Source organism: Eucalyptus grandis, chromosome 6 (assembly GCF_016545825.1).
Source record: "Eucalyptus grandis isolate ANBG69807.140 chromosome 6, ASM1654582v1, whole genome shotgun sequence".
Classification (NCBI taxonomy): domain Eukaryota; kingdom Viridiplantae; phylum Streptophyta; class Magnoliopsida; order Myrtales; family Myrtaceae; genus Eucalyptus; species Eucalyptus grandis.
The window spans coordinates 31,500,666-31,572,754 of NC_052617.1; the positions used below are offsets into that span (position 1 = coordinate 31,500,666).

At 37.6% G+C, this 72,089-nt stretch overlaps 2 protein-coding genes and 1 non-coding gene across 8 annotated transcripts; all 3 read right to left on the minus strand.

The window, feature by feature from the left end:
* Window positions 1-15,363: 15,363 nt before the first annotated feature.
* Window positions 15,364-15,436, minus strand: TRNAF-GAA. Its single transcript has one exon. It is a non-coding gene; the product is annotated as a tRNA-Phe (tRNA).
* A 3,434-nt stretch (window positions 15,437-18,870) lies between these two features.
* On the minus strand, window positions 18,871-26,692 carry LOC104451865 (uroporphyrinogen-III synthase, chloroplastic). 6 transcript variants are annotated; one of them, XR_005552269.1, is made up of 12 exons: window positions 26,361-26,692; window positions 24,936-25,023; window positions 24,264-24,333; window positions 23,658-23,773; window positions 23,290-23,385; window positions 22,725-22,780; window positions 22,080-22,165; window positions 20,944-21,078; window positions 19,740-19,806; window positions 19,482-19,651; window positions 19,329-19,380; window positions 18,871-19,203 (listed from the first exon to the last, which is right to left on the minus strand). XR_005552269.1 is itself a non-coding variant. In XM_039315924.1 (10 exons), exons 1-9 carry the CDS (start codon window positions 26,613-26,615, stop codon window positions 19,758-19,760), a joined length of 951 nt encoding a protein of 316 aa, XP_039171858.1. In that variant the 5' UTR covers window positions 26,616-26,692; the 3' UTR covers window positions 19,382-19,651; window positions 19,740-19,757. The 6 variants fall into 6 exon arrangements, 2 of the variants coding, with proteins under 2 accessions (XP_039171858.1, XP_039171859.1); XR_005552267.1 differs by lacking the exon at window positions 19,329-19,380 and having other exon boundaries at window positions 18,871-19,328; XR_005552268.1 differs by having other exon boundaries at window positions 18,871-19,380.
* Window positions 26,693-48,282: 21,590 nt separating this feature from the next.
* LOC104449345 (polyadenylate-binding protein RBP47) lies at window positions 48,283-52,637 on the minus strand. Its single transcript, XM_010063473.3, has 6 exons — window positions 51,955-52,637; window positions 50,299-50,779; window positions 49,824-49,891; window positions 49,588-49,718; window positions 49,383-49,479; window positions 48,283-48,868 (listed from the first exon to the last, which is right to left on the minus strand). Exons 1-6 carry the CDS (start codon window positions 52,369-52,371, stop codon window positions 48,701-48,703), a joined length of 1,362 nt encoding a protein of 453 aa, XP_010061775.2. The 5' UTR covers window positions 52,372-52,637; the 3' UTR covers window positions 48,283-48,700.
* Between the last annotated feature and the right edge of the window lie 19,452 nt (window positions 52,638-72,089).

Sequence of the window (72,089 nt, forward strand, 5' to 3'; positions counted from 1 at the left end):
GTTCACTTCTTTATCTTATTGCCTCTAGACCTGACATTTTGTTGAGTGTTTGCATCTGTGCTAAGTTTCAATCAGACCCTAGAGAATCTCATCTCAGTGCTGCGAAACGTATTATTAAATACATTGCTTCATCTTCAAGCATCGGTCTTTGGTATCCTAAGAAGGGAGACTTTAATCTTCTTGGATATTCGACGCAGATCTAGCCGGTTGCGAGTTGATAGAAAGAGCACCTTGGGAACTTGCCAATTGCTTGGGAACAGGGGACGTGTCTTGGTTTTCAAGGAAACAAAACACTATGGCTCTCTCTACAACGAAGCGAGTATGTAGCTCTTGGAAGTTGTTGTTCGCAAATTCATGGATAAAACAACAGCTACAAGACTTTGGAATTGAAGACTCATGCACCGAGATTAGATGTGACAACACCAGCTCAATCAATCTTACTAAAAATCCAATCCTTCACTCAAGGGCAAAGCATATAGAGATTCGACATCACTTCATTAGAGATCATGTTCAAAATGGAGAAATCTCGATTCAATTTGTTGAGTCAAAGAGCCAACTAACAGATATATTCACAAAGCCTTTGGAGAAGAATCAATTTGATATCATCCGTTCCAGACTCAACATTTTGAAGCTCGAGGAAATCAAAGTCTAGAGACTCTCAGACTCTCAGACTCAGACATTCACGGCTATAAACTGTAAGTTGTTTTAATATTCAATCTCGAAAAGGTACGATCATTCGTTCAGTTATATTTGATTTATCTTTAATTTCCGAGAAAAACAGAATCTTGCCTTTTCAAAAGATAACCTCTATTTAAAAGGCAGTTATCGTTTTTAAAAAGGGACGATCGTTCACTTTCCTTTATGTCGATTGGTTTTTTTCCTTTCTTTAACCGGGTTATATATACAGTCAGTTGTTTTCTTCGCTGAACTCCAAAACCCTAAAAAAAGGCATTCTCCTCCTAATCCTGTCTCGACTTCGTGTTCATCTTCGAGAAAGTTGTCATCGTTTCTTGGGAAAGCGACTCAAGGAATCTTTCAACGACAAGAAACGATGTCCTCTACGAGAAAGTCTTCAAGAATCGCGAGCAAGGGACCATAGAGAATGAGGGAGGGTCCTACCCATTTCGATCTCACCGAGGAGGAAGAGTTACTGAGACAGTGACAGAGCCCTATTCACTCTCAACCACGTCAATCTCCATCATCTACCCCACAGGGTGTGGGACAACAATCGCAGGAAGAAATAATCGAGGAAGCAGACCCTGTAAGAGTCCAAAAACCCTCTTTTATTTACAAACTCTATCGTGCTTTGAAAAGCACAGGTACACCGCTAAACTATGTAGATGATTTCCTTAAAGACAAAGGGTATGGAAATGAGTATGCTTTTTTGCGACGGATGGAGGATTTGGGAATTGCTCCCAAAGGAAAGGCTAAGGAAGCTCTTGCGAACATTCCAAGTGACCCTCGTGTAGGGGGATTGAATCCGACTAACGGGAATGACGATGATAAACTGTTTAGTGAATTCCAACCCAGGATGGGTGTTGCTGCGAAGGTGAAGGGAAAAAGAACGGAGTTGTTCAAATCGAAGGAACAGGAGGATCTGTTCTTCAAATTGTTGAAACGTGGGGTGATAAACCTCAAGAGCGTTGATTTTGACTTTCTAGATGCCATCAATGTGAACTTGAAGGAGAAGTTCAATCTGCTTCAACTAGAGCAATTTTGCTCTGACACCACAAACGGCTATGCACAATTAACAGCATATTTCTATTCGAATCTCAGCTTTTTAGATGTGAATAGAATATCCTTCAATGTTCGAGACCAAGACTGTGTGGTAGATGTGGACATGTTGGCAAACATAATTGGAGTTGAAAGAAGACGATATCAACCGACCAAGGTTTCAATCGCTCGTACCACACTGGAACTCGTCAAAGACAGGAGTATAGAAGGGAGAATTACCTACACAAGAATGCATGCCATCAACATCTTACTGCACAAAATCGTGATCAACTGTCTCAGGCCAAAATCAACATCCAAGACAGATGTGTCTAACTCTGAGGCGAAATTGATGTACACGATCAATTCAGGGAAGAAATTCTCTCTCCCTCACACCATTCTCTTCCACATGTACAGAGCGATGGTGAAGGACAAGGGCCGCTTGCCTTACTCGGTCTTGTGACCAAGATCTTCGACACTTGAACATTGAACCTCCACGTACTCTTTGTGTTCGACCATGCGACAAAATGGTAGTGGGTTTGAAAATGCTGACAAAAATGCGTCTGAAAGAGCTTGATAAGGCAATGGAGAAGTTCAAAGTGAAAACTCCAATTAAATCTCATCCAGTCTCTTCTGCGTCGAAAAGGAAAGGGAAGGAGCCCATGAGTGCTCCATCCAAAAAGAAAAGAACTCTAAACTTAGAGGATGAAGATGAAGAGGATGAACTCACTATCTCCGCCTTGGCATTGAAAAGACTCGCCGTTCGTATCCGAATCAACGGAACGACAGGAGAAAGGAAAAGAAGCAAAGGAACAAGAACAGAGAGAAGCAGAGGAGAAAGAAGAAAAAGAAAAAGAAGAAGAGGAGAAGGAAGTTGAAGAAGAAGAAGAAGCAGTCAAAGAAAAGTCTACAGATGAAGCTAGAGAGAAAGGCAATCAAGACGCTGCTGAGCATGACCATCACTCTTCCCCAATTGAGGCCTTAGAAACAGGGGGAGATGGCGAGCAAGGAAGGACTACACCATATCCTGTTCATAGTGAAGGTGTGAGTCACTCGCAAGCAAATCCAGAAGATATTCAGGCTTCTCAAATGCCTGAGGAAGGACATGACACCTCAACGCCAAATCTGCGCGATTACACCGAAGTTCCATCGTCTGCCTTTACTCCATCTGATAGAGCAAATGCCAGCACGCAGACGGACAATACCGCAGATTTTCGTCATATGCTTGATCTTCTTCTGGAAATGCAGGGTCAAATATATGCTTTGGAATGTGAACTTCAAGTCCTGAAGAATATTGGACAAGCGTCTTACGTTACCCTGTCGGATCAAATGCAAGACCTCGCTCTTCAAATTCAAGCAAATGCCAAAGGAGTAGAGGTGGCATGTCTACGGGAAGACTTGAAGAGGCTGGAAGGCGTCGTACAGTCGATGGAAGATTTCCAGCTTGTGCACGTTCCCAAGCAGACTTGACTCTTTCTCAGCTTTTTAATGATGACAAAAAGGGGGAGAATTGCCAGCTTTGAACTGAACTGAACTTTGACTTTGAATTTGTTTTTAATTTTAGTTTGTTTGGATATTTATTTTGAGTATGACTTGGGTGTGGTGGACTTGGTGAATTTGACTGACTTGAGTGTGGATTTGAAATTGACTGTTGCATTTATATCAAGTGTTATTGTATGGCTTTACTCATGAAAGACTAACCTATTTTCCGTGGATGCAAAGTCTAGTTGAGTTATTAATCTTTATGAGATATTCATATTGCATGAGTAATGTTTTTGTAGGTTAAAGTTGTTCAAATCTACAGGAAAATTTTGTCACCATAAAAAATGGGGAGATTGTTGGAGAAATCTCTCTAGAGTGTTTTGAAGCTAACAAAACATTTCTATCAATCTAGTCTGGAAGCTATGCAAACCCTTGTACTTAGAGTCTGAAGACTTTCAGATCACCAGACTCAGCACACAAGACTCAAGACTCAAGACTATTCTCATTGACAGTTTCTAATCCAATGACGAAGGCGATCCAGAGCTAAAGTGTTTGGTTAAGGATTTGGTCTTATCGACTGGAGAAGATCGCTTGGCTGGATTTGATATAACGGATTATTTATTCGAAATCAAGATCGTTTGAAGATCCGATGATTGACGAAATATTCTTGGAATGTTCTATTCTTGGAAACCAAGATCCTAATTGTATGGGCGAACATGATTGATGGGCTATCGACATGTTCCTTTAATAGCTCGAATAATCTTCTTAATTGATTCTGTCCAACGGGAAGATTGGAAGAATTCCTTTGGTAAATGCCAACAGGTATGATGGCATAAAGGAGTATAAAAGGAAGACGTTCCAGTTGTTCTAGTGCGTGCTCGATAGAGAAATTCCAGAATCTGAAGCTCCTTGATTTTTAGTCTATTCATATTGAGCGAAACTGTATACGCAAAGAGAGTCTATACTTAGTGATACCTTGAGGGAGTGTGGTAGATCTTTTACACCGAGAAATCAAGGAAGAACAGTACTGTAATATCTCTTTGTTCATAGTGGAATCTAGCCAGTGGGCTGTCAGTGCAGAAGAGTGGACGTAGGCTTGAAATAAGTCGAACCACTATAAACCTTATGTTCAAATTTTCTCTTCCCTACTCTCAGTCTTATTTTAATCGTTGTTTGTTTATTGGCGAGAAAAATTATCTCATTTCTATCAACTGTCTAGTATTGTGCGATTATCATAAGAAATTACACTTTATACCTATTCACCCCCCCTCTAGGTACTTATACTAGCCATATCAATATGATTATGCCACTTTCCGTTGATGAATTAATCGGCACTCTTCAATCCTATGAAGTGGAACAAATCAACGATGAAGATCCCGAAGGTAAGAAGTCCATTGCTTTAGTATCTAACGTTGTTTTTGATGAAACAGACTCAGAAAATGACATGGACAACGAAGAATTTGCATTTATGATCGAGAAATTCAAAAAACTGAGTAGAAAATGAAAGAAGTTTAGAAGACAATACAAGCAAAATGACCAGAAAAGAATAATGAAAGAAGATGATGAGCAAGAAAATATATGTTTGACGGCACATTCAGAATCTGAGTCTGACTCAGACACAAACTTAGAATCGAGTCCGACTGCATACGTACTCGAATCCGATGAGGAAATCGAGGTAAGCCATTAAAAATTCCTCTCAAAGTTTCAAAGTATATAAATGAGCTTTGCTTAAATCTCAAATCTTCTCTTAAAAGAATCTTCAAACTAAAAAAGGAGAATTCACGTCTTAGGAAACATGATCTTTCTCAAAAAAAAAAAAAAAATTGAAATTTTGCAAAAAGATTTTCTACAAACAAAAGAAAGTCGAGATTTACTTGTCAAAGAAAATGATTCTTTGAAGAAAGAATTTTCAAATATTTCGACAAAATTCTCAAATGGATCAAAAACATTAGAGCATATCATTTCCATACAAGTTCCTTACTATAATAAGTCAAGAGTTGGTTTCAATAAGGAAAGTGATTCTCTAATTGATTTTCCTAAAGTCAACGAAAGACTTAGACAAATACCTCCAAAGGCATTTTACAAAAATCATTTTCAAAAAGTGTTTGTAAAACCTGTTGGTCGAAATGCTCTCAAATGTTCAAATTGTGGAGATTCAAAACACTTTGAGAAAGATTGTCCTAAAGACTGGAGACCTATCAAGAAAAATTGGATAAAAATAGCATATTCTACTGACTCTCATGGACCCAAGAAAAAATGGGTACCAAAGAAAAGATGAGTTACTTTTGCAGGATATAAAGAAAAAAGAAGAAAGAGGATTTGGTAAGTAATTTTTTATTCTCAATTTGATTTAGGCAATAATTCTCATATTCGATATATCCTTGGTTGATTAAGATTTTATAATGATCATATTTTGCTTTATGGAAGAAAGAATCGTATGATTTGTTTTTGTGATTTGTGAATTGAGATTTGATTTAGTACGTGTGATTATTTGAGATAATTCAGATTATTTTGTCTAATTTTATACTTCAAATTTAATCATATTTTGCAAAGTGAAAATCTGTTTTATGTGATGATGCAAGATATTCTTAGATATTCAAAGATTTCATTCTCCCTGATTTTATTGTGCTTTGACTAAGTGAGAATTTATTTTTCAAAATATCATTGTGCATAATATTATTTCTTTGAATACTTTGTTACGATGAATTAAGAAAGAATATTTGATTATGGAGATTTTCTATTTTACTCTAACAAAATGGAATGATCCAAATTGATGGATACCAAAAAGGGAAATGAGTTGATTGCAGGAAATTCTTTAAGGGAAGGATGATTGCGAATCTACGCAAATTTTGGTGCAATCAGAAAATATCTCCTGCGACGATTGGTAATGTTTTTTTTTTTTTTTTTTATCAATGGTATATTTGAAACATATACCATGGGTAAGATAATATTTTATATCATCCCGCCTTACAAATTTCTACGTGCATTTATCATGATTTTAGATCATTGCCTATGAATTATTTATATTGCGAATATCTTTTATTATAAATATAAGGTATTGCAATTTTGGCACGTGAAAGAAATATCTATTTTCCTTTTGCAAAATGCATATCTGAAATTTATGCTCAAGGAAATCTCTTTGATCTCGAAATATATTACTGCATATTCATGGATATTATTGCTATATTCTTAGAAGATATATTATATCTAGCAAGTTTGATCCGCAAATCAAAGGAAGATATTACGTGACATTTTTGCAAAGATTATTATCTGTTATATAAGAATTTGCAGGTCACAATAGAATCTTCCATATGAATTTTGGAAAGCTCGATTTGAAAATTATGAATATTCCGTACTCTCTTTTGGAAGATTAAAAATTCCCTTCCTTGCGCAAAATTTTTGCTTATTGAGGAAATCCCTTATGCGTCGTACGAAAGATTGAGTAGTTCTGAATTTTAATTTCATATATGAATATTCATATATGGTATTCAATTTATTTATTTGAAGAAATGGGATTATATATTATATGGATACTATTACAACCTATTTTTGAAAAAGTTTGTTAAGTTGATGCAGGTTGAATTCGAGACGAGCTTGATTGAAAAAAATAAAATTTTGCCTCGAATTTCAAAATGCAAGTGATCGTTGCGGATGTTGTTGCTACAAATGAAATACTGGAAAAATATTCTGTTCAACGTGCACAAGCAACAATTGTTTCTATTCGCAAATGTTGTCATGATGACAGGGGGAGAAATCGAATCCAAAATAAAAGGAAAAGAATCGTCATCATCTCAAAAAGGCAACAAATTGAGGGGGAGCATTGATCAATTATGGAAAAATATTTTTGGATTGATCGTGATCTTATTATGGATGGAAGGAAAGGTAAATGTGTCATAATTTATTCTAAAAAATCCGGTTAGTACATTTTTTTTATTACCTTTTGTCATTAACAAATCTTGTATTGATATTATCATTTTATTATGACAAAAAGTGTACGTGAATTTCATGATGCATCCGTGATTTTTATTGGATATTTGCTGATATGATCGAAGTGAGCTATATTGCATATGTTTAATATTCGATTTACATTATAAAAGCTGATTTTTGGAAATTATGCAAGACATATTTGTTATCATTTTATATTCTCTACGTGACTCTTTGTTATCGCTTTTTGATTATGACAAAAATGGGGGAAAGATATGAATATGCATATGTGTTGATTGGTTGATATTATCTATGGCATAATATTGAGCTGTGATTATTTTTCTATATATTGTTATGCTCAATCTATTTATTATCTTCTGATATCCTTTGATTTAAATTAATATCTTTACAAGTATGTTTACAAATCTGCATATTCAAAGATTGTTTTGTCATCATAAAAAATGGGGAGATTGTTAGGGAAATCCCTTATGATGTTTTGAAGATGACAAAATAAATCAAAGGCTACTAACATGTTTAATAGTTAAGTAATAGACCATGCAGATGATAGAACATATAAAGGATATTGTCAAAGTGTAAAGACGACCAGAAGACTGAACGTAACATATGCCCAAAGTATATTCTGAAGATTTCCAGACTTCTGTGTCAAAGTCTGAAGAATGCCAGACTTCTGTGTCAAAGTCTGAAGAATGCCAGACTTTAGTATCAAAGTCTGTTCTACATCGGAAGTCTGTTCACTCGACAAATTCCAGACTCGAACGTGAATGATGAACCGAAGACAGACTCTAAGCTGAAGCTGAACTGGGTACAGAACTTAAAGCTAAATCTGTTCAGAAGCAGAATTTGTTTAGACTCAGATTGCAAAGTCTATTGCACTCAGACTCAGATTGTAAAGTCTATTGCTCTCAGACTTTACAACAGACTTTACATCCAGAACTCAACAGAACGTAACTCGAGCCCAATCATATAACGGCTAGTGATCTGGTTTGGATTCCATATCAAGATTGATTTGATTGACTCAATCTATTTGATTGACAATTAGATCTTGAAGACAAGAACTTTCTATACGAAGAAGTTTTACTTATGGAAACCAAGATTTCGTTTGTATGGGCGATCGGAATCAATTTGGGATTCTACCTTTGTCACTCAACGGCTACCAAATCTTCTAGATACAGAGCTGTCCAATGGGTATATTGGAAGACGATCCTCAAGATACTGCCCAACGGGTAGTTTGGAAGTGGAAGAGTATTTAAGGAGATGAAGGACCGATGAGCAAGTAAGAGACGGAGCGTAGAATTTATATTCCAAAGTTTGAGTGACATTCGATCATACACTTGTCTCTTGAGAGCTTAAACGTTTGTGATCGTGAGAGAAATACCAAAAAAGTGACTTAGTGAGATAGTGTGATCTACTAAATGTTTGCACTCGAAGTTGTAATCTCTTGTTGATTGCATAGTGGAATCCAGCCAAGAAGGCTGTTAGCGTGGGAGAGTGGATGTAGCCTTGGATTAGGCCGAACCACTATAATTTATGTGTTCTTATTCTCTTCCTTAACTACTTTGTTTGAAACTTATTTTATTCTGCATATATTTGCCAAGATTTATTTTAAACACATATTCACCCCCCCTCTAGGTGTTCATACTATCACTCTCACAATCCATATCAACAATGCGTGATCATGCTTGGAATGCTAGAATCCTGCACCAGTTAATGTAGTAGTGAACTTGGCATATCATTGTCTAAAAACTTATTTAAGCCCATAGAGGGATTTATGGAGACGAAATACATAAGGCTCCCCATGTCTGTGTAAACCCTATGAAAGTTTCACATAGATTTCTTCATCTAGATCCCCATTGAGATAGCTAGTATAAGCACCTAGAGAGGGTGAATAGGTGCACAAACAAATTTTCAAGATACGGAAGCGATTCTAGGCAATCGATAGAAAGGAAAATACGATCAAAGTAAAGTAAAGGTTAGGGAAGAGAGAAATGAACACAAGATTTATAGTGGTTCGGCTTATTCCAAGCCTACGTCCACTCTTCCGCACTGACAGCCCACCGGCTGGATTTCACTATAAACAAAAGAGGAGTTACAGCACAGCTTTTCCTTGATTCCATAGTGTAGATGTTCTCCTACACTTCCTCAAGGTTTCTCACGAATATAGATTCTCTTTTGTTTACACGATTGTGCTCAACAAATGAATTGACTAAGAGTAAGAAGCTTCAGACTTTGGAATTCTTCTATCGTGCACCCTACTCGAACAACTGGAACGTCTTCCTTATATACTCCTTCATGCCATCATACCCGTTGGCACTTACCAAAGGAATTCCTCCAATCTACCCGTTGGACGGAATCTATTAGGAAGATCATTCGAGCTATTAAAGGAACATGTTGATAGCCCATCAATCCTATTCGCCCATACAATCAGGATCTTGGTTTCCATAAGTAAAACATTCCAAGTATACTTTGCCAATCATCGGATCCTTAATCTTCAAATCAATTATGATCAAATAAAGGATTCCGTTATGTCATATCCAGCCAAGAGATCTTCTCCAGTCGATAAGGCCACATCCTTAATGAAACATCCAGTTCTGGAAAGCCTTTCTTCAACGGATTAGAAACTGTCAATGAGGATAGATTTTGAGTCTTGAGTCTGGCTTTTCGGAGGTCTTCAGACTTTAAATAACATAGTCTGCAAGCCTTCAGACTAGACTGATGAAAACGTTTTGTCAATCTTCAAAACACTTCACGAGGATTTCTCCAACACCCATGTCGAAAGGCATTGAGGGCATCCATTTGATGTAGTGGCCAATTGCAAATGGTAGCAATAGACAAAGAAAAGCGAACAATAATTTCCTTAGCCACGAGAGAAATGGTCTCATGATAATCAAAACATTCCCGTTGTGTGAATCCCTTTGCAACTAAGTGAGCCTTGTATCTTTCAATGGAACCATTTATCTTGAATGTAATTTTGTAAACCCATTTATAGCCAATGGGCTTACGATGTGGGGGTAGTGGAACAATATCTCAAGTATGGTTTTTAGAGAATATTTAGTTCAGCCTCCATAGTATGTTGTCATCTAGGGTCACATGTTGCCTCATCATAAGAAGCCGGTCCATATTCTTCGAAAATTCAACTAATACAACACATGCTCTAATGATAGCCGACTAAATAAAACATATGAAGATACAGGATATTGGGTACCTGGAGAATCCTATGTAGGGTATATGTAGTGTTTCGTCCATGTCAAGGGTTGGATATGATGATTAGAACATCGAGGTTGCTCAACTCTTGTCTCTTCAGGGACTGCAGGGGATGACTCATGATGAATTTGTGGTGAGGAAGTCACTAAAGAGTTAAACGTATGATCCTCCTCATGTGAGAAAGCCGGTGATTCAACTGGCTAGTGTAATGAGTCTGTTGTGATTGGTATAGGCTACTTAGGTGTAATGAGTACGTATTGAGGTTCTATAGATAAGTCCTCTTCTAAGAAAAAAGGATGATGATCAGATGTTGAGATAGATGATGAAGATTTTGTCTCTTAAAATGGAAAAGGTGTCTTTTTAAAAGATAATGTCTCTACTCACAAAGAAATGCTACGTAGAAATCTTCATAACTCTATAATCTTTTTGTAGATGAGGGTATCCGACAAAAACACACAAAATGGCAAGGGGGTCCAATTTATCCCAAGGGCCCACAGTCGTTGCATAACATAAGTAGCCAAATACTCTAAGATGATTAGTCCTTGAATACTTTCAATAAAGCAACTCAAAAGGAGTTCGCTTGTCGAGAATCCGAGTCGGTGTGCAATTAATCAAATAGGCTATAGTCACCACACAATCTCCCAAAAAACTTTCAGAAATCGAAGGTTGAGATTTAAGAGCTTAGACTACTTCTGAAAGATGTTGATGTTTCCATTCAACAACTCCATTTTGTCAGGAAGTGCAAGTGCAAGACCTCTCGTGGAGTGTTCCTTGAGAGGATAGGAAAGAGGCACATTCCATAGTAAAGAACTCGCATCCATTATTTGTACGAATTTGTTGGATAAATTTGTTGAATTGATTTTGATGAGAGGGGGGAATTTTGACAAAATGGAAAACGTTTGGCCCTTGGATTGTATAAGAAAAACCCAAGTGGTGTGAGTATAATCACCATGGTGAGGAAAAAACATGAGTTGTCATGATTTGGAGTGTGATAAAGGCCCCGGATATCAATATGAAGTAAGGAGAAGGCATTAGTGGCTAGAGATGTGCATATTGGAAAGTGTGTCCAAAATTGTTTTGCTAAAGGAAAATTGGACATTTGGAATAAGGGAAACGTGCACTGTGACCCAAGTATTGATTAGAAATAGATTTTTATTACTAGTAATGGCATTACAAGAAATATTTTTATTTAATAAATCAAGGGAAATTTGTCCAAAAATATAGCCGTTGTGCAATACCACCCAAGCTCATTAGTCTGCTAGTCAAAAAGTCTTAAAAGAAGCAATTGTTGGAACTGATTATGGCATGACGAATTATTTTTGCAAGCTTTTGAGACGAATAAGAGATTGAACTCAAAATCAGGGATGTATAGGACATTTTTTAGGATAATATTAGAATTAAGATGAACAGTGCCAATTTTGGTGACATGAGTGCTGTTTCCATTTGGAAGACATCCTGAATATGAGCGTGAATTCCACTGACATTAGATAATAATTGTTCAATTATGTGGTTACTAGCACCCGAATCAATTATCCATGCATCAACTGATATTGAGTTCAACTTGCAAATAAAATTACATGAAAAGCTTGCAATCTTGGCATTTGTTGTTAATTGACCCAAAGCTTTCATAGTATTCTAGTACTGATCTTGGGTAATTGGTTGGTGCGCCCCATCAATCCACTATGTTGAAATCTGATAAGGAGAAAATTCTTTTTCTTTTTTGTCCTTATCACCCGATTTTTCATGTAGTCTCCATCATGTATCAATGATATGATGCAGACATTTATAATATTCACAATATTTACTTGACTTTTTGAATTTTGCCCACTTGATTTATGTGATGATGTGGCACCTTGTGGGCCATTAGATGGCCTATATGCTAGTGCCAACATAGCTTGATAGTTGCTGTTGGATTCGGGTGGATGAAAAGATGAATGATAACTTTCAATCTCCTTTGATAGCTATCATTGGATTTGGGCGGATATATAGGTGAACTATGATCATTAGATGATCTCATTTGATTGTGGTCGACCATTTGAAGCTCTTTAGGTTTTTTTTTTTTTTCTCTTTCATTCTTCACAGTCGTAGCTCACCCGATATTCTCAAAGCCCACAATGCCTCCAAGCACTCCATGGATGCCATGCAGTAGCTTGGCTAGGCTAGAAACCAACAAGGAGGGCAACGCGTTCAACTGTCCTTGCGAGTTCGATCGTGGCTAGTTGCTGGCTTTCCTCTTGGATGGCTAGTTGGAAGATCTGGTTGAGTGTTAGCATCGGCTCCGTCACCAAGATCTATGACCGAAAAGGTGAGTATGTCTCATTCAGTATTAGTAATAACTGAGTCGCTTTCTCCCTTTCCTTCATTGCTCAGTATTGACAAAGCGTCACCTCGAGTCCCTCAAACTATTCTTGGGCCGCCTTGAACACGTTCCATAGAGCCGAGAGTAAATTGAAGCAAGCGATAACTGAGAAGTTCCCTTGCTTCAATTCCGAGAGGGCTTGAGTGATTGTGAATAGCTTAATGTAATCAAGCCACCCATACATCTCGTGGACATTATCCTAGATCGTCTTCAAGTCCTTGGTCGATGGGAGTCCAACAGCGATGTCTAAAGAGGCAATTTCTGATCCAAGTGTGAACCAATTGGTTGCACTTCTACCAATGCCGCTAGCGACACTTGTCAATTGGGTAAAGAATAGCTTCATTAAGGAAGTCATCCTTGTCTTTGGTGACAAGGGCACACTAGAAGTCTCAAGCCCAAGCATTGTAGTTGTCCGATCTAATGAGCTGTGGGTTGATAATTTGCAGCTTTGGTCCATTGGTTGGCAACTTGCGGAGTGGGTCGCCGAGCTTCGGGCTCTAGCGGCCATTGCTCATCAGAAATGCATGAGGTAGGTATTCGAGTTGGATGACTAGGTAGGGATTCGTCCCTAGACCCAGTGAGATGGATCCGGGTCTATGACCTGGTGCTGTCCAACTTGATCCACCATTCGGGCCAGTCTCCTATGGAAGTGAATGTGGCTTACCTTCATTAGGTCAAGTTCCAAGGTCTAGACTATTCTTCTCTCCAAATGGGCTGTGTTGGGCCCATGTGTAACTTGGCCTAGTGACCAATTGGCCTTGAACTAGATACCAATTGACATGGGGCCATGGGATCGAGCCAAGGACTTGAACTAGAATAGGTGCAAATTGCCGGGTTGACGAACATTGTTCTTCAATTTGATCAACTTCATTTGAACCTTGGTGATGGGTGGGATCATTAACCTGTTGAGGGAAGTTGAGAGTTTCCTCCATTGAAGGCTTGGCATCATTGGTGTTTTTTGCCATGATATCGAAAAAAGGCTTTGAATTCCTACTCGGTGGCTAGCTTGTATTCTAGAATTGGGATTGCAACAACTAGCCAAAAAAGAATTTGAGGCAATTCAAAGATTGCGGAAGCTAGGCCAAGATGGAAGGCTTTGCTACTATGACAAAAATGAAGAGTATTTGGGAGGAATTGTATAATTTATTACTTTGTATTATTGTATATGTACATTGCTCTATTTGAGTTGTATTTTGTATTGCGATGTATATTTGTACATGTAAACTATTCTATTTATAATGCTAGAAAGAAAAGTGTAAGATAGGAAAAAATATACATGATTACATTTGCCCATTTTACCAAGTCAATCATGGGTTAACTGAATTAATTACCGATTAACTGAATCAATTAACTTGTAATGAGAATCGATATCTTTTATGATATCAAAGAATATTTCCAAGAGGAACCGCCCATCTAGACCATCCGAACAGAATCAGTACACACACTCACACATATTAATTTTTATGTTTTCATAATCAAAATCCTAAGCTGAGATCTTGGTCTTAACTCACTTGCCTCACCCTGCTCTTAGTTGCCTCTCAGTTGAGCTCTCATCTCTAGCTACGATTCATGGCATCGCAATCGTGGCCTCGCCTCCGGCCCTCTCTTGCTGTATGTGTTCTTGTTATATGTTGATTTGCTAGTTTCGAAGACAGTTATGATTTTCTAGTTTTGCCAAATAGCAAGTAGGTAGCATTCTTTTTTCTCCTAGGGTTTTGAAATTTGTTTGGAGAGTCGAGAAAATAGATGACTATATAGCTATACATGAGAGGAAGTTCCACTATTCCAAGTACACCCGTTCTATGGAACTACTTGGAAATTAGGAGCAAGTAAAGCTATATGTGAGAGGAAGTTCCGCATTCCAGTCTGATCACTAAGTGGGTCCACAGAATTGGTGGGCAATTTTCAAATCCCATTTTATAGAACCATAGTGAGCAATCTTGACCTTGGTAGAACCAATCGCTTCTACCAAGAGTGAGAGCCAAACTATCTTGGAGGTATAAAAGTGAAATTCATAGGATTAATAGAAAAGTCCTAACCAAATTAATATACAAAACCAAGACATGAAAAAGAAAAGGACAAGTGAGATTCATAGGATTAGTAGGAAAGTTTGACACACAGTGTGTTCTTTTCATCTGCTAATTTTCTAGTTTCGAAGCCAATTATGATTTTCTTGTTTTGCCAAAAAGCTGGTAGGCAAAGTTCTCATTTCTCCTAGGGCTTTGAAATTTGTTTGGAGAGTCGAGAAAATAGATGGCCTGAGTACTCTTTTGAACTATGGCTATTGTCTATGCAAGTGATTGTATAGCTATACGTGGGAGGAAGTTCCACAATTCCAAGCAAACCAGTTTTATGGACCCACTCAAAAATTAGGAGCCGATAATGTTGTACATGAGAAGAAGTTCCACATTTCAGTCTAACTCCTAGGTGGGTCCATAGACCAATGGGCGGTTTCTGGATCCCATTCTATGGAATGTAGTGGTTGATTCCCACCATGATGGAATCATTCTCTCATTCTCTACCACCAAAAGTGAGAACCAAACTATCTCAGAGGTATAAAAGTGAGATTCATAGGATTAATAGAAAATTTGTGACCGAATTAATATACAAAACGAAGACACGAAAAAAGAAAGGACAAAAAGGTTGATTTATTGTTTAATTAAAATTGCGGTGAGCGTGGATCGAACACGCGACCTTCAGATCTTCAGTCTGACGCTCTCCCAACTGAGCTATCCCCGCCGGATGCGCAGTTCACTCAACTTAATCTATTTGATTTAATCTTTTTTGAACCACGCCTATCAGGTTTTTCAACTGAATGCGTCTTGCTTCGACTTGCAAGTAGCAATTACAATGTTTGGAACATCCTTTTCTTTTTCTTTTTTTCTTTTTTATCTGCTTAGACTTAGAAAATGAAAAGGCCCAGGAGTAGAAATTGGACTTTTCATTGCAAGTAAACAAACAGTCATAGCCTGGAGCAAGAAGACACAGTAGCGTTTTCACCAAACAATGACCAAGTCTAAGCATGTAATTGCTACTTGCAAGTCGAAGCAAGACGCATTCAGTTGAAAAACCTGATAGGCGTGGTAGCAATATGATATTGTCGAGCATGTAACCCATTATTGACAATCCAAAAAATCGACATCAGTATTGGCATATATCAATAATCATTGTTGATCAGTTGTCAATATATGTTAACATATGGCTAACAATGTTCGACAAATTTATCGATTAATGGGCTTGGCAAACTATCATGGTACCAAGGAGGAAGTTGAGTTCATGAAGATTATCAAGTTGTAGTTACAAGTTTGAAATTACTGAAAAGCGAAATGATTAGGAATGTGGAATAACAAGCACATGTTTTCAACGGAATAACTGTTTGAGGATAAGGTCATGGCATCATGAGAAGGCGTGGGCACAAGGCTTTTGAAGATGGAGGAATATGGATATAACCACTGAAAACTGCTCGGAGGCTGTTATGGCACAACCACTGTAAATATTACTACTGATTGGCTATTGAAAATCCCTGCACAAATCAAACAAATTTGCTATCCTCCAATTATCTTTACTTTCCTATACTGTACTTTTATTTTGTAGATTCGTGTTGTCACTTAAATTGTAGCATGTATGTTTATTTTGGCGTTCTTTGGCTTTGTTGTTAATTGAATTCCGACAGAGTTTGTTTATGTTTGGTTTGTTTGTAATTGCTGTCGTCAATTAAATTCCGGCATGGTTTGTATTTGCGTAATCTGGTTCGAAGTAAAGTTGTTCATTTCCTTATTTGCTTGTATGTTTGTTATCCAAAGTCACCACAAAACCTGACTCCTCTAACTAAAAGCTGAAGAATGACTTTTGGTGAAAAATATTGTGTTGAGAGACATTTTGGCGAAATGGGTGGGGTATTCAAGTGTGAGAAGACTTTGATCCAGTTTTCAGCTGGAACAAGGTAGTAAATACGTATTCTATCGCCACTTTGCCTTCCCGCATAGACATCATAAACTCTTGCTTCTTGGCAAATCCTTGAGGTTTATAAATGCATGCAAGATGATTGAGTACGGACTGATATTGTCTTGCGCCATTAGAAAGTTGCATCGCAAAAGTTCTTGCTAGCACACCGGAGTAATTTCTACGTTCCATCACGAGTTACAATCAATAGTATCATGCCCTTGGTCAGGTTTACTGGCAAGAGAAGGTGTTAGACAAGGAGACTGACTTGTCCTCCTTTTGTTATGGTCGTGCAAGTCCTCTTCCGAATCGCTTGGTGGTGCTACTGTCAACGCAAGAATCGCTTTTTATGTGGACAAAGGGATTGGTAATTGGAATAGAAAGATGTCATTGGACAACGCAGTGATGAAGGGTAGAGTTTCTCGAAAACCCTTTTGAAGCTTTGCATGGATTGGCACTATATACCACGTCTGCAGATCTCACCTTGCTTTTACTCGTAATAATATACACTGCCAGCGGCGGATGTTGTTGAGAGCGTCTGTTTTTGTAGTGAAAACCAGGCTTGAGCTTGGTAAAGCTTTGAGGAGTTATCAACGGGAGTCTCTGTGCTAGGTGGGCTATAATAATCGCATCCATGTGCTTGTCCCATTCTTGTTCTCGTTGTGATGAAAGGGGCTTTGAAAGAGAGTACGAAAAAATTAATGAATTTTGAGATCTTTCAAAATTAGGTGTAACATAGACCTGTCAAATTGGGCCTTAAATTAATATATGACCTTAACTTTTTTGAAATGGGTCTTATATAAATCACCTCAAATCTCTTTAAAATCTAAAGCCTAAAATAAATGTATCTAGATAGTTCGGTTTAGAACCTATTTCGAACCCGCTAGAACTCAGATGACTCCTCTCTCTCTTCGCTGATTTCTCATTCCTTTTTCACTCTCTCCTCCTTGCTAGTCGCTGTCAGTCTCCCCAGAATATCACTTCCATCGCTAGACGTCGAGCCAATCAACTTGTTAGACCAGGTAGAGCTTCGTGCGGATGATGCAAGTGACTCGGAACTACTCCTGCCCCTTGCAGATGAGGAAGAACTGGCGGCGAGGCACTCACGCTTGGCGACCTCACGACGCAGCCAATATGCTGTGCTAGAGGTACGGTTGGCGTACATGACGCCAGAGTGGAGGTTGGTATGGAGGAGCATGTGCAGCATCATTCAGTAACGAAACTCAAAGATCTAGAGAGGGAGGACTGCACCGAGGAAGGCAACGACAGAAAGGGGGAGGGGAGGGGGAGGGGGAGGGGGAAGGGGAGGAGCAGGAGTTTGGCAGCATCGCAGCAGAATGCAGAGCTGGTGCAGCGATTCCTAGAAAGGACGTCAAGCACTGGAGAGACCTCGGGCTGTGTCGTCAGGCGAGAGAGGCTGAAGTAAGGAGGAGAGATTGGAACTAGGGTTTAGTGAGATATGGAATGGTTGCTCTAGTAAGCTATGAAGCACCACCACTTACACTTCGATACATGTCGGACATATGCGACACTCTCCGATATTCTTGAACACTCTATCAATCGGTCAACACGTATCGAAAAATCGACACGTGATCAATTTCTCCGACACTCTCCTACACTCGAGACATTCTCCAACACTTAGTCGGAATTCTAACATGCGAATTTCCGTTACGTGATTCCAACACGTGAGGTCAATTTGAAAAATTTGAGGGGTCAAAGCGTATATATGTGAAAAAATAAAAAAGTAATAATAAAATAATAAATAGTATAACAATAAAAATTTAATCCTCACTTCTCTTCCGACTCTCATTTCCCATAATACACAACTCGACCCCCAAGATTTTTTTTTTTTTTTTCCTCCTCTTCCGACACGTTTGACATGCGAGTCCAAAATGTGAATTATTTGTTATTGAAATGAAATGAAATTTGTCAAATTAAAATAATAAATGTATTAATAAATGATGAACTAATATATTTAGTGTAAATTTATTGTAGACTTTTTTCATTATTTATTTATTTGTAAATATGAATCAAATTAATTTGATTGTAATAATCATAAAAATGATCATTTATTATATATATATATACATGTATTCCAACGCGTCGATCTTTATTTTTTTTGAAAACGACGTATCGACATGTTATATCGCGTCATGTGTCATTGTTACTTAATTGGTAAGTATGGCATAAGTTTAAAAATAAAATAAAAGAGTTAAGTGGATCGGTTTGGATTAATCTCAATTAGGCATGAGTCATCTAAATTATATAGAAAATATATAAGTCAACGTGAGTTAAATGAGTAAATTTGATCCAACTCATTCATGACGCACTCATTAGCCACCTCTAGCACAACAGCTAAGACAGTATTATAGCTCGATTTCAACTGGGAATAATGAAGGCGCGTCCAGCATTGACAAACTTTAAATCACCGGGTGGAGAATGTCTGGTTTAAGATTTTGTATATTTGCAGATTTGCTGGGTACCATGCTCAGCGGGCAAGCCCGCCACCCTGACCCGAGCAGGATGCAAGTGGGAACCGCAAGTGGCAGGCCCGTCTTCGGAGACTAGCCAAGATGCCAATTATGATTACTATCCATTGCGGGTGACTATCAAGGTACCTCTACAACTTAATTTTCCAAATTGCTATAACACGGCCAGAAAGGAATATTGGTTTCTTGTAGAAGTTTACCTGGTAATAAGAGAAGCTTTCAGGGTAAGATCAGATGGCTCGCTACCAAAAACTTGATGTTGAATCAATGAATTAACAGTCAGTACAAGAAGTTGGATATACAGCTAGAGATGAGCTTCAATAGAAAAAATTAACTCATCTCCTCATCCTAACCTGGGAAATCCCGCCACCAAACCGATTTGGCCGACAGCTCCCAAAGCAAGAAACCATCAGTGCTTTTCCGAATTTGACATATTTGTTGCTGATTTTGGAACTGCATGGCACAGAAGCCACCTTCTCCTAAGTAGCGAAAGCCGCATTTACTGTAGCTTCTTTTTCAGATCCTGAAATAAAGTATGCAATTGAGAGATCCCCCCAGTTTTCTCTAGGTTATGAAAATGGAAAACACAAATGATCCCAAAAGTAAACCACCTGAATGATCGAGACCACCTACAACCGATCATTCTCTCTCAGGGCTTCAAGAATGCTAGCCACCCACCTACCAAAGAGTGTAGATGTTAAGAAAATTGAACAGGAAGGAAGAAGGGATATGATAGCTGGGATGGTTTGGAACTCATCTTGACAAAAAAAAAAGGAGGAGGATCCTGATACTCAGTAGAAGTTAGAAAAGAAAACAGCAATATCTAAGCAAGTTCAAGAAAAGAAATCCAGCCATTAAGATCTCCAATCTCTTTGGATGACAGAAACGATGCCAAGGACTAAAAATGGATCAAGAATATCACTATGTTGTTCCTTTAATGCAAAAGAGATAATGGTGATAGAGAAATAAAAGTGCCTACTTGCAATAAGAGGACCAATATTTCGGTTATCATGGATTAAGATTTAGAGTCATATCTCATCAATTTGGGCTCAGCTAGAGTACAATTCTCTGCACATATACTTCAATTGAATCCAATGATAATGTCGAGGAGTTGAATGCATCAATACATACACTATCTAAATTGCAAATTTGGGGAATTGACCTTAATGTCAACCCCCAAGAAGCTAGTAAGGCTACTGATTAGTATCAAGTATCGCATCACACGCCCCAGCATAGGTGTGACTTTCTAAAGAGAGTTTTCATTGCCTGACCTGTTGAAATGCAATTAGTAAATCACAAACCATGTGCTCTCTAAACCTTTAGCCAGTATTTTGTTTATACAAACAGATACAATACTTTAGATTTACTTTACCTAAGAAGACCTTTAACCACGGTATAGCTGAATCTCAGTTACCAATGGGAAATGATTTTTATTGGGTTGAAGGACAATGTAAGAAAAGGTTAACACAAGCATCATTAGATGGATGCCATCCAAGAGAATTCTGTTCAGTAACTAACTTCAAGCACACATCGCCCATTTAATGGTAATTGTGAACTGCATCTGTGGGCTCAATAGATTACTGTTTGAAAATACCATATGATGGTGCCTGGCAACCAACTTGCATCTAACTAAAATGTTTGCCAGTCTCAAAACAGATATAAACAGAAGCAAACAACCAATGGAAGAAAAGCAACCACTAGAGAAACATCCTGGCCTTACATTCCTGAAGCAATAAGCTTGCCCTGACAAGAAGAAACAATGTTACCAGAAGGAGAAAACAATTTAAATGCTGGCAGGAAAAATCAATTAGTTACCCTTCCAGGCCAGGATGTTTAGGGTAGAAGACCTTCTTCAGGCCCAACCTTTTGGCAGCCGAAGCAGTTGTCTCCCCAATACATGCAACTGAATTATTCCACGACTCTGGCTCTTGAATAAGGTTGAGCCATGCACTGCAGCAACAATTGTGGGTAATTAGTCAATAGAAGAAAACCACCTAGGGCTTGTTTGGTAACTAGCTAATTCTTGCCTATTTCTGTTCTTTTGTTCCCAAAAAACAAAAAACAAAAATCCGTTTGGTAACAATGTCAGCTAATTTTTCTATTTCCGCGAACAAATTTGTTCCGGAAATAGATTTGGATAGAATCAAGAAGTAAAAAAAAAAACTTTTTTGTTCCCAAAAACAATTCTAGAATCAAGCCAATTTCTTTTCTTTTCCTCTCTTTTCTTTTCAACTTTTTCTTTTCTTCTTCTTCTTCTTCCTCATCTTCCTCCTCTAGCCGGTCGCTGGTCTCGGCAGTGACCGGTGACCTTGCTGGAGCCTCGCCCAGCCAAGGCAAGGCTTGACCTCACTGGCCCCCAGCAAGGCTCCCCTGAGGCCGGTGAGGTCGTCAGCTCTCATCTAGCTAGCCTCGACAACTGGCTAAAGGAGGAAGAAGAAGAGTGGGAAAAAAAAAATCTCAAAATTATTAAAAAAATTAAAAGAAATTATATAAGACAAAAAAATTTTGATAGTCGTACTAAACGCATTTCTGTTCTTTTTTTAGTCTCGGAATAGAAAATTTGTACAAGTATCAAACGTCTATAAATGCTTAGAAACTCGTACAGGGAATAGAATCAGAAAAAACTATCTTTGAACAAAAATTATTCTCGAGAATATAATAGTTACTAAACAGGTCTCTACTACAGTTCAAATTCTTTTTTCATGCTAGGATGAGGTCGTAACAATGACAAGTATGTGATCGAGCTGTTCAACATATTATAAATGAATCTAGAGTGTAAAAACACCAGAGTTCATCCCATAACTCCTGTTTTAATAGAACCATAGTAAAGTTAAACCATTAAATCAGCTACCAAAGGACCTTGAATAGCAATCCCCAGTTAACGTGATAATCATGTCCAGCAGCTCAACCAAATTATTTGTAATTACTAAAGAAAGCAGATGCAAACTGACCGCACTGCAGAGGGTGAAGCCACTGCAACAACAGGTGCAGAAAGTGCCTCATTTAAAATGATCTCATCAACATGACTAACAGGTATCTGGAAGGAATTACAAGATGTCAGTAGGTAAAAGAATTGTGGTACTTTCGTATTTGCTTGGATATAGTAATTCATGAATCAACTATCACTGATCACCAAATCTGGTTGTTCAATGCACTAATATCTGCACAGCCGAAAAGGTGAGAACAATCAGGATCAGACAATCAACTGATATTTATTAGCAATTAATTTCGAGCAAAAGTCATTATCAGTGGGCTATTATTCTTTAGACAACTCACTTAAACGATATGCCTTCCATGCACCTTCCATGGAAGTTTATTGTACGATTCCTAACTATACAGGGTATTACCACGAAAGATCCCCAGTGCCAGTATAATTGTTTCATGTGATAAGACAACACATATTCTGCAGGGTTCACTGGGAATGTGGTTTGGGAACCCATGGTGCAAAGTTAGAGAGGATACGACCGGTATACACAATAGTTTCTATAACTACTGGATGAAAAATGTTGACAAAATGGCATTTGATGAAACAAGCAAAAGAATAAAGAAAAGCTTGTAAGCACAGTAAACTGAAAGGAACCACAGATATACCTTACCGTGGAATATGTGTTTAACCTTGTAACCTCAAATCCACGATTTGACAAGCCTTCTTCTGAAAAAAATATGCAGATAAAATGATTCAATGCCTTAACTAAACTTGTAAGATACATGAATGCCCAGGTAGGAAGAGGTGAAGGAATATTGTAAAAAAGTCACACATTCATTAGTTGGAAGTTGTGACATAGGATACCCAAAATTTATATCTGAACAAAGCAGCACAACCCCTGAGGACGATGGAGACCATAAAGGCCCTTGGTTAGTACCCGCAATTCCACAAAGTTTTTTATTACTGAAGAGCATCATCTGAGGGAGTTAATGACTTCTCACTTAGCCATCAATTTTTTAGAACATCATCTGCTAGGTTAGCAAGCTCATTAATCATGTGGAATTGACCAATATAAGTCTAGTCCTTTTACAAGCAATCATAGGATAAATATGCTGAACATGTCTCCAGCCTTTCAGCACAAGAAACAGAGAGAGCACTTAGCAATGTCATTCAATTAAAAGTGGTGCTACGGATGTCCTTTAAGAAAGAAGCCAAGAAGAGGAAATGTCAAATACCAATTTCAGTGCTAGCTTTTGCAGAAGCGGGATACAAGACTCTGCATTTTTTATTGCCAATTCTCGGAAGCTCTGAAGCCAAGACTTTACCGGTTGCTGCAGTGTAAAGCTCCCAAATAAGAAATTAGGGGAGAAAAGACATGCTAATAAGCTCAAAAAATTGCAAAGAACACCAACCAACAAGCAGGTAATTATCTGCAACTATTAATCCTAGCTTTTACAACAATGCAGAAAAGAAAAGAGCACCACATGACTATGCAAGCCTTCATACAGAAAAATACAGACTTATCTGATGATATAAGTCAATGCGTTGGCTATAGACAATTAACTTTAGTTTGTACTCATGTAAACTGATTGTGCCCGAATACCTTTCGATGGTGTAAAAGCAACATTTAGTGTTCCGTCGCGCTGCATTACTTTATCAAAGATGCTAGCTGTACCAGTTCCAACCACACCTACTTTTACATTGGGTGTTCCAGCAGCCCTAGCACCAGGTTTCATCTAATCAGTATACATAAGAAGCGCTACACACTAGATAAGCTTAAACTAAAAGATCTTCTCACAAGATCTCTTTGGACCATCTTAAAACAAAAAACATACACAATCGTTGTCCTGCTTAGACAGGCAAGCAATGCACCTAAAATTGAGAGGAAAAAGAAAACGTGATAGTTTTAATTCTCCTAGTTTAACTATTCAGAATAACTGGAAAAATTAATAAACCTATTATAGAGGAAAGGATGGCACAAAACATTGAGACCTGATGATTATAAATCAGCGCAGGAGAAAACGATATAATGAAGATGGGCATAATTTAAATTCATGTAAGAGATAAATGCTCTATCTACTTTTACCCTTATGCTTTCTTCACAAAAGGAAGCAATAGGAGAAAACATGTTAACCATCTACTTCAATATCAGCAAAAGATATCTATTTTCTACAGCCAATCAATTTAAATAAAAGATAACAACCCTTACTTCCACGCTTCTAGAAAGACTGAACCAGCTTCAGGGGAAGTAATCACAATCCAATCAAAGGCATCATCTACTGCCATCGAGAAACAAGGAAGATGTGAATCAGTAAAGTAAGTTTGCATGTCAAAACTTGGATAGAATGTATGCACAAACAGACACCCATGGTCGGAAATCTAGTAAAAAAGAAAGAAAGATCTCAATAAAAAGCAGTCATTTTTTCATTTAGAGAAATTATAGTAACCAGAAACCAAGGCATGGCTTCTGCTGTTTCATAATGAAGGTAAGGTCACTAAGGATTCAATGTCTAGATAGGTTGTCACTGTTCTCTTTAGCACGAAAATAGCTAGGATAGGCTGATAGCACCTAAGAGGCACAAAACAAAGGTAACATAATTGTCTTGGCAAAAGGAAATTTCACTTGAAGACAAACCCCATATTCGTGCATGACACAAGGCATGCGGATAGAGAGAGAGTCAGTTAAATAATAACAGAAAAGCACTCAGCAGAACTCCTCATATAGAAGGCCAAAAAGCAAGCTTTCATGGAACATGCCTATGGTCGGCCAGAAGTCTGCTGTAAGAACTGTTCTTAGACCCAAAAAAAAAAAGAACTGTTCTTCGTGATATTACATTGAAAAAAGTTTCATGACATCATTAAATAGGAATCTGATACTAACCAGCCAAAATTGAAGGAAGCTTATCGAGGTCAGGCCCCTTTGTATGCTCAATAAGAGGAAGCTCCAGACAGCTGATGCCATGCTTATGCTGTTCAACATTTCAAAAATAGCGTCAAAAATTGGAAATGTTGTAATACTTAAAAAATAAAACTATCCTATCACCCCATGCCTTTCTTGCTCTTCCTCCTCCCAGGGCAACACCAAAAAATATAAGCAGAAAGGAACGAAAAAAACAGAGTACAATGCACTCGGGCCAAAATGGAGGCATGGGTAAGAAGAACACAAATTGAAAAACTACAGCAACCGATTTAAGTCATATATTCCAAAATAGCAGCATGCGAATTAGACATCCCTGTGAAGGGGTTTTCATATGCAAACAAGTTTTATACAGAGTGAAAAAAAAAAAAAATCTTTCCAGAGTGGTAATTATAGCAATCTTATCTAGTGGAAAAGTTACAAAACTACCCTAAGCATCCATTGGTCAGGTGTATCCTTGCTCAAACGATTAAGACAGCAAACCAATAGCAGGAACTGGATATGCCAATGGAAGATTACAAATAGCTATTGGCTGAATTTACTGTGATGTGCATCATTCTGCCAATCAACTTTATTCTTCTTTTGGGACCATAAACAAGAGTTGCCATCCCATGTAGCAAGTTATTAGAAGTTTTTTCTTTTCTTTTTTTTTTTCAGAATTCTGTGAATTATAAAAATCGACAAAATGCTGCCCAATTATGAGCCCTATCGTTACCATGCCTAAAAAACAACCCCCCTATTCCTTGGCCATGCCAAAAACTTTGATGTCCATGTGATCAGTCACATTAGCGGTGTAGTGGTAAAAGTGAACTCAGTTAAAAAAAAAAAAATTACTGAACACAACCCATGAGTACTGCTACTTTCGAAAGAAGAAAACAAAAATCAGCAACGCACAAGTTGAACATAAAAGAACGCAAAATATCAGCAATGAACACGCATCCGGCACATGAAATTTCACACAATTCGCTAAATTCACCACCTAACTACCAGACAAAACCTTCGAGAATGCAAAGGATTCCGACGATCAAAAAACAAGCCAATGTCACCACCACAGGCGCACAAAGCAAACAGAGCCGTTTGAACCCCGAACCGTCGTTCGCATCGTCATCTCTATCCGGCACCTAAATCGGAACATCCGCACTCGATTCAAAACCAAACACCGAGAGACCAACACTCCGGACACTCCGCACGGAACCCGAACAGTCAAGAAGCTCATCCGAAATCGGAAGCGCTAACGATACGAAGCGAAAGAACCAGGAGCGAACACACATCACTGTGCAGAACCGAGGCGCCACACAACGAGCCGAAAACAAACTGGAAACGAAGCGCAATGCAGACCGAAAACGACGAGCGAGCGAGAGAGAGAGAGAGAGAGAGAGAGAGAGAGACCAGAGCGTTGACGAGCTTGGAGTTTTTGCCGCGCTCTCTGGTGACGACGACCTCGGGCTTCGAGCCGGAGGAGGAGGAGGAGGAGGAGGAGGAGGAGGGAGAGTCGGCGGAGGCGGCGATTCTGAGGGAGAGTCGGCGGCGGGGGCGGCGGCGGGGATGGCGATGGCGGTGGCGGAGGACGAGGAGGCGGGGGGACGGGGAGGAGAGAGAGTGAGAGGGAGAAGGAGAGGGAGAGGGAGAGGGAGGAGGGGACATGAGGGGGCATCATTTTGGGGGTGGGGGTGGGGGTGGGGGACGTGTGGCGCATTTGCGTATTCAAAAGGGACAGGGGCCAGCTGTTACCGAACCAAGCACCCAGCCACTGTACTTTTAACTCCACCTCCCTTCCCTTCCCTTGCCTTCCTTCCCTTTTTAATTTAAATTAGTCGAGGAAAGCCCCAAGATATTCTCCCGGGAGTACTCATGGCCTGCTGCACTGCAGTCCATGATAAGCTCCTGAGATCTGACCCTGAAATTTCGTTGTTTAAATTACGCAACAATCGAAATTGATACATTCCTTATAAATTCACCCCTGTTTAATTTTTCGACAATTTAAAACTTCAAAATAAAGGAAAAAAAAAAAAACCCCACGAAAAATCTCAAATTTTGTTCAAAGTGACAAATTTACTCCATATTTCTTTTACATGAAAATTTTCGAAATTTACCAACCGTAATGCATTTAATCCAAACTTTTTTTTGTAACACAAAAAACTCTGAAATTCTATCCGTATGACATATTTACCCTAAGTTATAGAGCATTTTGTTCTTTTTACTTTTTAATTTTTTTTTTTTACATGTGGAAGCACAACAAAGTATTTACAGCATACCATACAAATAAATTGCAGGAGTTTGATTAATGTACGCATGCCTTTTTATATTAACATTAGTATTACAATCCTAAATACAACATCCCACGCAAAATGCATAAGCTTTGTGAAGGGGATTAGGTTGACCTATCTCCAATATTACACTTTGACGCCAAAAAATCTACAAGTACACAAGTCCAACTACTCGCTATGAGTCGATAATCTTGTCCATCAACTCATCTCTATCACCATCAAAACCTTTCAACGGTCCAACCAACTCACCCTCGATATTCATATACCAAGCAACAAATTAATGGGTGTCCATTTTGGAAACCACATGTAAATTCATACAGTGTAAATACACTTAGTATATGTTGGGAATGACTGATCCCCGAAAACCAAATTCGACACCGAATCGAACCCCTAAATCAATGCGGAAGACGAAGCCCGGGAAAACACGCATCACCGATTCTAAAGCACACCACGGATTCGAGCGTACCTTGTTAGCCACAGATTAAACACCAACGCCGACAAGAGGAAGAGAAACGGTCATGTTCGATCCGATTAAGCAATGAAGGGAAGAAGAAATTGCCAAAGCCTTACTGTTTCTTCTTTTTCTTTTTGAGAGAGAGAGTGCGCGGGAGAAAGGAAGCGTACGTGCGATTGTTCCAACCGGTGTTATGTCTCTTTCTCTCCTCCCTTTTATACCTATCTCCTTCCACGGGCCCTATTCCCGTGGGCCGGGCTTCTGAGCCCAACTTGGGCGGATGGGCCTTAAGCCCAATACCAATAAAGCCTTCATCTCCCACTCATACATGGTGGGCCGAACAAGATTTCTCTTTACCTCTTTTCAACATTCATACCGGTGAATAATCCGTGCGACCAAAGATACTCTTTGAGAGCTCGTTGCTATACATCTCGTTAGGAATATATAGCAGCTCATAATGGACATCACACTCCGAGTAGATTTAGTATGCAGTACCCTAGATCGATTGATCACATTTATATCTCTCTTGATCTTTTTCAAACAATGATATATTGTATTCACAATTATGATTATCACAAAAACAGTCATAATTGGTTAACCGGTGAATACAAAACTACAATGTGATTCTCCAAAATCAATCTTCCTCTTCCCTTCAAACTCTCAATTTCAGTTCAGCTTGCTTTTCTAGAAATGCCCCATTAGATCGAATCAAACTAATGACCATTGGCAACATCCTAAGATAACAAACACTAAATAGAAATCTTGAGAATAAGTAAGAGTCATGAGGGGACTAAAAATTGAGAAACTCTTTTCCTCAAGAGTCTCACACGACATAAAAAAATTGAGATCAAACTTTTGCCACTCTTATTGGTCGTCTCATGCATACGTAGTATGAAATACGTATTACGGTATCAACTCCTTTCCCATGGAGCGTATGTCTACACCTTTCAATACCGTACAGATGATAATTCAGACATACCCAATGTCTAACTTGAGTTCACGTATCTACTCATTCACAAAATTCATCAGAACTCACATCTGGCATCTTAGACAGATAAAGTAAAATATGTGGGGTATTTTACTTTCGGACATAGTAAGTATTATATCCTCATCTTAACACTTAGTTAAGGCGACATACGTGCTTTAAGCTTGAGCTCTCGATTATCACCTAGATAATAAGCTTAAAAACAGTCTCATCTCTATTTATCACACAAGAAATAGAGGCGATTACCCGTGTGAGTGGGCTAATCTTTTATTTGTCCGACATACTTTCTCAACTTTAAGTAATGCACTGAGCATTAAGATGCATAAAGATCAAACAAAGATTCATAGGCATTAATGATGAAAACACATATTCATCAAATTGTGAACACTTAGGGAAATTACAATATTCAGTACATCAGCCTCTACGCAATCCTAGAGATTTCATATAGCCACAAAACACATCTCTAGGTATTGGCTTTGTCATAGGATCTGCTACCATTCTATGCGTAGTATGTACTATAAGTTCACATCTTTTCGTGCAATCATATCTTTGACAAAATTATACTTGGTATCTATATGTTTGGTCTTGCCATGATATTTTGGATCTTTGGTGTACACTTTTGCTGCTTGGCTATCACAGTTAACCAACAATGAATCTGCAGCACTTCCAATAACACATAAATGATCCAAAAAATCTCTTAAGCCAAAACACCTTCTTATACTGCTGCTGATAATGCCACGAACTCAACTTACGTCATGAACAAGGCTATACACTTTTGTTTCTTACTGCTCCAACATATGGTGCCATTATTCGGTAAGAAAACAAACCCAAAGATAGATTTTCTTCCATCTAAATCTCCTTCCCAATCAGTATCAAAATAGCCTTTGAGTCGCAGATCCTTTCCTTAATAACTCAGCATATAATCAGCAGTTCCCTTTAGATACCATAGTATTCTTTTAACGGCTTTCCAATGTGCTTGACATGGAATGGATTGGTATCTGCTCACCATTCCAACTGCAAAACATATGTCAGGTCTTGTACACATCATAGCGTACATAAAGCTTCTAACAGCACTAGCATAAGGAACATGTTTCATTTGTTCCTTCTCTTGTGGAGTCCTTGGACATAGTCTATGGCTCAATCCTTCACCTTTTGCAATAGGAGTGTCTATGGGTTTACAATCCCATATCTTTCAATTCAAAATTGAAAGACAACCAACTTTTGACAGTATTAACAAACTCCATATTACTTCCGGCAATTAGTATATCATCAACATATAATGATATGATCACAAATTGATCTTAGAATCTTTTGATATATACACAATGATCCTTTGTCTATCATTGTAAAGTCATATACCATTATGGCATTATGAAAACGTATATACCATTGTCTTGATGACTGCTTAAGGCCATATATCGACCCCCAAAGTCGACATACCTTTTCTTCTTGGCCTTTCACTATGAAACCAGCAGGTTGTTCCATATATATTTCTTCCTCTAATTCTCCATTGAGGAAAGCAGTCTTTACATCCATATGATGCAACTTAAGATCCATACTAACCATTATTGCCAAAATAATGCAAATCTAGGTAAATCTTACTACAGGAGAAAATGTATCTTAATAATCAATTCATTCTTGTTGATTATACCCCTTCGCCACAAGGCGAGCCTTATGCCTTTCTATCGAGCCATCAGCCTTTCGCTTTATTTTGAGAACCCACTTGTTCCCAATAGCTCTGCGTCCCTTTTGGAAGATCAACCAGTTCCCAGACTTGGTTTGATTTCATTGACTCCATTTCCTCTTTCATTGCATAAATCCATATTTCCTTATTAGGGCAATTCAGAGCCTCATTAATATTCATTGGCTCATCCTCATCTTGTGGAGCAATCATAAAAGTTCCCCCTTCAATGTCAAAACGTCGACGGGGAATACTTTGGCGGTTCGCCGTTTGGAAGATTGTACACTTAGCACATCATTTTCCATTATGCTCCCACTTGGATTAGATAATGATGATGTTGTCTCATCATGTGGTTGTAATTGACAATGAGTTGAATTTAATTCATCACTTCTCATATTACTCCCACTTGGACGAACTCTACTAATATCATTATCTTGATCCAATGTTTCAAATAGGGACTAAACTTCCCCTATTTCGCCCTTCTTAGGAAATTCATCCACTAAGAATGTGACATCCCGTGATTCAAATTCAGTTATACTCCCACTTTCCTGCTCACCTATGAACACATACCCTTTCGAGTGTTCGGAGTATCTCATTAAAATACTCTTATTTCCTTTGGGACCTAATTTCCCAAACTTGTGAGAAGACTCATGTGTATAGGCAGCACAACCCCATGACTTAAGAAAACTTAAGTCCGGTTTTCTACCTATCCATAACTCATATGGAGTGGAACTAACTGATTTGGAAGGTACCCATTAAGTATTTAGGCAAAGATTAACAACACATCACTTCAAAAAGTGATATGTAAGTTAGCATACGCCATCATGGGCCTAACCATTTCCAGTAGGATTCTGTTTCTTCTCTCTGCAACACCATTTTGTTGATGAGTATATGGAATAGACAACTGTATTTCTATTCCTTTTCACCACATTAATTTTCTGAACTCATCGATAAATATTCTCAACCTCGATCGGATCTAAATACTTTTATTTTCTTGTCTAATTGATTTTCTACCAAGTTCATAAACATTTTGAAACAACTTATGCTTCAGATTTATGAGAAATCAAATAGACATATCCGAATCGAGTAGAATCATCTATAAAAGTGATGAAATAAACAGCCCCATGCCTTCCTCTCACATTCATTGAACCACCGACGTCAGAATGGATTAAATGCAGAGGAAATTCAGCTCTTTTACCTTTTTCAAATGGTTTCCTTGTCGTTTTCCCTTCTAGACAATGCTTACATATGAGCAAATCGACTTTTCAATATTGCCTAACAAGCCCTCTTTGGCTAGTATTTTCATATGTTGTTGGCCCATATGACCAATTCTAGCATGCCACCATATTCACATCATTATCATATAAAGTAGAAGACGTGAAACAAGGGAATAACATATTGACATCACCACAGTCAACATTTAGTACAATAAAACCATCCAGAAAGTGACCAAAATCATAGTAGTTTGTATATAAACACAAATCTACACCTCTATTATGGAAGTTCATATAAAAACCAAGCTTGACCAACACTAAAATAGACACTTAAATTTCGACGAATCTCCAGAGTATATAGAACATCAAGATGCGTCCACCATGCATGTTCAATTGGCAAGTGCCAATCCCTTTAACTTCAGCTCTAGAGTATTTCCAATATAGATCCACTTAGTTCCAATTGGTATCGTCGGAATTCCATGAAGGATCCTCTATCCTTTGCTACATGGTCTGTCGCTCTTGAATCTACAGTCCACAAAGGATTGGATTCAGCCAATAATTCAGAATTTGACACATAATCAAAGTTCTCAAATGTACAAGAGGTGTTTACCTTCTTTGGCTCACAACAATCGCGAGCATAGTGACCCTTCTTGTCACAAATTGTAACATTTCACCCTTGACATTTTCTTCACTTGAGGACGTTTTCCTCTCTTGTGTTGGTTAACTCTTGATTTCTTGCAATAAGGACTTGATCCTTTGCATTCCCACATATTGAATGAATCAATACGTTTGCGCTTCTAGCACAAAGCCTTTTCGAGCTAGAACCAAGATTGAAAATATCTATTTTCGGCTCACATGCCGTCAAGCGGTCCTCTACCAGCTCAAGGTGGCGCACAGCATCCTCAAGATCTTCCATAACATGGTCAAGAGCTTCTAGTGCTTCTTGCTTTTCCAGCACATATTGAATCTTCATATTCAATATTTCATAATAGTAGCCGTTCATATCAGCAATTACATTCTTAGTTGCTGAACCATCGTTCTGAACACATCAGACATACATGCACGAATAATTAATGCCTATCATTTATGCATCCCTATTTGCATAGACCCATCATATTAATGAATAATTTCAAGTACGTCTTCGGAATCAAAAGGTCACTATGTTTCCAATCATCCTCCAAAAATTCTAACTCAAAATTATTATTAATATAATTGTCTTATGCAAATAAATTCTATGAAGTTACAAAAAAAAAAAACTTCTATTACTACCCACTAATTACCCACAAAGAACCAAAGAATAGCGAAAGCAAATAAAATCTTAACATCGAATAAAATAACAATGCTTTCACATGATACAACTAACATATCGGTTGCTACATCAACAACAATCGTGTAGTAAACATTACATAATTAATCAAAGAAATAAATAGTGAATGTCCCTTCTAATCTATCGCCAAAACATCGAGAAAAACAAGGTACATTTGCCAACCATGGAAAAATTTTGGAGAGCTTTCATGTCGCCTCCAAGGCGCATTCACTCGACGCCATGTGGCGCTCAATCTAATGGTTGAAGTTTTAGCCAACTCAATCCTATAGTGCTCTCTTACAAAAGCTTCCACCAGCCTCCTATAACCCGGGACCACGTTGACCTCTCATAGCCGATCCAACACTGCTTGCCATTCAGGTGGAAAAGTGTTCATCAAAGCCGGCACTTTCTCAAAATCCGGCATAAGATAACCATTCCAGATGATTTCCTGTATCATCTGATTGACCCTGACCACATGTGATACTAAATCACCGTCATGCCACCGATAATGAGCTAACTCGTCATCGCCTCTTAAGTCTTGCATTTCCCTTGTCCGTTCTCGGGATTGCGGAGTATCCTTGCATAACGCATCATAGTTCCTGCAACAAATGCAGAACTAAAAATGGATCACTTATAATCCATATTAAATATAAAGGAAAATACATAATTTTCCAAAATTCATGCAACAAATGCAGAATTAAAAATGGATTACTTATAATCCACATAGGCATGACTGAAAAAGAAACAAATTCCTTTTTTTTTTTTGGGTCAACGGTCCAACCGGGTCAACGGACGGTCAACGGTCAACGGTCGTCGGGTCAACGGGCAAAGGCGGGTCGGGCCGGTCGAACCGGTCGGACAGCTCGCGCGGACCGACCGCACGTGCCTCGCGCGTGCGGGGATGACGTCACGCAGACGTCATCCAGCACTTGCTGGGCGCGTACCTGCTTACGCGAGTCGGGTCGGGTCGCCGGTCGGGTCGGGTCGCCGGCCGGTGACCGCCCGGCGAAACGTCGTCGTCGATGACGTCATCGGTGACGTCATCCGAGCGATTACCGACCGTTGGATGATGTCACGATGACGTCATCGCGTGACGTTAGCACGCGTCGGTCCGCGGACCAGCGCGTGCCGGTTCGCCCGCCGGTGGCGTGCACGCGCTGGTTCGCCGACCGGCGCGTGTGCCGCACGCGCTTGGCGATCCAACGCCTCCGGGCACGTCGCGCCCACGCGCAGCGCCTTCCGGCCGCGCGTGTGGGCGCGTGCGGCGTCTTCCGGTGGCGTTCGACCTATCCCCGGACTCGTCTCGACGTCGCCTTTCACCCAGTGCTCTCAGAATTTGATTTCGACCTACGAAAACCCAGAAAAATGGCCGAACAACGCTCGGGTTTTGGGATTTCTCGCCCCGATCCGTACGGCCGAAAAGCTTTTGCGAAAAATCAATAAAAAAAAAAAACATCAAATTGATCGGGAAAACATGAACTAGGCTCTGATACCAATGTTGGGAATGACTGATCCCCGAAAACCGGATTCGACACCGAATCGAACCCCTAAATCAATGCGGAAGACGAAGCCGGAAAACACGCATCACCGATTGTAAAGCACACCACGGATTCGAGCGTACCTTGTTAGCCACAGATTAAACACCAACGCCGACAAGAGGAAGAGAAACGGTCCTGTTCGATTCGATTAAGCAATGAAGGGAAGAAGAAATTGCCAAAGCCTTACTGTTTCTTCTTTTTCTTTTTGAGAGAGAGAGTGCGCGGGAGAAAGGAAGCGTACGTACTGATTGTTCCAACCGGTGTTATGTCTCTCTCTCTCCTCCCTTTTATACCTATCTCCTTCCACGGGCCCTATTCCCGTGGGCCGGGCTTTCTGGGCCCAACTTGGGCGGATGAGCCTTAAGCCCAATACCAATAAAGCCTTCAATATACACTACTACTAATCCAGGTACACAATCGAAATGCATAAGAGCTCCAAAAAGCAATGGGGGCGGAATGATCCAACCTACATATCTAAAAGATTAAAGATAAAATCGAAGCTCAGTAAATTAAAAAGGATATCACCTTACCACTCAACATATAATACAAAGGACTATTTATTAACATAGATAACGTAGCATGATCTCAAAACTAGATTAGGTTTAATGTCACTAAGAATATGGGGTTTTGATATAATTGATTGAGCATGGAGAGAGGTGGATCAAGTTAAAGGATAACAAATGGTTCATTTATGTGGTTCCCAAAGTAAATATTTTATTAAGTTATCAAAACTTCTAATAAATTGGGATGAAAAATAAGGAAATTAATGTCCATGTTAAATACTAATAAATCTGTAAACCCACTAAAACTATTGGTGAAAAATGCCGAATGCTAGGAAAATTTCAATATAATAAATTTAAACTCGAAAATCCTCATATATGAAATTTGAAGTTTATCCATCCACATCTTGAACTAATATAGCAGTAAATCGGTATTTGTCTTGTTACATGCACAACAACATTTTATCGATTTAATTTTAATACATCAAACTCTGGCCGATTACAATGTGGAAAAACATTAAAAATATTATTATCAAACATTGAAAATTTTGAATGTCAAATACAGACCCGAGACCTCACAACCCTAGCCTAAGTCTTGTATTGCCTTGACTCGGGATCCTTATGTCCTGGGTGCAAGGTCCTCAGTGCCCCCATTGTGTCCTTGATTCTCATAGTTGGGATGCGGTCTTGGACCCAGGTCTCAGCGGCACTAAACCCCGGACCCAACACGTAAATTAGGTCATCTCAATCTAAACATGGGACTCTGATGTGTGGGCCAAGTCCTCGCAACTCAAACAAAGGAGCTAAGCATATATATATATATTGGTAATGAATCTACTCAAGTTTGGGAAGTGATCCAAGGATGTGGCAGAATGATGCAATTACAAAAGCGGACGGATCAATCAAGAGGATTGCTATAATGACGAAAGGGCTTACGCTTGTGGCCCCTCTTCTGTAATGTTTCTTTATTAAAGTTTCCCAACATGCTTCATCATTCCAGAACTCAGTACGAGCCTTAACGAACAATCAATCTTTTACAAAGCATTACGAGCGGCGAGCGCTCTTTTATTCTATATTCTTATCAGAATTGGTAAGCGCGTTGATGAGAGGGCAAAAGTCACGTCCCATCATCATTCGAATGATTCAACTGCCATCCTAATCGAAAAAAAAAACTTAGCCTCCCGGCTACTTATCGGATGGCCATCGTCCCGACGCTCGGGTCTTCCCCGATTATCTAATCCCGCTCCGCCAATCGTGGTTCCACCCAATCATTGGCCAGTACAACTGGCATGATCGTAACAGTACACGTGGCAGATGAGGAGAGGGTGAAGTAGCCAAATCAAGAAATGATGGTAGACTCCACGTAAGCCGACGGTTGTTGTTTGCAACCAAGTTTTTAAATTTATGTATGGGAAAAAAATCACAACATATCTTAAATTATTTTTATTATGAAATATTTATCTCAATTTTTTTAATAATATTGTAAATCCTCAACCTGTAATTGTGTGACATATTTACTCTAATTTTTTTTTATAACATAAAAAGCCTTAAACTTAATTTGTACCATGTAACACATTTATCCTTATAAAAATTCTATTAACCAACACAACTGAAAATCTTATATGGCTACTTATATGGATGACATAAAATGAACCGTGTTGATAACCCATCATATGTTTTTGCTTGTTCTCTTTCCTTTTCCTTTTTTTGTTATATTAACTTGCTCTTTCATTTTCTCCATTCATTTGCGATGGTGAGGATGATGGTGATAGTGGCAGCAAGGACAGTGGTGATGAAAATGAAGGAGGAAGGAAGACTGAAAAATGAAAAAAAAAGTTTTGATGGAGAATGAATATACAATGAGTCTAAGTTTGAGATTTTTTGTATCATAAAAAATAAGTTTTGGATAATTTTATCAAATAGATATAAGTCTGGAGTTTTTATATTAAAAAAATTTGAAATAAATGTGTCATACAAGTACAATTTTTGGAGTAAATATGTTACACGTATATAAATTTGACATTTTTGTGTCATAAAAAATGTGGGATATATGTGTTAAGTAGTTGTAATTTGGAATTTTCAGTGAATTTTACCCTTTAATATTTGTTAATCACTTAGATGGATATCCACATTAGCATGTGGAGTAAAGAACTAAAAAAATATGAAAAAGTTGTGAATTTGATGATGAATAATTACCCCGAGGCATGGCTGTGAGGAAAAGGAGATGCACAAGGGGTGAAGTGCATGCGCAAATCTTGATGGCTCGTGTCGTTGGCCAGACCTTTGCCAGATCGGCATAGTTTGAGGTTTTTAATGGCATAAAAAAAAAAGTCCGGGTAAATGTGTTACAATGGGTATATTTTAGAGTTTTTTTGTGACTTCTTCCCTAAAGCTTATTAAATTTGTGAACAAACTTGATTTGAATGTGGTTGATAGAGGTTATACAATGGATTTCTGATTCAAAAAGTTTAGAATCAGTAATACATGGTATAATTCCGATAATATATCCAAAGGTACCCATATCATGTACATTATATGCAAGGTTCCAGCAAATAAATTAAGGAAAAGGATATTGTTGGTGCCTAAATTATTTTATGGAATTCTCTTTATTATCAAAAATTTTAAAACAATCATTTTAAGTGTCATAACTTTTATAAACCAATCATTTAAGTGGCTCCGACGACTTAATTTACTAGAAAATATGACATGACACTATTAAGAACTTGTTGAAGTCATTTAAATTGACGATTCAAAAAAAAATTGGCATTTGGGTGGTCTTTAATAAAGTTTAGCCACTAATTAATCCGTTGTAAACTTAAGATACTGAGTGTGATACGAAGTTCAATTTGAGGGAAAAGAAAAACAATGTAATCAGCTATAAGCAAACATCACAAAGCAAATATTTTAGCTTTGCCATCATTTTTACTGCTTTGTTAGAGTCATGCTCAAAACCATAGAACCAACCTTGTTTCTCCCTCCAAATGATTTCATTTTAAGTCACAAAATCTATTTGCTTGCCTCCAAAAAAAAGGGAAGCTTGTGCTTCACCTTCTGTTCTTATCTTCCTTTTGACTTCTATAATCTTGCTCTGTTTTGAGATTGAACAGTGGTGTTTCGAGGCTTGTGAAAATAAATTGCAATGCCGTGGCACGTTTGAAAATGAATTTAACTCTCAATTCTTTGTGGAAAATTGATGCATTCAGTAACATTGGTTGGTGCACAGTTTATCCACCACATAGTTTAGAGTGTTTAGTGTCAAAACTTTAACAAATATCAATCTAGTTTTTAAACTTTTTGAAACCATCCATCCAAGGAACTTTGACAAGCTATCAGCATTAAAATAATGCCATGTTGGTTTCCAATAAACTAAATCATTGAAGTCACTTAAGCGATCACTTTTCAAAAGTTATGGCAATTAAATAATCGATTGATAAGTTTTGGCACTAAAGTGGGTTCGCTACAATAGTTTTCACTCCATCATTATCCTTCTCCCAATGCATATATTTTTATGGTAATTAGATGGAAGAATATTTTTAATAGTTGTAATCTTAATGCCTTTTAAATTTTTGAAAAAGAATTGGTTAGATATTAACTCATGAAAATATATCATTATCAGATCAAAAGTATATATCTATTTTTATTTTAAATGTAAAGTGCTGCTATACTTTTGTGATACTATATTTTACGGAGCTATGTTACTATTTACACGAATGTGTATTATGTCATCGATTTAATTTTTTAAATGAGTTAACAAGAAAATGTAATGTTTGATTTAATAAAAGAAATAAAACAACGTAAAGGATATCTCAAAACTTGTTGAACTCATGGGGTCAAATTTCTAAGGTAGTTCTAGAGACCTACATGATATGTTCTTTTTATTATTATTTTGAACTGGTATTTCGCCAAATAGGTTTTGGGTGTTGAGAAAACCTCATAAGGTATCATGAAGTTGACAAGACGATATATTGCTCATTATTACTCTATAGATGCAGATGTTTCGTTTCGGATATAATTTGATATAAGGAAGCTTTATCACCATTGATGTAATCCTAAGTACAAAGTGAAAAGACTTGTGACGACCGGGACGACCATAATAGACGGTGAAAAGTATGGAGAAGAAGGAACGGTTCATTGAGACATGGAGGCTCCATAAGGGGACTAGTTCTGAGAAGCCTTGATCCCTAATGTACTTAGGAAGATCAAATGGAAAGTTATATGTTAGTCAACTACCAATGGAAAGCTTGGATAGACTCATTGATCATTAATATGAGCAGCTCTCTTCTATATTACCTTATCTTAATGTGCGTGAGACGTGATTACACATTCTGATTTGAGGATCCAGATATTAATTTGATTATCAATCTAAGTCTCAAGAATATTGACAACAAGCCACTAGCTTGGAACTTTGGAAGAGATAAACAAAGGAGAATTTAATCAATCGTCAATCATTTTGGTGAAAAAAGATCATTTCCTCTATTAATGGAAATTACACTATTGCTCGGAAGATTTGATTGTATTGACAATTAAATCTCTAGTGGCTGTGTTGTTGATCTTCATAAGCTAAATTGATCATCAAAATTATTCAACGGCTAGTCAAGATGGGTCCCAACGTGACGAATAGGAGTTAGAAACTCACCTATGTATATTAGTAAGCTACCATGTGATATCTATGTATCATAAAGTGATATGACATCTGCTTGCATTTGGGTGAATCATCTAATGTGACATTGCTTAGTGGTCCCTATTGGCATATCACGATAGAATAAATGGTGCATTTACATCTTTATTTGTCATACATGATTAAATTGTACCTATCTTGAACCCATATTGTTCTGTTGGTATCATATTGAGCAGTAAGGGGATCTCCTATATTAGACATAAAGATATATTTATATTTATATATATATATATATATGTATGTATGTATGTATGTATGTATGTATGTATGTATGTATGTATATCAAGATTTGGCTCATTCCTTTGTTTATAAATTTGTAGGATGGATCACCCATTGCTCTTTAGAGTTCTTGTGTATTTCGATAGGTGAATATCTAAATGTGCTCATACCCAATTCAACACTAGTTTATACTAAATGTAAGTCCAATTTATGGGTTGATGTGGGGTTGGAGGAGTGGTATGTATATCGAGATTTGGCTCATTCCTTCGTTTATAAATTTGTAGGATGGATCACCCATTGCTCTTTAGAGTTCTTGTGTATTTCGATAGGTGAATATCTAAATGTGCTCATACCCAATTCAACACTAGTTTATACTAAATGTAAGTCCAATTTATGGGTTGATGTGGGGTTGGAGGAGTGGGTCCCCCATCAATTTGCTGCTTGGTACTTTAATATCAATGAGAAGTTGATTGGACCGCTGAGGGTCTTTGATGGTCCCCTTGGCTTCAAGGGCAATGGCAATGTGTTCATGAGTAAGGTTGTTGATTTGTACTGAGTGACTTGGCTTTTGTATAGACAAGTTTTTGGTGTAGGTTGTTGATTTGTACTGAGTGACTTGGCTTTTGTATAGACAAGTTTTTGGTGTAGGAGTATGCACGTCGTATCGACAAATGACCCGACCTTCTTCCCAAGGTTAATGCATTGTATCTTATTTATTTTGGTGCCTGTATTAATACTTGGGTGAATGAAGATATAAAAAGATGGATATGTAATTATTTATACTAGTCAAAACTTCCATTCTAATATGATGTAATTATTTTATTATGCTTTTGCGTGGCTAAAAGAAAGATAAAATAAATAATTGATGGAAAAATCTCATGTCATGCATGATGTTCTAGGGCATCGCATTCTCTCTTTACTTATTTCCATGTTTTTCTTATACAAGTAACTACACTTAATATCATTTACTTACTCTTGCATATGTTAAACTATTCCTGCATACATCAAACTTGATCTTGATAATTTTGCAAAAATGTATCAAGTTTTGATTATCCCCTATTTACCTCCTTTGGATAACATATTCAGCCATAACATCGGGTGGGACAATTACTCAATCCATAGTTAAATTTGCACAATTCTAGAGAATAATCTTTCATACCCACTTTTAACCCCTCCCCCTGGACAGTCAATGCCTCGAGGATTTCTATGGAAGGCTTGACCTATATTCGAACAGGACAAAATCACCAAAAGAGAGTACGAGTTTATCCTAACTGTCCAGTGCATTTCAAATCAACCACCGACCAGAATTATGGATAATTTGTGATATTTTAAGGGCGCTCACGATAAAATTTCTACTTCTCTATTTCTCCGTTTCTTTATTCTCCGAAATAGATTTGGAACAAAAATCCGTTTGATAATGCAATTTGATTTTTCTATTTCTAGAACAGATTTCTATTCTATAAATAGATTTGAAAAAGAATGAGAAGCTAAAATTTTTAACTTCTCAATTTATGAAATAGAAATTGAAAAATCAATTTCTGGCTAGAAATCAATTTATGTTCCAGAAATTTTGTCAAGCGCACCTTAAGTCTCTTGACAACCGGGAGGGATTGGTGGATGGCGCCGGCCGGCAAATAAATAATGGATCCCGCCAACCTGGCGTGGTGCTTTCGAGGGAGGCCAACAATGATGAGATGTTCCTATGTGCCCAACAGGCGAGGGGGTGGTCACGTTGCTACGCCATTGAAGGCACCATGTCCTTGCATTCTATGGATGGCGAATCGCACATATTAAATCCCAGCCGTTGATTCCGATGCATCTTCAGCGACCCCTAATTATTCTTCCAAGACCGCAAACGTGATTTCAGTGGGGGCCCGCGCTTAGGTGCATGGATCTCTCTCTCTCTCTCTCTTTGCATTTTTATTTTTTTCAAATTTCTTTCACGTTTCAGGAACCGAAGAGCCACCTCCACCAGGAAATGGAAAATAAAAAATTGAACAAAAGGGTAAATTACTTGAAACTTCTCCAAATTATAGAGTTAGCACGCAGCTTCCGAGTTAGCCCCTTGAACATTCATTTTGTTCCGGCCAGAGATAGGGGCGTGCATTGGTTCTAGTTAAATTCGGAAATCATATTAGACGAAACCAGTCAATCTAGGTGATTTCTATGAAAAGCGATCTAGTTCCCATTTTCAATAGTTGGAATCAGGAATAACCGGTTTAGTTATCAATTCTTGTGGAAGAATTGAGTAGAACTAAACCGACTAGATAGAATCTACAAAACCAACTCAAAGTTTAGCAATGATAAAAATTATAAATTATTTGTGGGAATAGTCTCTTCTTTTACTAGTAACTTTCTAAAAATTAGTAATTTCATCCTATACTAAAGTAAATTTCAATATGTTTAAGAACTTACGAGAATGGGAACTCCACCATAACCCGGAACCAGAACAGGACTAATAAGTTTGGTCTAGTATAGTTTTAGAGTGGATATGGTCGGTTCCTAATTCCACAAACTGAAAATTGACCTTGTCCAGTTTGATTACAAAGGAGAATTAACCCACCCTATTAACAGTCACCCATTAAATGTAACCTTACGTTATATTTTTCCGTTAGCACGTGGATTGTACATAACTTCCAAGGGGTAAAAGCGTATTATCATCTCATATTTAAAGGAATCTCTCTTTTATTATTCATTTCTACAAAAATGAAAAGATAACGATAGAGAAATTAATTAAATAAAATATTAATAAAAGAAGAAATAAGTATCTATAAAATATTTAAAAAAATGTTCTAATATAGTGAATAATTTAATAGAAATAATAAGATACTTTATGAAAAATAGACACAATTAAATAGAAATGGAAAATGACTCAATAATATATAGGTCAAATCGTAAATATTTGATACTTATTATATATTTATAGATGTTTAATCAACACAAGAGGTGAGCTAATAAAGAATGATTTAAAATTATTATTTTAGATTTCAATTTATCATTTCTTTCTATGAGTCAAGGACAAAATTTCCTTATATAGTATTGTTAGATAGTTTTATGGAAAAATTCCAAATAATAGCATGAAGTGCCTTCATTATTTCAAATAAATGCATAAAGTAGACATTGTTTCAAATAATAGCATAAAGTACCATCATTTTCTTAAATAAGAGGTTCAAGTGGATTTTGTTTCAAATAAGGGCTTGAAGTAACTATGTATGTTTCAAATAAATACTTGACTTTTTGGCTAGTTAAGGGCATTTTAGTCATTTATTTTTTTTGTTTTTTTTTGTTTTTTTTTGTTTATTTTTTCCTTTTTCTTTCTTTTTTTTTTTCTTTTTTTTCTAGTTTTTCTTTCTTCTTGTCGATGGCCAATCGACTACTGACGATACCATGAGAGGGCTAGGCAAGAGTTGCACTTACCGGATCGCCCTTACCTATCTGGTGAGGGCCACTCTTGCCGGTGGCTGGCAAGGCGACCCTCACTGTGGGGAGGCTGCCCTTGCCGCAGAAGGGGAAGAGAAGACAAGACAAAAAAAAAAGGGAAGCAAGATCGACCATGATTTGCTTCCTTAATTGACTTCCGCTTATTACATCAACGCAAGCACCCTTGGTTAGTCCCCTCCTCGATTCCCTCTCTTCAATCTTCCCCATTAACATCACGCCCCGAAGCTCGAGCCTTTACATAAGGTGGCCCCTCTGCACAAGACAATGACATAGTCATAGTCCTTCCTGAGCAAGCAGAAAGCTTATATGCAACCCCAATCGAGGTCTGAGGTGTGATTAGTGATCGAGAATGGTGTCTCCCGAGTCTCAGGCTCGATACTTGTCCCCGGCAATGGCCAAGCACGCCCTTCGTAGCAAGGCCTCCCTCTACTTCAACGACGGCTATCTCTTCCTCGGCCGACGAGGGTTAGCCAGTGCTTACTAGCAGCAGACAAGGGTGGCCAAGCCCCTCGCCATCCTTTGCTTACAAGAGCCGGCCCTCTCCGAAAATTAAAAAACAACAAAAAAGAATCAAATATAAATTATAATTATAATTATAATTGGACAAAAACACCCTTCGATTGATCGGAATATTTAGCCAGCCAACGACCAATAAGGTCAAATCCTCATTTGAAACAACCATAGTTATTTCTAGCCCTTATTTAAAACAACCACGACTAATTAAGATCTACTTGAGACCCTTATTTGAAAAAGTAAGAGCACTTTAGACTCTTATATCAAATTTTCTCTAATTTTATTATTCAATCAGCTTTTACATTGATTTATTTATTAATTATTTTCACATTAATTAACTCTTAAAATGTACATTAATGAATACCCAAATTTATATCAATTTTACCTTTTCGTTGTCGATGCCTTTTCCTCGCATATTCTTCCTTTTCTCAAAATATCATGTTTAGTTTTATTAACATGGCTACATTTATCAAATTCTAACACATTTCTACTATTTTAATATCTTTTTTTTTATCAGTATTTTAGTTAATTTATTTTCCATTTTCTTTTTTTTTTTTTCCCTTTTTTTTTACAGCAACAAATGTAAAATAGAGATTTGGTTCAAGAACAAGATTAAAATATACTTTCACCTTCTCAAAGTCAGGCGCATCACACATGCTAACGGAAAAAATAACTAGAGATTTAAAGACACAACAAATAACAATATACAAAGTAATTTGCAATAATTGAAAATTTGAAGGCAAATGTAAGGGTGTGAAATGGGAGGTGCCTGAATCAAGAACTGCTAGGACCTGATCGAACCGGTCAGTTCTGAGCGGTTCCCAGAAAGGGCAGTCTAGTTCCTGGTTCCCATTCTTAGAATTGGTGGTCGATCAGTCCGATTCTCAGTTCCAAGGTAAGAACTGGATCGATTAAACCGGTTGATTATATATGTGAGGGTGGGTGGATGAGTGTGTAATATTTTTAAATTTCTTAAGAAATAAACCCTTCCTCCCAATTTCTTCCATTTCCAGTTAAACCTCTCACCTCAGGGATCATCTTGCAATCTTCTATGATCTCTTGGGAAGCTAGATCGCATACCTCATCAGTGTCCTCTACAATGAGTACCGAACCAAGAAAGAGAAAGAGAATGTCAGCTTCAAGAACCACATCATTTAGGTCCCTCTCCCTTCTTTCCCTCCTCTTCAACTTCCCCTCCATAAACAAAAAGAGACAAAGATCAAAACCCAAAAATGAAGATAACAAACGAATCAAATGATTGATTGCAGTGATTCGAAGTGCTGAATGGGTTGCTTGGGCCACACTAGAAAGCCGTGGGGGCTCACATTCAACTGCACTTTCCTCCTCTTTGGCTTTGTCATTTAGATCGCTTCAATTTGCCTTTTCTGCTTCAACTTGCAAATTACTGGTTCCACTAGATCGGACCGGATTGATTAGTTGGTTTGATTCCTGGTTCCAGGATCGGTCAGTCCGATTCCCAATCATAAAATCTAGGAACTGGGAACCAAATCGGGAACTGATCACTCGTAGGCAAACATGAATTATTTAGAAAATTCATCATGTTTTGTGTAATTGAGAGAGAGAGGGAGAGGCAAAAATGGGAGGAAAGAAGTTGGACGGTCCTAAAGCAACAGACAGAGAGGACAGAGGATGTTGCTGTTGCTTGCTTCTCCAACCATGAAGTGTCTTACTTTTGGGGACGACGATGGTGGCCATAATTGCATACTGACGTCCCTTTCCTTCGGGAGCCAATCAGCGACGTTGAAAATGTGACTGACAATCCACTCTTTAATTAATTAATTAATTCATCACAATGATTAATTTAATTAAACACCCATCTTCTTAGTAAAATATGCAGAAAATCCTCTTGGTACACTTGCTCAGTCACTATATTTTATATTAATCTGTACACTTTTTAGGGCGGGTGACCTAATTTATTAGTGGGGTTTCTGCAAAATGACTCAGCCTACAGGCCAATGCGAGTAGGCTCGTGCTTGAAAGGAGAGTTACTTGCTAGGCCGGTCTAAAATCGTGCTCCTAACCTTACTGGCAATGCGAGAAGATCGAGCCGTCTAAGCATGAACTCGTGGAGTCATGCCCACGGCATCTAATCTTAACTAGATTGTACTGTTAATTGAACAGATCATGACATGATTAAGGATTTAAATATGTTAACTTTTTGAATGCTTTATGTTGAATTTGAATTCTTAAAAGATGTAAATTCACTTCTTTTTAACTTTCATCTATTCTATTACCTCTCTTTCTTTCTTATTAACATATCTATTTTTTAAAAATAATTTTATAAGTAATAGACCGTAATATCTATTGTCATTGAACCTACAAGCCCTTTATTTAATTAATGACTAGGAAAAAAAATTAAGGAATTTTGAATAGTTTAACTAATTCCCAGGTCTTTTTAACAGGCAAGCGTGAAAATCTTATAGTCAATCCATAGTTTGTTAATTATTTGATATAGTTGAACTGCTGATTTTGACTTTTTAATTGATGATGAACAATAATACTTTCTCCACGTTCCATGTAGCCGGCTGCAACATCTCTTCCATCTTGATTGAGCATCCAATTTGAATTGACTAGGTAATAAATAACACAATTGAAATATAAAATGAATGATGTTGGATTTTGGATATGTGCATGATCTCAACTTGTCTAGATATGAGTCATTGTGCAGGTAGATAAACTTCACGCAACCTTAAACTGTACGGCATGTTTTAAGAAATCCTCGAGAATGTGTAGGCAAGCCGCTATCATAATGACGGTATACCGTGGCAGGTGGCCCAAGAGCAACAACCTTTAGTTATATTAGAGACAAGGGAGGATATTTTTATTTTGAACTTGCGGTCAATAAGTTTCTGGTGACCTTAAACTAGCACAATTTGCAAAGCAAGTTGTATGGTGCGCCACAAGAGAATACAATCCAATATCAAGTTCACTCGGTTGAAGCCTGAGTTGATATTAAGAACTTGGTCCACGCCATCCCTAGTGCTATAATTTAATAGTCGATTGCAACAAAAACCGCTGCGCCGACTCTTCACATCCCACTGTTTGTGACTTTTTCTTTACTGTAAATTTTTCAGAATTTCAAAACGAAATGTTCGACATCTAGTTAATAAATATTAACACATAAAATCATATACTAATTTTCATGAAGTTCTAGAATTTGAAACATCGCAATTTTTCACTATTCTTCAATTTTTTTTTTTTTTATAAAAAAAATTATCATAAGTAGAAATTAAACTAGAAAATGAGTTGCTCTACCTGAAACCCCAAATATGAACCCAAAGACAAGCGAAGAGTGAGCTGATTTTTACATGTTTGGACCATCCTCCATTCTCTGCTCTCAGCTGGTGTGGTGATGCATCACAAAATCCTTTTCTTCGCTCAAAGAAGGAGTGGCCCCATGTTCCGTGTGGAAGAGGGTTGATGATCGGATATCCACCAACGATCGCGCCAAGTGCGGTTCCGATCACCGTGTCATGGACCTTGCCCCTCTCATACACTCCGACTCTATCGAGCTTCCCTTCCGGATTCTTCACCCGGTAGCTCACAAATCTAACCACTCCAGCCCCAGATCCGTGGGCGACATTCGGACCTCGCCCATGTGCTTGTCGCCGAACATCACACCCTTGTGGAACAGATTGACGTGCGGGATGGTGCATTCGCAGTCCTGGAGGGAGATCTCCCCTACGTCGAATCGCATACCATGCTTCCACTCGGAGTCACCGTCGCATTTCTTGATGATCGGAGTTCAATTCTTCTTGTTCTGGCCGAGCTTATTGCTGGGGTCATTGCTTATGATGGAGGGTCGCACGTATATAAGTTGTGTCAAAGATGCTAGGCATAGGCAGTGGAGGTGGCAGCGGCACCGACCAGTTGGGGTAAAATAGGAGCTCATCAAGGATGGAGATCAGCAGTGTTGCGATCGGTGGAGAAGAGAGAGAGTGACAAGCTAGAAAGAGAAGAGCAAGCGCCCTTCAAAATGGACTGCAAGTTGATCAGGCTTTAGACCCATTAAGAACCCACATTTTATTGGACTTTATTACGCAAATTCCAATCCACTACACATGGAATAATAAATGAGTCTTCAATCCACTTCCGAGACTCTTAGACAGAAACCGCCAGTCGTCATATTTGTGCAAGCTTAGCTAGTCAAATTGAACAACTAGATGTAAAGCAGTCGTCGGTACTAAAAATTGCCGACAAAGCACCTCTATCGGCGTACTCTACCCCACATCGCATGTCACTCTCGAGGGTCACCATCCAAGGTTTCTTGCCAGTGAAGGCTAGTCTTGACAGTGGCTATTGTATCAAGAAGCTGGCGTCACCGCCACAAGTAAAGGGCCTTTCACATTCGGCTGAAGATGCCGAACTACAAGTCTTGGCACGACGACTGAGTACAATCTATGGGCTCTACTTTACTCCAAACTAAAGAATTTGCACATCAACGTATGATCAGAGGCATCTAAGATGCAGATTCTGCATTTAGCACACAAAAACTAGAGTTGGAACATGAATATATCCTTCACAAAATTACAGCAGCAAAATCAAAGCCAAATAGCATGTCAAGCAATTTGTCTTAACCTATCTAACCAACTGCTTTTTTTTTTTTTCCCAGAGACTGCGATCACCCATCATGAATTTTGCAGCACCGTGTTATTTCAAATCCACGAGGCACTCTGCCCCGCGTCATGCGCAAGATTTCGCATTCCAATGAATAAGTTTAAGGTTCCCATAAATTAGAAGACACGTTTAGATAAATCCCTACAAAACTAGCGAGAGTCATCAAAATTCAGCTCCATCCCACAAGTGGACGGATTCATGGAGATCTCTACAGGACCAGAACAGATCGGCTAATTGCAGCATCATGAATCTCAAGAGCTAAGGACTAACTTTTTTCTGCTTTGTCCTCACTCGTTCAGTTCACTTGCTGTTGGTGACTGCCGTATACTGGGTAAGCTGCATATGCCGTGGCTGTGGCATACATACTCGGGTCGTAATGTGGTGGCACACCGTATCCATAACCATCATAAACTTGCCCACCATAGTAGACTGGTCCCCATTGATTTCCAAAATCTGCCCTAAACTGCAAAAATGAACAAAAGAAAGGAGTGGACAAGAGCCTCGCAAAGGGAAGAAAATTTTGGACTCGTCTTCCGGTGTATACATTCCTGCTTGGGTATGCTTTCTAATGCTTTCTGCAATTAAGTCTGTGACTTCTCATTGGCTAATGTGTTAAAAAATAGTTTAGGAGGAAACAATCTCTTTCAAGGAATGCCAAAATATAATGTTTCTCATTGTTTTATCTAGTCTTAGCTTGTTTTTGTCAAATTCTAGGGAATGCAGAAAAGCAAGACTAACTACTATATTATAGTTGTCATTTCAATATCCAAAAAAGAATATATCAAGTGAGAACTAAGTTTGCAGTACAACCTGCCAAAATCCAGCAGCTCGAGCACCTTCTTGAAGAAATATGCTTTTTACAAGAACATTAAAGATGATCGCTAAATTTCCAACCACAGCAGAGATATAGAAGCAGACGATTGAATGAGAAAGAAGGGGGTAGGAAAAAAGAGGAATAGACAGGAAAGAGGTCTGACCTGCTTATTGGCTGGATTTCGACCCCATGAAAGACGCACCGTTTGCTTACCAATCACTGTCCCGTTCAGTTTCTGCAATGCCTCCTCAGCATTACTTCTGTCAGATCATTAAACAGGCAGAATCATCAGAAAAGACTGATACAAGAGAAAGGCCATATGAGATAATAAAAATGCCAAAGAGGTTAAAAGCAGTTGGAAAATTTACCTGTTGGCAAATTGTACAAACCCACAGCCTTTCCCAGATGGTATTTTAACAGACACTATCTCACCATACTGAGAAAATTGTTGCCTGAGGTCTTCATCATTAACACTAGGATCAAGGCCTCCAACAAATATCTATGATGAAATGAAAATTAACCAGACAAGTAAAAGACAGCACAAAAAATAAAAAGAAAGGTAAGGCTGCCAATGTTTAAACAAACATGAAGTAGGTATTCTCACTGTTGTGTTTGCAGAGTCCCCATCAGACTGAAAGCTCTGGGATGAGGCACCATTTGATGAATATCCACCTATTAAACCGAAAATCAATAAGAAGATGAATTTTTGGTAATACACGAGACAGAGCAATGGTCCAGTGTGAATATGTAGGTACATCTTAAAGTTGCATCAATTTGACTATAAACAAGCTTTGAGCAACAGAATAAGCATCTAGCAGCATTACGTATATGATAATCTAAACATTGCAACACATAGGCAAAATCAATGTGAAGTTTATTGAGAAGTACCGAAATAACAAGTATTCATATCTTATACCATCAGTTCTTGACTAAAATGCATCTAATTGATATCTTACACCAATTAAAAAAATGAAATTTCTGCACTATTATTACATCAAGTACCTTGTGAAGATCCAGAACAGGTAAGCTACGTCCCAACCCCGTCTAAACCTTTTTTTTTTTAAACAGAAAAAAAGTACCTTGTGAAGAATATTGTGATTGATATCCTGATGATTTTCTGGGTGTCGCAGCACCAATTCGCATCGGCCTGCTAGAACAATATACACCATTCATTTCAGACATGGCCTGTGACCTTTCATTTTCATCCCCAAACCTCACAAATCCATAGCCTTTTGAACGGCCAGTGTTGACATCAAAAACAACTTTGGCAGCTTTAACTGACGGGTATTTATTAGCAAAAGTCTCATGCAGTAAGTTATCAGTAACATCTGCAGCTAAGTCCCCTACAAAAATAGACAGATCAGGAGCATTTTCTGAACGCTTGTCACCCGTGCTAAATGTTGCCCAATTCAGACGGAAAGGCTGTTCAGTATTAGGCATCATGATTCCCGAATAGTTTTGTAGAACTTTCTCAGCTGTGCCATGTGTAAAGAATTCAACAAATCCATATCCTTCAGATAAACCTGTCTGCTTATTTCGAATAACTTTGATAGAAGCAATCTGTATTACATATAAGACCATGTTAACGAGCAATAGTGGGAATGTCATAAACACAATATAATCAAATAATCTATTGTCTGAATTTGGTAAGATAACAATACTTCAGTAATTTGAAAGCAACAACAATGCAAAACTTCTGAGAAGACACCACATAAACTCGCTTGCAATTATACTAAACTCCTCCGAGTTTAAAGCACGGGATCGTTTACCAAATGTCTGACAAAAATGTGAGAGGAACAAGAGAAATTTTCTTTACCCAGTACGCCCATTTCTAAAGGCCGAAGGGAAAATGAAAGAGCATCAACTGCAAATTCCATGAAATATCATTTCTTGAGAACTCATTTTTCTTTGTTATTTTCTGTCTGTTGCAGCCAGCTCACAACTGAAACTACTGCAAGGAAACCTCAGTTATGTTCATATGGTTGTTCATCTTCTCTGAGCAGAGAAACTAAGCACTTGTATTGATATGATTTTTGCTAAGAGAAGCAAATGTTTCACGCAACAATTACAAACTTATTTATGCTCTTTACCATTTACCCATATAGGAATTGCACAGTATCAGCAAGTTCCAGGCTATTTTAAGGACATTTAACAAGACAATATAAGAGATTCCAAGATGAATAACGAGAAACATCCAAGCTCAGCTTTTGGGTACAGAAAAGCAACGTCGAAAGCAGGCAAACGTCATTTAAACAGAACAAAGACGACTAGCTAGGCCTTCCTAAAATATTCACAAGCTACATTGCATCCCAAAAGCCAATCCCCAATACTATACAAATCCTGATTGTCTGACACATTCCGTATGTACTTTTTCTACTCACTTCGGGCAATTTCGAAACCTTCCCCTAAGAGGCAAAATGAATTGTCGCCATTTGCCTGCGAGCCAGAACAGAACTTGCCTATTTGAGATCTACTTCACACCCATTTCCAAACATGTGTCAAGAAATATCCACCAGTTTTCAGCTAATCCTAAGATCTTACCAGAAGTGACCAACTTCCTAATATACAGCAACATATAGAAACAAAAAAACGAACATAAAACTATCACGCAGAAAACACAACCTCTCCAACGCCAAAAAAGGAAAGAAAGGAAAAGAAAGTTACAATCTTCACAGTCATTACAAACACAAACAGAGAAAGAAGCAAAAAATGAGTCCACAACATCTTCCCGTTACCTCGCCAGTGGAAACGAAGCAGCTATGGAGATAATTCTCATCCATCCAGTGGTGCAAATCGCCGACCCAGACCGTCCTGTTCTCGCCGTTCTGCTGCTGCTGCTGCGCCTGGTGGTGCACGCGCTGGTGCGGCGGCGCGTACTGGTGGTACGCCATGTAGTGCGGCGCCGCGTAATGCTGGTGGTGGTGCGGCGGCGGTGGCGCCATCATCTGCGGGTGCTGCATTAGCATCGCCGCCGACGGCGGGTACTGCATCGCCACCCACGGCTGCTGCTGCTGCTGCTGCGGGAGCGCCGGCTGCTGCTGCTGCTGCGGCGGCGGGGGGTTACCGTTGCCGCCGCCCTTCGTGGGGGGCGGCCGCTGCTGGCCACCGTTACCGCTCTGCTCCGCCTGCTTCGAATCCTCGCTCGACTGCATCCTCAAATCTTGAATCTACCCACCACCGCTACCTCCTCCCTTGAATAAACCAATCAAAGAATGTCGAAAACAAAGAAAACAAACGCAACCCGGCTCGTGGGTAGATGCCAAAGCGCCGCTCGCGAGGTCGGAGCTCCTGAATCTGAGCTTCCCAGATATAGAGAGAGAGACCCAAGAAGCAAGAAGGAAGAGAGAGAGAGAGAGAGAGAGAGAGAACGGTGATATTAGGGTAAGCACTTTGAAGTGAGGAGAGAGCGAAGACGATGGGGGTGGGGATAGATACAACAAACACGATGGGATGGGGTTCGGCTTCGGCGAACGCGGTTGTTGCTGGGGCCGTTGGATCGCCCGAGTGAAGGGAGACGTGGGCCGTCGGATCTGCGAGGGATATGCATGGAGTTCGTTTCGCTTCAGGATCCGCCGCCAGATTAGATTTTGCCCTCCTCCTCCGCCTCCTCCATTTTTAAATTTTTTTCCTATTTTCGTCCCTCCAATTCCCACCATTTTTCCCATTTTCTGCCCTAATATGGCGTTTCCCTACTTTCACCCCAACTTTTTTTTTTTATTTTATATTTCTTCAAGATGATGTCTCCCGTCATGCGCGAGTGTTTCCTCGTTTTCGGAAAACACTGCGACTTTGCCTGTGCTTTTGCAGAGGAAAAATGCTGTGGAATTTTGGCTTGCGTTTTTTTGGGGCAAGATCCGGAGCAGCAGCAGCAGCAGCAGCAAAAGCCTGATTTTACCTGTGTAATTCGGACGCCCGTTGTTACATTAATGGATCGACATTGATGGATGCATGGAGGGAGCGTAATTGGATGTTTTGATTAATGATGATTTGAGGGATGACATACAGTAAGCCTAGCTTAGCTTGATTAGGTAATTAATGATGGCATATTAACTTCATTTACAATAAATACTGATTACCTAACCCACCTGTTGACTTTCTTTTTTGTTAATATCACAAATAATCTCAAAGCATACCCACCATAACACCAATATCACTAAAAACACTAAATTTACTTATGATGGCACAAATGCCTTAAACTCATTAAAAAAAAAAAACCTAAATTCATATCGACGTGATATTTTGAAATATTTGTGTTGCAGTGAATAAATTTAGAGTTTTTAGTAACACAAGAAAAAGTTTTAAGGTATTCGTGTTACAATAGACAAGTTTAATATTTGGTGACATAAAAAATAAGTTTAGACTATTTGTGTTGTAATGAATATAATTTTAGGTTCTTAGCGATATTCATCCTTTTTAATTTTTATTTTTGAATAGATCACATGTTTGATGGGTTTCAAGTAATTTCTTAATGGTACAAGGAAAAATGGAATTCTTTTTTGGGAAGTGCGTAGTTTTAATATGACACGACCATGTTTTCACCACCATGTGGTGATTGTAGTTTTCTAGGTTTTGAAACGGTTAGCGGTGGATCGAAGAAGTCAAGCGGCGCTCGTGGCTTCATGCGTGTGCTAAAAGGGTGGAGAGGGGGAGGGTTGGTTTCCGTCCCCACAGAAGCAAGGCCTCCCTCAATTTTAGGCCCAACCCAAGGCCCAGATGGAGTAAAGACTGTGGGCTTAGCAGATCACGAATTTAGCACTTGCGCTAAACGGGCCCATTTGGAGTGGTTGCGGCTGAAATGCGCGTGCGAAGTGTTGTAGGTTGTGCTGCGCCACCCCTGTTCATAACTAAAGTTGCAAGGGAAACTTGGTACCAAACTCCGATGACCAAAAAAATAAAAATAAAAATTGGTACCAAACTCCTTATTGCCTTGAATGTTCAAGGCATAATTTGTTTCGCAAAAGATTTGGAAGACATCGCTCTTAAATGATGACATTAAACTTAGCCGATCAAATTTTATCAGGCATTACATCATGTATTTTAACCTTAGTCAATTAATACTATTGATTACTCACTCTTTTACTTGTTCAAGAAGAGGCCATCTTTCGTTTAGATCAGATATCTTCTTATGGTCTATTTTATTAGGCCACTTGCAAGGTACCACGTAATATTTGAGTTAGGGCACCACTCCTCTTTTTACACCTAAAGCCCCACATGTATTCTTTGAATTGAAGAACCATTTCTCTTTTTACGCTTGACCCGGAAACACATCTACAAACACTTCATATAGGAATAGCTTTTAATTCAAAGCCATACTTACTTTTGACCCATGATTAGTTGTTTCTATACTTTTGTATCTCATGAAAGTTTCTAAATACATTCCCCTTTGTTGTATACCCAAATACTTCAAGTCCTCAACTTCTCTCTCTTGATTCTCACATTCTAGTCTTCTAAATAAAAGCAAGAATTTCACAGTTATGTTGTTGAAACTTCTAATTTATCCTTCCAAGTTTCATAAGGTGAATTTTTGGGCTTCCTCTTTGTCTTGTCAAATTAGTTTTGTTGTTTAAAAAGACTAGGAGTTGTTAAATAATGATCTTTATTTTATTGCTTTGAAGGTATTTAGAACTTTGATTTGCTCAAGTCCTTTTTGTAATAAGTGAAAACTGTAAGAATTAAGTTAAATTGATCTACTTAGTGCTCTTGACTTGGTTGTTTGACGGTTGTCAATTTTATTCTAAACATGAATGCGACAATGAGAAGGTTATAACGATTGCATGACGAATCGCCACGTTCATTTGAATTGAATTGATGAGTTTCTATAAGTTAAGGTTGCGACTAATCAGCTTCAATGTGATTTGACTAAATTAATAATTTACTAGCTAAGTATTATCGATTATTGGGTTGTCAATGTTATATTGTCTATTGTTTGGGTTGTGGATGTTAAATTGTTGATTTTTGGGTTTTCGATATCATATTGTTGATTATTTGAGTTATTGATGTACATGTGGCCAGTTTTCTGACAATGTCATTATTTGCTTGCATAAGAAATGAAAAGATATAATCATGTCATCATCATCACTCACGTATGTGATCATGAGAACAGAGAGGTAATGATAAATATGAAGAGATATTATGTATGAATTGTTAATGTTGTGAATGAGTGTTGGTTGCGTGATTGATGTATAGGAGATCATGTGATATTAATGTTGTATGCATGACACCATATATGACTATATTGGGATAAGTACATTAGAAGTATCAAAACTTGCGTATGATGTTCACTTTGGTGTGAAAAATTTCCGCTGACTCACTTAAGTGCAAAATCAGAGAAAAAACTATCAATTTAGTGCCGCCGACGACATATTCTGGCCAACTTAATTACGTGACTTTTATATTAATAAATAATAAGTTGACGTGGAAAATTTTTTAAAACAATGTCCACTTGGAATGGTATAAATGACGTCGTTTTCTGCCTCCTTAAGAAACGATGTCATTTTGCCATCATATGTAAACTCCCTTTCAAAAATGACATTGCATAACTCGTCAGGGCAAAAAGATGTCACTGAAGGGGGATTGAAATTAAGGTATCATTATGTTCTTCCCGCATACAAAGTATGCTGCTCGCCCGATGCCCACTGTAGCTTGCTCGATCGCCCAATGTCGCTCACCCATTGTCACTCTGTTGTCATCCTTCGATTGCCGTTGTAGTTGCACTGTCATTTGCTGGTCGTGTCCTTAACTCTCACTCACTCAAGTTTGTCATATTCTCTCCATGGGTCAATTGGGTTGATAATTCAGGGTTCCAATGGACGAATTAGGATGCCGAGGGCAAAATGAGAGCTCAGCTCGGAAGGAAAATGGTGGGGACCTCTTTTTTGTTAAATTGGTTGGACTGCTTTTGGCAAGACCAAATTAAAAAATAGGGTATGAAGGGGAAATGAGGGCTCGGCTTAGAGGGAAACATGGTTTTTTGGTATTGGAGTATAAATCACGAGATAGTGGGGGGACCTCACTTTGTTTAATTAGTTGAAATGCTTTTGTGAGGACTGAATGTAATCAAATTGAAAAATGGGTGGTGGGGACCTCACTTTGTTTAATCAATTCGGGTGCTTGAGGGAATCGAATTGAATAAATCAGCTTCCTTTATGTTTTTTTGATAAAACGATAAGGGCTAAGTGAATTCCTTAATCAATTAAGCATGCTTGTGAGGACCTTCATATGAAACTATTGATGATTCTGCTATATAGTCCTAAAAATTAATGACCTTTTTCCTCCTTTGGTGCAGTATCTACATGGACAATAATTATGTAGGCGTCATTGTTTTCTATGATGGGGGAGTTTGTTATTGACACCGAGAATTGAGAATTTATAGGTGGAAATGAAGGTACCGTCTATGTCAATGTTGGGAAGCTATCATATATTTATTTCGAAAAGAATTTGGTGTATTTTTTATGATGCAAAGTGTAAAAATTGCATTATTGTGTTCCTAGGATGGAATTAAAGAATGGATTGAGATTTTTTTAGTGACGATAATCGTATTAAGGATATCAATTACCATTATCTTCATGGTGACAAAGCTAAGGTCTATGTTGAGTATTATAGTGATAATGCGGATGATGAGGATGATGGAACTGATGAGGATGAAGAGACCACTGAAAGAGGAGAAGTGAGATATCATATTTAAGCGAGTAATCATATCTGGGATAAGTCTACGTTAGATGGAGGGCAACATGATAAGCAAGTGCCAAGGAGAGGGAGACAAGTCATATTGACAAAGATGAGCAAACAATGAAGATGTCCTGAAATCTCGGGTGAAGATGTGGGTGATGAAGACTTTATTGGATTAGAATGGGAAGTTGCTTTATCTAGTGAATCTGGAGATGAGGCAACTGTAAATTTCCCGAGTGACAAAAATGATGACAAACGTGCACGGTTAAGACAAAAGCAAAGGGAATTTGTTAGAAAAAAAATTGTAGCTTTAAGAGAAATGCATAAGTTCGAGCCAGTGAATAGAGATAGAGCTCCAATTGGAAGTAATGGAAGTGAAAATGAAGAAAACTGTAGAGATGAAAATGCTCATTCGGAGAATGAGTTTGGCAATGATGATAAAAAATCTCTGCATAGAAAAAAAAAAGTAAGTACCATTACTACGATCCGATTATTGATAAATATGTATTGTTTATGGGCATGAAATTTGATGATGCCAACAAATTAAAAGAAGTTATTGTCAGGAACTCCATTGTTGAATAGAGTAACATTGAATTTATTAGAAATGCGAAAGAATTTATGAGAGTTAAGAGCTCACAACTCAATTGTCCATATAAACTCTATGGCGCACTAAGAAGGAAGTGATCATTTCAGATTAGGGTCTTCCAAGAGAAACATACTTGTCCAATTATATTTGACAATAAAAAGGGTAACAAGTGTATAATTATTGAAGCACTTCTTTAATACTATCAAAGTAATGCTTGAGATTAAAAGTCTTTAGTTTTAGCTGTTAGTGAATGAACAGTTAGGGGTTAATGTGTTGAGAAATTAGTGTAAAAGAGCTAAGATGAGAGTGATGAGAGTAATGAAAATATTGATGGATCGGTACAAGAAATAATATTTGCAGATATGGGATTATGCTTACAAATGCATGCTTCAAAATTCATCTCGTAAGATATATGTAAAGGTTGTAGAGAGGCAACTGCTTGATTGTGGGCCTAGATTTGATAAATTTTATGTTTATTTTGATGCATGCAAACAAGGCTTTTTGGTTGGTTATAAAAGAGTTATTTGATTGGATGGATGTTTTCTGAAGGGTTTATATAATTGGGAGTTGTTAGCTTCCATGAGGATATATGCCAACAATCAAATATTTCCAATAACTTGGTCTTGCTTTCTCAACAATTTAAAGGTTGACCTGGAAATAACCAATGAGGGAGGAGGTGCATTCATGAACTACCAATAGAAGGTAATGCTATTGTTAATTTATTCCATTTTAATATTAATTACTTGCATTTTTTTTTCTGACTTGTATTTGTTTGTTTAAATTTTTGTAGGGACTTGTTCCAACATTGATTGAGTTGATACAATATGTTAAACGCATAATGTACGTGAGGCACATATACGTAAATTAGACAAAGAATTACAAAGGAGATGAGTTGCAAAAGCAATTTTATTAAATGACAAAGTACAAACATGGTTGATTTTAGATTAACCAAATAGGGATTGTTGCAATTGACAAAGGAATGTTTTGATGCATTATTCAAACATAAGTTAAGTACTGGTGTTGGGCCTTTTTCAATGAAGGATTTAAATGCAATATCATTAACAACAACCTTAGTGAAACTTTCAATAGTAGAATTTTAGATGTCATGTGCAAACCAATCATCAGTATGCTTAATGATATTCGAGTTATGGTCATGACTAGACTGCACAAATATAGAGATGAGGCTACAAAGTGGACTAGAGAATGTGATCCTATGTTTGTAAAAAGATTGGATGTAAACGTTGCTGCTAGTAGGTTCTGCCATCTAGTTTGTAATAGAGATAATTGATGTGAGATCATTAAAAATTATGATATTGTCTACCTAGATAGTAGAGAGTGTTCATGTCAAGTCTAACAACTAAATGGAGTTCCCTATGCCCATCCCATTTTTGCCATTCAGATGAAGTAACAAAACCTAGAGGATTACCTAGATGATTAGTATAAAAAAAGTTAATACATTGTTTCATATCAATTCATGATTTAGCCTATCATAAGTAGCAAATTTTAGGAGCCAACAAATTGTAAAAACCTTCTACCTTTGTTACTAAAGAAGCAAATAAGAAAACCAAAAAGGAGACGAAAAATGCAGGAAGGAAAGACATCAAGTCAAAGGATGAGTAGGATTAGGGTAAAAATATAATGCTCCTATTGCCATAAGGAAGAGTACAATAAGAAATGTTTTGAGCTGAAAAAGCAACATCAACAACAAGAATTTGCTGCCATGGCTGATTTAGGACTAAGAATAGGGCCTACTAAAGAGCTTATTGTTGGGCCTACTAAAGAGCGGACACAGGGCCCTACTATAAGGCCTATTGAAGGGCCAAATGTAGAGACAAGGATTGGTATAGTCAAGATAGTAACAACAACAATTGAGTTGTATTAAACGAATGAGAAAAAAATATCCAATAAGTTATACATCATTGTTTTTTTTTTTTTTATATGGACTAATTTTTTTATTTTTTTATTATTATTATTTTGTGTTTCTTAGGTGAGAAAATGATGAAATTCACAGTAGCTCCTCAAAGGTGCTAAAAGTGATACACCACAACAAACAAGAGGGGTTCTTAAAAAAAAGGTCAAGGCAATATGGTTATGGGATTTACACAAATGAACATATTGGAATGATTATTTTGAATGTAAGATTTATAGGAATCGCATATTTAATTTATAGTACGTCAATTTATTTAGTTGACAATGTGGCTATGTTCTTGTAGCCAGATAGAAATTCGAAGGTGCTTATCTCTTAAGGTAGGCCAACTCAAGAGTTAAGGGTGCATCCAAATAAGAGTACTCCAAAAAAGAAAATAGCGAGTACAACTTAAAAACAGCCATTAACAACGAACCTAGTGCTAGTTTCGTCTCAATCGACTGATTATGGATCAATAGTGATTCTGCGAAGAGGTCCTAACACATGACACATGCTAAAAAAAATAGTTGTTGCTAAGAACAAAAGGACAGAAAGGCTAGTTAAAAAATATGCATGTCCAGTTTGAAAGAGTACTTAGATCATGAATCAATTCAAAAGTCCAAAAGGAAAGGAATTGGAGCTTAATGCATATTAATTGATAAAAGCGTGCTAGACATGGTGTGGAGCTTAATGCGTATTAATTGATAAAAGCGTATTATTATTATTATTATTATTATTATTATTATTATTATTATTATTATTATTATTATTATTATTATTATTATTATTATTATTATTATTATTATTACAGGAGGGTGCTGGACATGATATTTTCATTGATGGGGGTTGCTGCCATTGCTTTTGTGTTGGCTTTGACATATTAGATTGGAAGGGAACCATCAATCAATGTCAATGGAAACAATGTTTTTGTTATCTTCTCTTATCTTGGTTTTGATTGGTGATCATAATGGGCTTCTTATGCTATATAAATTTTTCGCTACTAGTGCAACATTGTTATGAGGCTGATGTTATTTTTGGAAGTAATGGATTAATATATTGTTGTCAGTTGAAGTTGTGAGTATTAGTAGATTTATGATGACCTAAACTTGGGGCAGTATAGAGGGATGGACTAAGATTACATTGGCAGTATGCGAGCAAGGCTAAGTGCATGTCTCATGTCCCCCATTGCTTAGGGGGAATCTTGGGTTAGCTTATAAGGCTTGAGTCCCTCTAACTATATATATGCGTTTTCTTGGGATTGTATAAGCTGTCTCGAGAAGATCAAAACCGTGACGACTCAGTGTCTAAAGCATATGATAACCTAGACCCGAGGCAGTACAGAGGGATGAACTATATAATGGCGGGCCCAAGGTCCTTATAGGTGGTATCAGAGTCGACTCCACAACGTGTGGGGCCATACCGAGGGTGCTGTGCCATAAGGGTGAAGAATATGATAACCTAGACCCGAGGCAGTACAGAGGGATGAATTAAGATCGCCTCAGTAATACGCGGGTGAGACTAAGTGCATATCTCTTGTCCCACATTGCTTAAGGGAGGAGTCCCGAGCTAGCTTGTAAGGCTTGGGTTCATCTAACTATATATATATGTGTGTGTGTGTGTGTGTGTGTGTGTGTGTGTGTGTGTGTGTGTGTGTGTGTGTTTTCTTGATATTGTATAGATTGCCCCGAGAAGAACAAAACCGTGAGGACTCGGTGTCCAAAACGGACAATATTTATACAGTGGCGGGCCCAAGGTCCTTATAGGATTTGTAAGTATTGGTTGTATATGATGGCTGGTGTAAGAACAAAATGCATTGACACGCCTCGGTGCAGCTAGGGGTGTCGCATCTTCTTACACTAGCACATACAAGCATTGGTGCAAGAACAAGGTGCACCAGCATAGTTTTAGTGCAATTTTGGATGCTCATACATCTTGTTGCACCAACACTTGTATGGGCTGATATAAGAATAAGATACACCAGCAACTAAATTGATGCAACAAGATGCACCACGACTAATACAGGCCAAGTGAAACATATTTGAAACTAGTATGTTCTTATTTTAAAATTTGTGCAGCATGAATGATCACTTTTTAACCACAATGGACACTTAAATGATCACTTTTAGGAAAATTTACCACTTAAACGATCGCTATTTACAATTTATAACATTGAAATTGTCACTCTTGAATTTGTTATCACCCTATAATTTCACCATGGTTCGCTGTAATAATTGCAGCAAACTAGAAAACCATTACCAAACAAAATGTCCACTCCACTTAGAGTGACCTTAACATTAGAAATTTGAGTTCTATTCAATGCTAAAAATACTCACTCATGACTTTAACACTAGAAATTTGAATTCTATTCAATGAAACAACTAACTAGGGGTGTAAGTGATTTGGTTTGGTTCGATTTTTTTGGAAAACCAAACCGAATTGAATCGATAAGGAAATTTATTGAACCAAACCAAAATTCAATCCGAATTGAAATCGAAACAAATTAAAATCTTCAATTCGGTTTGGTTCGGTTCTGTTTTTCAATTTTTACCTTTGTTTTTGTTTTTATTTTTTTCTACATACACCCCTGTAAATAAATTTTTATTCCTTTTGTTTTCTTTCTTTTTCTTTTCTTCTTCATTGGCGGTTGCCAGCCAAGTCGAGTGGCTAGCAACCGGCCAATGAAGAAGAAGAAGAAAAAGAAAACATAAAAAACGATTTTTTTTAAAATAAAAGAAAATATAAAAGAAAAAAATTAGATTTTATTGGTTTGATTTGGTTAATCGAATTGAAAAAAGTCAACTGGTTGAAAAGTTTCGATTTTTAATGAAAATCAAACCGAATGAGAACTGAATTGAAAAAAATCGAACTTATCAATTTGGTTTTGGTTCGGTTCGGTTGGGTTTTCAATTCGGGTCAATTTTCAGTTCGATTTTTTACGTCGCTACAACTAACCACTCCACTTGGAGTGACCTTAATATTGGAAATTTGAGTTCTATTCAATGCTAAAAATATCCAATTTCTGTAAAACTATAAATATTGACTTTTAAAGCCAATTCCAATGTCAAATTTAATTTATGGTTTTTATAAGCTAAGATAATTTTAAATTTTCATAATTTTGATACGAAAGTATTTCGGTAACCCTTTTTCCTTGAAAAATCAAAAAAGCGGACATGCGTCTGGTAAACAAATTACGGCCCGTTTGGTTCAAAGATTCTTAATGGGCTTTCAGCCACAAAAAGCCTCTTGGGAAAAATTGAGGTGTTTGGTTCAACATTTAGAGGTGTCATTGGCCAAATGCTAGCATTTGAAATACCGAAAGCCCAAAGCATGTGGGGACTTGCTTTGGGCTTTCAACATTTCGGAAATGCAAGTCCACCTCTACTATTCATCCATTGACTTCTTTTTCTTTTTTTTAAACACCCCAACCGCCGTTGATCGGCAACGGAGTTTCATCAGATTTTATTTTTATTTTTTAAAAATAATAAAAACCCTTTTCAAATGTTGGGTTCACTTTCTTTCTTTTTTTACAATCAATAGCCCAACTTTTTATCAATACACTAGAATGATCATTAATTAACGAAGATGATTAATACTAAAATAATTAAAAGAAATTATTCAAAGTTGAAAACAAACCTAAAAGAACCTAGGCCAAAAGTTGAGCTTTGCATCTAATTTATAATCAAATTCTTTTAATATAATTTTTAAATAAATTTACTAATATATATATATATTACATTACTATCAACATGAAAATGTAAAATATTATTTTTTTTTGCAATTTTAAAAATACTAAAACTAAAAAACTTAATTTGGTCACACTAAAGGGCTTTTCAAATATATGTTTACCAAACAGTCTTGCATTTCCTTAAAGCATTTTTCAGTTATAGTTTACCAAACAATCTAGTATTTTGGAAAACCCATTTACCTCAAAGGTATTTGCATTCTCCCAACAGCATTTCCCCAAAGGCGAACCAAACGAGCCCTACAAGCTCCAGTGGTCACCCTACTCTACGAAAAAAAACTAGCAACCTTATGCTTTCGTTTTTAACGATGGGAATATCGAGATCATCAATTTGAATGAATGCAAGAGGGACATGTTAGCTAAATTGCAGTAGGTGAGGATTAGGCTTATGGACGGAGAAGCAAACCAATATGCAAACAAGCTTGAAAAGATGGGATTGACGGCAGGTTACGACATAGCTCCTTTTAATTGTACGTCTTCTAATTTAGACACGATTAGTTGTCTCGATAAGTAAAGAGCTTTACCTTGAAAACTTAGAGAAGTGAACGCCGACGGTGGCTCCACTAGCACCCATCGCATGGTGGTCGCCACTGTTAAGCGATCTTACATGATGGTCAAGGCTCTCGGACAACTATTACACGATGGTCACACAATCTCTCTAGCTTTCACACGACTATTACATAATCACGCGGTCTCTCTACCATGAATTAGATTTGACATTATTGGAATTGGCTTTAAAAGTCAATATTTATAGATTTATAGAGATTGGATTTTTTTAGCATTGAATAGAACTCAAATTTCCAATGTTAAGGTCACTCCAAGTGGAGTGATTAGTTGTTTCATTGAATAGAACTCAAAATTCCAATGTTAAGGTCATGAGTGACTATTTTTAGAACTAACCACTCCTCTTGAAATTGGCTTTTAAATTTGAGTTCTATTCAAATTTCCAATGTTAAGGTCACCAAGTGGAGTAGTTAGTTCTTATGGCACTACAGTAATCACTCATGAATTAGTTCTTATGGCATTGACTAGGCAAGGGTCGATGACCCTCACTAGATCTAGGAGAGGGCTGCAACCCTCACCCCAGATTTGGGCGAGGGCTTGTAGGCCCTCGATGGTGGTCGGCCTAGGTCACCAGCCTTTGCCTAGTGGCCAGCAACCCCGACCAACCCTCCCCCTATTGTTGCTGACCTTTGCTAGCGATGGTGGGGCAACGGCGACAGCTATGTAGGCCCTCGCCAAACACTGCACCTACTTTAAAAAAAAAATGGTTCTTTTAATTTATTTTAATTTATATACATTAAAATTCGATTTTTGGGGCAAAACGACATCGTTTTGCATCTTCATTCCTGAGTCAACTTTTAGGTGTGCTGCACAGATCACTTATGATATTAAAAATATGCCACATCAGATTTCCAACCACCTTCGTTGGACTTGATACTTAAATGTCCCATTTTTCAAAAAAAAAAATTGACACTTAAATACTTTTTTTGCTATTTGCAAGCTTTAATAAATGTAATCCGTGATCATGCATTGCACATATACTTTGGTAGCCGTGCAAGTAAATATTATAATTTGTTTGCATGTAAATAATCCGTGATCTTGAATAAAGAATAAACATTCCATGCCACTAGGTGATACCATCATGTTATTTCTATTCTTGAGTGAATGAACTTATGGACTGTAATGCTTCTTTATTGGCATAAAAAAAAACAAGGACGTATTATCTTGTATGTCTCTGAACTCACTTTGTTTGCATTGATGAATAAAAACTTCATTTACAAGTCCTATGTAATATTGATCTTGAATAAAGAATAAACATTCCATGTGTGTAAGGGTACGACACTAGGTGATACTGGTGCATCATGAAATAATATGACATTCTATTGCTCTTGAGTGAATGAACTTATGGACTGAGGGTAATGCTTCTTTATTGGCATATTGTGTTAGTAAAAAAACAAGGACGTGTTTTTGTATACATGAAACACGGTTATCTTGTATGTCTCTGAACTCACTTTGCTTTGCACCAGGTTGAGTATTAAGGTGATCTCCCACATTTGGCTTAGAAACTTCATTTACAAGATTTCGGCTCACTCCTTATTTTTTTAGGTTTGTAAGATGGATCATCCTCCACTAATGCAGTTTGCAATCCACATATGTTTTGGCTGTGATCACCATGATGTGCTTGTATTTGAATTATCAGTAGTATATACTAAGTATAACTCTGTCTATCGATTTGTTACAGGAACATCAGTTATGAGTTAATTGCATCGTTTTGGGGCTCCAATGGTTCTTCTAGTCTCGATGGTGATGACTTGTTGATTGGCGTAATTTGCTAATCCATAGTTCAGGAGCTTTTAAATTAACGCTTCCAAAGTGGAAACGGGTTTCTATACATAAGGTTCCAATGTATATTACTTGAGGTCAAATTATTTGTTCAATTCAGAATAAAGTATTTATTTATTTGAGAATAAATTATATTCACATTTGAGGTTTTAATTGTATGGAAATTCAGGTCGTTACAAAGTGAGTGTGTAAACGATGTTGGTCGTTTTGCCAAATGTTTGTCCTAAATTAACGAATTGGACCAAAATTGCTTATGAATCTTCAAAAGACCGTCACCCCAATTCCTTAAATTGGGACAAATGTACTTTCTAAATTTGTAGTAGAGAATAAAGAGTAGGTGAAGAGAATGATAACCACTCTAGTCAAAAATTAATTTCTGAAAGAGAAATAGATCTTTCTATTTCTATTATTGGACAAGTTTCTAAGCAAAAATCCGCGTTTGATAACGATACAAAATTTATATTCCCAAAATAGAAATTTTTGTTTGATAATAATATAATATTTCTCCCGCCCGAGCCGCAGCTAGCAACCGGTGGTTGGCAACGACGACCGGGGAGTGGTGGCGACAAACGGCGATGACGGATGGGCGGCTAGCGATCGACAATTGACATTGGTGGTGGCAACTGTTGATCGGCGATAACCGAGGAGTGGTGGCAATGGACAGCAGGCGGCAATGGCGATGAATGGGCGACCGGCTAATAGTCGGGACAAACGATAAGAAGAGTTTTTATTTTTCATTTCTATTCCAAAAAAAAAAAGTAAAAAAAATTACTGTTGATTTCTGTTTTAAACTTATTTTTGGAGTAAAAATCCGTTTCAATAATTGAAAAATGATATAATTTTACCAAACGGATTTTTGATCTAGAAACAAGCCTGAAATAGAAAAATAATTTTGTAATATAAATAGAATAATTATCATGCGCATTCTTAGAAAGGCTTCTAACACCTCCTAAAGCCTCTTTGCAATAATAACATTTTTCCTTCTCATCATTTGCAATGCTTGTTTTACTTCAATGTCTTTTGCTCTTGTTCCACCTTGGCACAAGTTATGACTTCCATATTGGCTTCAAACTCTCATGCCCATTTCTTTGGCTTCTCTTCCAAGTCCTTAATATGGAGAAAATACTCTGTGGTTGGTTACCACCAAATCAACATCATTTGTGGTATATTCTTCACCACTTTCCTCTCTCTCATCTTCCTCCTCAGTCCATAGTCGCTAGACCGCCGCTCCTTTCCCACTGTCACCACTAACGGAGTCACCAACACCGTAACCAAGTTGACCATCACTGCATCCAAGCTGCATGGCCAACTTCCTTTATTTTATTTGTCTCGCTGTTCTCCATATCTCGAGATCTATTCGTCCATGGCTGAAATCTTCGGCGCGTTTGTCTATTGCTGTCATCGGCATCGTTCATCTATGGTTGCAAGCGCTCATGCGTTGTCTCTATCGTTCGTCCATGGCCAACAACAAGCCTACTGTAAGGCATGGCATATCTTAAAATTTGAGCTCGGTCCATGCCTTTGAGATCTTGACCTTACTTGTCGCTATGGCGACCACGAGCCGACTGCTAGGGACGATTGCAAGAAGACGGCTTCTTTTACTGTTTTCCTTGATGTTTGAGCTCTGTCCATGGTCTTCAAGATCTTGATCTCACCCGTCACCATGGATGAGACCAGATTTGTAGGCACGAATCCAGTCTAGATTTGAACGAAAAAGGACTACGAGCCACCGTGACGATGGAGGGTGGCTCGGCTGTTGATGGGGCCGACCTTGAGCTGATTGCAAGGGATGGCGTAGCTGGTCGCAAGCAACGATGGAGGTAGATAGAGGCAGCCAAGAGCACAATGGAGGGGAATGTTCTATAGGTGGACAAATGCGAATTCTTTTTTTTTTCCTGTTTCACTTTTACTTCACAACAGCAGATATGAGTCAATTTGCGATTGGACTTGAATTAATAAAAAAACATACTACTTTAGCATCCGATGTGGCAGCAATAAATCACTGAATATTTTCTCCCGAGTGTGAAGTCCAATCGTGGCTTCATGTTCATCAAACTGCCATTTGGGAAAGTATAAAAAAAATCCTAAATTTATTTTATTTATGCCGATTCAGTCTTAAATTTTTTGTATTTGTACAAATTCAATCTATTTTGTCAATTTTGACGAAGTCACTAACTTATCTATTAGCTATCATACGTGACGCAACTGACGCTAATGTGGACATTTGAATTTTTATTATAATTTTTATAATTTTTCTTTTTCTCTTTACATTTTCTTTTGGAGACTAAGGGTTGGCAAGCTGGCCACAAGCAAGGGCCCGCAACCCTTGTTGACACTAGATGAGGGCCCTAATGCCCTCGCAAGCCATTAGGCCTATAAATCCTCTGCCTCCACCAACAAAAACAAACATAAAAATAATTGCTCGATCAATAAAAATCCAGAATACTCTACATCTCTATTAAACACCAAATCTAATTTCAAATCCAACTCTAAGAATTGAAAGAACATTTTTTCCATGAATATTGATGAAAGAAGTTACCATCACATATTGATCAAATTCCATTTTCTCGGATATGGCCATCTTCAACTTGTCATCCCAATTGAATCCACTCTTACCACATATAATTTGAATTGTCTTCCAGTTGCTTTCAACTGTCTTCAATTGATTCTTAACGCAGTCAAACTTGCAACCAACATAAAACCTCTCATTTATTGTATTGACAACTTGAGCAATTAAAGAGGGCTTGAATGTGTTTGAATTGTTTCCTTTACTAGCTTTGTTGGTAATAATTTCAAGTAGAACATGCTCCATAGGCTTAGACCACCTAAATTGCTCAACCTTCTCATCATTTTCCTTGCTTTAACCCATCATGATAACTACATCACAACTTTAAACAGCATATAAGAAAAAAAAATGACAAAGAGCAATGCGTAATAAATATTTCAAGATAGTTAACATTAAAGAAATGGAAACCACATGTTCTAAATGAAACACTCAAAAGAAACAAAAGGAAAACTATTGGCTTCTTCTACTATTCTAAAAACTAATATGCATTGCATGTGCAATTATATCCCTTTTTATGCCCATATCCTATTTTCCTCCTTTTACTCATTTTGAGAAAGTTGGATTCTCAGATTTTCTCTTCAAGATTCCATTTGTCTATCCATCTCTTACATAATAGCGTCATTGGGATAAAATCCCATATTAAAATTGTGAACAATACAACAGGTTAAGACGACATTGACTTCTGTTCCAAATGACCAAAAAGGGTCAAAATCCAAAACTCGAAAATGCTTCTTGAAAACTCAAGACGTTCCTTTGAAAGTAGCCCTTAGAGATGGATGGTGCATATTAAACAGTTCCTTCTCATTTTCTAGTGGGCAATCACTAAACTCCTTCGGTGGTATCTAACACCACGATATGAAGAATGATGCTATTTTGGATTTTATAACTAGCATTATATATATATATATATATATATAATATAGTTTCCTACAAGTTATAAATAAATTTATTATTGAGATACTAAACTCAATTGAAACATTGAGTACAAATTTCATTTTCTTACCTCTAGGAATGTTCAATCCATTCATATTTGAAAGTGCATCAAATAAAATATGTCAATTATGGGTAGTGCCCTCCCAATAAGCTAATGCATAATAGAATCTCAAGTCAAATTTGGTAGCAACTGATGCATTTTGTGTTATTCCATCCTTCCGATCACGAAACCTTCCTTAAATTTCAAGAGGAACTAATGCACACCCGTGAGTTCCATCTATTGCTTTGATACAATACTAAAACAATCAATACTATTGCCTACCAAATACTAATGAAACTTCTCAAGCAATATATGAAAATATTTTTTCCCCAAATTTCATACCTTAAAATATGGATAAAATCTTCGATTATTACTTATCTCAGAGTAGTGGAACTGCTCGGTTTCTTTCACCAAATGTTTGTACAATTTCAAAATGGCCTGGAAGATGATTTTGAAATATCCATGCACAATTTTTGTTGACCTATGGAATATTCCTCCAATGACTCTAAACCTCGCATTATGTCCAATAATATGGCAAAATATCAAAGGATAATCCCTAATAGAAACATTTACCGTGGAACAAAAACGAGTTACTTGCACTAAGTGCCTTACAAAGTTCTAAAAAAGAATTCAGACTATATTTGGTCTATACAATTAGTGTCGCCACTCTATAACAAATGATTCACATACAACTCTCTATCATAATCTTGATTCACATAAGCTCTCTTGGTATGTGGCCTCACTTGTTATCACCACTTGGATTTTGTTATTATTCATCTATATTGGAGCATACTGATCATAAAACACAAAAATGCAAGTGCAATAATAGAAGGGCCATACATTGGTTACATAGTTTATTTCCTCATCCACAGTCATAAATAAAACGCAGGTGAAGTACTACAAATGATTTATCATTTGGCTGAACACCACCACCAAACACCATATGAATCATAATCTCCCAAAAGAGAAGAACCTTTCTTGACAAATTATAAGCTTAAACAATATCCAGACCCCGCGGTGCTAGCAATTTAAGTGGGGGGCCCTGGCAGTGGGTTGCTGGGCCAACTTCCTCTGAGGTATGGTCGTTGTTGGGCTTCCATCGTGGAGGCCTGCAAGACCCCGAATCGGTGTAGGCCGACAAGGCATGCTCCGGCGGATCCTCGATCATTGAAAGAATAAATAAAAAAAAAAAAAAACAACAACGATGACGATAACAGCATGCAGACCCTAGTCTCTATCTATATGAATTTGCACCTGTAAATAATATATTCTATCAAGCACACATTTTGCATAAGCTTTCTTCAAGGATCGTACTCTCATAGCCGAACTCTCCAGTCCCAATCAAAAGACGCTTGAAGAAGATAAGGTCAAATTATAAACATCTAATTGGAGAAGTGCTCTGAAATTCACATTTAACCGTAATCTAGAGCGACAAAGGGAGAGACCTTGGATGCAGGAATTGAGCATGACAGAGGCTGGATTGAGGAGCCAACAGAGCTTATCACTGGAGGAACTGGGTGGAAACCAGATGAGAAAGGCATTTCGAAGTGCGCATGACAACCATTCTGTTCCAGAAATAGTTTTGGAACAAAAATATTTTTCTATTTTTATTTCTAGAAGAGTTTTTAAGCAAAAATAACCGTTTGATAACGACATAAAATTTCTACTCTAAAAATAGAAATTCGTTTGATAACGATACAAAATTTCTTTCTTTCGGACGGCGGCGGCAACGACTAACGACCTTTAATATAAAAAATAAAAATAAAAATGATTTAGTAATAAAAAAATAAAGAATAAAATAAAATAAAATAAAATAAATCATAAAAAATAAAATAAAAATATCCTTAAAATAAATTTATTTTATTTATTCTATTTTATTTATTTTACGAATAAATTTATTTTAAAATGAATAAAAATAAAAAAAAAAAAAAATCATTTGGCAAAACACTCAAGGCAAATAAAAATAAATTTATTAAATTTATTTTTAATAAAAATAATTTATTTTTATTTATCATAAATAATTTATTTTTATTTATCATAAATAATTTTATTTTTAATAAATTTAATAATTTTTAATAAACTAAAAATAAAATGATAAATAAAAAAAATTTATTTATTTCTATTAATTTTTTTTTTTTAATAAAATGAGGAGAGGTGGAGGAGGAGGAGGAGGCAGAGACGTAGAGGAGATGAGGGAGGAATCACCGAAATTAGGGTTTAGTGGGAGAAATTATTTTGATTTTTCTTCTAGAAATCATAAATAGAAAAATTTTATTTCTGATTTCTCTTCCAAATCAATTTCTGGAATAGAAATCTATTCCAGAAATAGAAAAACTGAATAGGTTTATCAAATAGGTTTTTATTCCAGAAACAGGTCTGGAATATAAAAATTATTTATGGAACCTCAATTTTGATTATCATGCACCCCTAACCTCTCGACTCCTCTTATTGTCGCGGCTAAAAGAGAAGTACAAGTTGACAACCGAGAAAAAGGAGGAGGAGCTTTGGAGGCGAAGAGAGATGAGCGAGAAGGCAGAGAGGAGGAAGAAATGAGCGAGAAGGCAAAGAAGAGGAAGGGGGAGGTGTGCGGCGACGAGGAATGTTCAGCAAAACAAGCTAGGGCTGCGAGACGAGAGTGGGGAAAATGATTTCTGATATTCAGAAAGCGGAAGTCTTTTTCCCCAATTTTAAAGGACATTTTTTCATTGACGGAAGTTGTTTTCTTTTACCCGTTGGTTTTCCTTGGCCAAACAATGGAAAATCCAGAAAAAAATTTTCCTGGAAAACGTTCTGACGGAAACAAAGTCTTAATTCTAGTTGATGGGCTAACGGAACATTATTGTACACAAGGGACAATCTCTATCTCTCTCTCTCTCTCTCTCTTCCGTTTGCATGTTACGATTTCGCTGAAAAGATTTGTTCAGCTAGACGGTTTAGTATAACGAGAAAAGTCCACAAAGATTCTCTAAAATGTAAAGAAGGAACAGTATCATGAATCTGTCAATGCGCATAAAGATCCTTTCGATATTATGGACCATGGTAAGATTATGTGCGGGGATGCTTCACTGTTACAAGCAACAAGT

Bases quoted from the DNA above. Each gene is read 5' to 3' on its own strand.
- LOC104451865 (XM_039315924.1), bottom strand. From the start codon at position 26,615: ATGTCCCCTCCTCCCTCTCCCTCTCCCTCTCCTTCTCCCTCTCACTCT. The intron at 23,386-23,657 runs GTATTCGGGCAC...TTTACACTGCAG, and splicing joins TGCTTTTACACCATCGAAAG to CAACCGGTAAAGTCTTGGCT. The intron at 21,079-22,079 runs GTCAGTTTGCAT...TTGTTGCTGCAG, and splicing joins GCTTCACCCTCTGCAGTGCG to TGCATGGCTCAACCTTATTC.
- LOC104449345 (XM_010063473.3), bottom strand. From the start codon at position 52,371: ATGCAGTCGAGCGAGGATTCGAAGCAGGCGGAGCAGAGCGGTAACGGT. The intron at 49,719-49,823 runs GTGAGAATACCT...ATTTCATCATAG, and splicing joins GGGACTCTGCAAACACAACA to ATATTTGTTGGAGGCCTTGA. The intron at 49,480-49,587 runs GTAAATTTTCCA...ATGATCTGACAG, and splicing joins TTTGTACAATTTGCCAACAG to AAGTAATGCTGAGGAGGCAT.